Below are 72,089 nucleotides of genomic sequence, written 5' to 3'. Positions count from 1 at the left end.
TAAAAATAATTTAAATTCAGTAAAAATCAGTAAACTTAAAGAAGAAACATAATAGAAATCGGTAAAAATAATTTCAGTTCAGCAAAAAATAGTTTCTGTTCAATAAAATTAATTTAAGTCCGGTAAAAATAATATAAGTTTAGCAAAAATAATTTCAGATAAGTAAAAATAATTTTAGTTCAGCAAAAATAAAGTGAAGTGAACAATGCCTAAAAGTGAGTAAGGACCTGTTCTTTTCAGCTTAATTTAAGTTCAGTTTAGTTTAATTCATTTCCTAATTTCCTTCTCTCATAAACAATTCATTCCAGTACAGTTCAGTCCAGTTCACCTCAATTTGGTAAATTAGAACAGACCCTTAGTGTGTGGGCATGAGTTTAATTTGATAAGTCAATGATATATGTGCATTGGTTAGAAAATTAGGATATTTAGTGCATTTATTTACAAATCTTAGGGGTATTTGATGCATTTAAAAATTTTCAATGTACACAATGATTTTTTACAAAATCTTGAAGGTACACGAAATAATTTTCCATAAAATGGAGCTTAAAATCATAATCCATATTACAGTACTTGTCAAATAATTTGAATTTTTGGTATGAAAGTCCCACAAAGTCTACAACAATCCTTTAATATTATTTGAATTTTTCATTTCACCTTTTACTTGTCAAATAATATTATGTCGCAATGTTTCTTTATTGGACCTTCGTATTTTTTTTAAGTTTTTCTTTCATTGTATAAAATGAGTCGTCATACACGAATCTTCTTCAAGATTGTACTCCTTCTCCCTACTCTCTTTTTCCAGCAACGAAGGATAAGGTCCTATTCACTTCACCTTAGAAAATATTATATTTAGTAAAAATAATTTTAATTCAGTAAAAATAAGTTCAGTTCAACAAAAATAATTTCAATTCACTAAAAATAATTTCAGTTTAATTAAAATCAGCAAACTTATTTCCTCAAAAAAAAAAAAAATCAGCAAACTTAAAGAAGAAATATACTCCCTCCATTTTTAAATATTTGCTCCATTTCTCTAAGCGCGGAGTTTAAGAGAAATTGGAGAAATTAATAAAATATGGAGGTAGTGGAATAGGTGGAAGAATAAAACATTATAAAAAAAAAACAAAAGTAGTTAAGAGAATTGAAGGAGAGAGAACATGAAATTAATAAAATATGATTAATGGTGGGTTCACTAAGTGAGATAAATTAATTAAATATTTTAAAAGTTTTCCAAATAAGGAAATGGAGCAAGTATTTAAAAATGGTCGGAAAAGTAAAGTGGAGCAAGTATTCAAAAACGGAGGGAGAAATAAAAAATCGATAAAAATAGTTTCATTTCAATAAATGTAATTTCAATTCAGTATTAATAATTCAAGTTCAGCAAAACTAATTGCAGTTCAATAAAAATAATTTCAGTTCAGCAAAAATAAAGTGAAGTGAACAAGAACTAAGTTTATTTGAAAAGTTTAGCATCGTTTTAGAGTCTTTATTATGACATGATCTATGACAATAGATGTAGATGTGTTAATTAATTAAATTCAATTTAAGACTGCTCTGGACAAATATAAATTTTTTTAAAATTAACCGTGACTGCAAGTATATTATTAGTAAGAAGTTGTTAGTCAAATAATGAGTATTTAAATCTTGAACGAAGGTGAATACATCACACAAAAACTATATCACAACTAGTTTCATTTTAAATAAATTTAATGTATATTTTTTTCAACTTAAGGTCATGTTTGATTTGAAAATTTAAAGGTACATGCATCTATGGTACAGATAAAAACGCGAAAAAATATGTAGCTGTTTTGTAAAGAATATAAATCTATTTTGTAAAGAACGGAAACAACATGAAGTTGTTCTGTATATAACATATAGTTGTATAGCTAAACATACATCTAGTTTTATGTTTTTACTAATTAATATGTGCCCAGGACGTTGTTTCGGATATCCATTTTAGAGAGTGTACTTATTTGTGCGCATATTTTGTATTGTTCTTATAACAACAACCACAACAACAACAACAACAACAATAATAATAGTAATAATAATAATAATTAGTTTTTATATATTTTTTAAAATGTTAGATAAAAAAAAGGAAATTTTAAAAAATAATACCACATATTTCACAAAAAATGGATTATAACACCATATATTCTCAAACTTTTATTATAATAACACCACATAAAAATTAAGAATTTGGATTTAACAACCACCTAACGGATTTTTGGATGGAATCCGTTAGTGTGTCCCACAATAGACACGTGCCATAAATCTATTGGTCAAAAAAATAAATAAAATAAAATAAAAAAACCAAAATCTTAACCCAACCTAGCTCCACCATCAGCACCACCTGCCCTAGTCGTCGGCAACCCCCTTTCCCCACCAAACATGGCGAAACCAGCCTAACTACTCCTTCCCCCTCCCCAAAAACCACCCCTTCCTCCCTTAATTGAGGTTACAATCGATGTTAACCACTGCAATTCACAACCTATTTTTCGAACCCCAGCCCCTTCAAACCACTGAAATAAAATACCAACCATAATCCATCAGAATGATGCGAATCAGTATTTGTGGAGGTTTGGAGGGGTGCGAATTTGTTGTGGCGGAGGTGGTTGCGTGGTTGCGAATTGGTGTGAATTTCATGGTTGGTGTTGTTGGATCTATGAGGCTTGGTGGAGCTTGGGTGGTTTTCAGGGAGGGGGAAGGGAGTAGGGCTGGTTTTGCTGGGCGGGGGTGCTGGAGGCTGGGGTTAGGTGGAGCAGGCTAGGTTAGGGTTTTGGTTTTTTTTTCTTTTTATTAATTTTTTTTTTAACAATAGGCTATTGACGAGTGTTTGTTGTGGGCCCCACTAACGAATTCCATCCAAAACTCCATTAAGTGGTGGTGAAATCCAAATTCCGAGTTTTTATGTGGTGTTATAATAAAAGTTTTAAAATATATGGTGTTATTATCCATTTTCTGAGAAATATGTGGTGTTATTTTCTAAAAGTTCTTTAAAAAAGTTAATGATAATTGGCCATATTTATAATTATAATTACGTGGTTATTTGTATAGGAGTAAATTTCAAATTATTTTATGTATAATTTTTTTATTCTAAATAAATCATTCCAATCTTATCTAACGTGGCATCTACTCTAATGACAATAATATCTATATGTCGCCTAAGCGGCGCAACACTTGGCATATAACTGGAATGCCAAGTGTCATTGTCTCGTGGACTGACTAGGAACCAACTTTATTTATTAGTGATATATGATATGATATTATTGTATATCTAAAGAACATGATAATATTAATCAAGAACATGATAATATTATGTAATGTACATTATTTATGTATACCCACCATAATTTAAAGACAAAATTAAAAGAAGATTTCACAATAAGCAATAAGTATTATGTTATAAATAAAAGTGAATTACATTGACGATCAAAGAACATGGACACATGTTCTTTTCACTCTTTTTTAGCGCAACTATGTTCTATATTCATTACATTTTAATAATATATTAATTACTTTTTTATAATTAGGGTTCCAACGCGTGCAATGCAACTAGATCTTCTAGAAGTGTTTTCATAGTTGGTAGCGTTAATTAGTTTTATAGCCATTTGCATGGTATTTTATTGTAACTATCTATCTATAGCTATATTGTAATGTTGATTCTTGTCCGTTATGCATTTTTTTTTTTTTTTTTTTGGTGAAAGAGAGGTGCAAGCCCCAAAGAGTAGAGTAAAACATATAAGCAAAAAGAAATAAACAGAACAAAGAAATACCAAACAAAACACAAACAGGAAAACGACTGGAAAAACAAAACTAAAACAAATAGCCCAAAGCTAGGCATGCTAAGCACAATCCTTAGGCACCATCCTTGCACGAGCAATTCCACTTAGATCCTCCAATAAAACGGCCCGAAGATCCCCGGGGATCGCCTCAAAAATCACCATCTTTTGATCAGAGTGAACGTCATAGTTGGCTAGCCAATTCGTTGCTTGGTTAGCTTCTCTATAACAATGACTAATAGTCACATCCCACCCTTGACGAGAGATAAGCGATCTGCATTTTCGAATAAGATGAATATAAGGAGAGTATGGAGCAACATCATCCACTAAGAACCGCACTACCACTTCAGAATCCACAACCAACTGCACTTTTCTATGACCTGCATTCCAGGATAGCGCAAGCCCACGCAACACACCATATAGCTCAGCTTTCGTATTTGTACAAACCCCACAATTAGATGCAAATACTTCATAAATTTCACCATCATGGCCACGCACAATACCACCAGCACCTGCCTTCCCTTGGTTACCCTTAGAAGCCCCTTCGGTGTTGAGCTTAACCCACCCAACACGAGGGAACTCCCATCGAATAAATAATTCCTTTCGTCTTGCAACACCAGCATGTCCAAATCCAATTGGTTTCTCAAGAGCTCGTTTGATGTCTCCAACACGAGTGTGAATAAAGGCCACTTGATCGATTGGCAAATTCGACTCCCTTGAGAACACTCTCTCGTTCCTCCAACGCCACATCCACCAAAGAGTAACAACAAAGACAATCGACCTGTGCTCCTCAACTTTAGTACCAGAGTTCTCCAAGTTCGAAAGAATCCAATTAGCACATGATCTTTCAGCCTCCAATATCGAATACATCAAATTACTAACGCAGATTAAATACAATCCTAAAATTGTTGATAAACACCTTTATACGGATTACAGGCCCGTTTTTGAGATTTTGGTGGCTTATGGGTGAATTAAAAAATGGGGCCCTAATTGACTTACGTTTATTAAAAAAAATATTCGAGTATGCAAAATTAATAAAATACAAAACACTTTGTTTAATGCAATACTCATAAAATTGTACTCCCTCCGTTTTATAATGTTATTCCCATATAATATTTTGGGCGTTTCAAAAAGATCTACCCATATTGAATATATTTCATTTATAATTTGATTTTTTTTTAATTAATTGGTTGTGTATTGATGGCATAACTCTAAATAAGAAAATATTTACCTTAAGTTATGCAATTATGACTTGTGCTTTCCTAATAAAAAATCAAAAAGTTAAATAAGGTAAACTAATCATGAATTATGTTGTACTTTAATGTTAGATTCCAAATATATTTCTTTTCTTATTTTATATGATTGATTCCATATGAGACTAACATTATGAAATGGACGGAGTATTAGTAAGGTAACACCGTAACGCTTGTAGTAATTAGATGCATGTTTTCTCTAGTGTCTATTTTTGTAGCCTATGGGTAAACCTTGTGCCGGTTATCTCTTTAACCTTTTATAATAACTGGATGCATGTTTTCTCGAAAAGATAATACATAATAAAAAAGGAAAATTCTATACATAACCCCTAGGGCTACATATAAGTATTAAATTTACACTTGAAAATCGTAAAAAGTTAAGAAATTATCAAAATATAAACACTATTTATACTGATTTACGCGTGTTTTTTTACATGAATTTATAATTTTATACAATTTCCAATAGTATATTTAATGCTTATATATAACCCTTAGGGCTACGTATAACATTACCCAAAAAAAAATAACAAAGCAAAAGTTAAAGAATTATATTACTTAATTAATTGTGCAATGATTTTAGAATAATGGTCGTGAGCATTCTCATACAGTCATACTCTTCTTAGATAAACCATCTTTAAATTGAAGTCTAATATCCAAAAACTAAAAACTAGAATAACAAAAAAAACGTACTCCGTAGAACGTAGTACATAAACAAATGGAGGAAAGTAAAGAGTACTCCCTCCGTCCCCTTTTGATAGTCCCTTATGGACAAATTTTAGTCCCAAAATGTTCACCCCATTTGTTTTTTTCAATTACTATTAATATTAATTTTTTACAAAAATTCCCTCCAATTTGCAACTATATTTGTGCATTTAAGTTTTTCATGTACATTTTGTTTTCCCATGTATTTTTATTATTTTCTCTCTCTACTTTTTTGCATACCCAATGTCAATTTACCTTTTCAATATACTTTAACTATTTTTATTTGTGTTTATTAATTCCCGTGAAAAATGCCCGTAAGGAATTATCAAAAGGGGACGGAGGGAGTATAATTTATGAAAATTGAATGTTGAGAAAAACGTTTATGGGGACATGGGGTAACATTGAGAATTAACTTAGAAAGTTTATCCAAAAAAAACATAAAAAAATTACTCTCTAGAAAGGAATATGAAAAATCAGAAAATTAAAATAATGATAGAAGAATTAATTTCATAGAAGAAAGATTACAATATTACATACGTAAGAAAATTGATAAATGGGTTTTGGAGGAATAAATCTTTAGAATATTCAACTTCCAAAATTGAATAGCTAATTCCTAGGAGAACATTGAGGGGCCGTTTGGTTGGGGGTATTCATCAAAGGGAAAGGGAATCAACCACCCTGATTCCCTTTGTTGCTGTTTGTTAGCCCTTTTTTTTCATTCCCTTTCCCCCATCCATTCCCCCAAATTCTTCTAAGCCCATTCCCCACCCCCCCTAGGTATTTCCATTCCCATTCCCTACCACCACCACACCACACCACCACATCACCACCTTCATACCTACCCAACCACCGGAAAACCCAACCACCGTCCTACCTGACCCTCGCCGCCCCTCCCCCGACCCTCGCCGCCCCTCGCCGACCCTCACCGACTCTCCCCTGCACCGGAATCGAATCGTTCGCTGCCCCTTTTCGCACCGGAATCGCACTTCGCTGCCCCTTTTCGCACCTCCCTCAACCCTTTTCGCACCTCCCCCAACCCTTTTCGCACCTTCCCCAACCCTCGTTGGAGGTTGTCGCACCTCAAACGGCGAGGGAGAATATTTTCTAGGGTTTATTCGAGGCTGATGGTGGTTTTTCGGGGTTGAGGGAGGGTTTGCGAGGGGCGGGGAGAGCTGTGCGAGGGGCGGGGATGACCGGCGAAGGGGGAGGGAGGTGCAGCGAGTGGTTTGGTGGCTGGAAACGATGGAGAATGAAGGTTTGAGGTGGATGTGTGGTGGTGGGACTGGTGGCCCTCATTCCCTTTGTTTTTAAGACCAAACAACATAGAAAATTTTAGGTATTTTCATTCCATTCCCTGTCTTTCCCTTTGTTCATTCCATTCCGATTACCCCTCGCGAACCAAACGGCCCCTGAATGTAGACAGAGTTTTAAACAGTATAGAAGCAGAAATATTTACTACTCCGTAAGTATTCTACGTTGCACTGTACAGGTTTTTTTTTTTTTTTTTTTGGGACATGCATTAAGAAGTTGGGTTTCAAAATTTGGGGCCCTGAGCTCCTGCCCTGGTCCAAATACGGAAAAGAGATTTGCATTTCTTCTTTAGCAATGGCACTCTAAAACCGTAAATACGGTCTAGGCCGCACCCGTCACGAGAAAATGCGAGTCCATCACTTCACAAGACCAAGAAGGTTCCACCTCAAAACCATATTGTGTTTAACTCTCTCTTTTTCAACCAATGTCAGACACATGTGGTGATACTTGAGAGGTTTATTCTTCAACACTCCCCCTCAGGTTTCTTTTAACTTTGTCTCATGTGATATTTCGAGCTAGAGTGTTTTTTCACTCCCCCTCACATGGACCTACTCTTGGCCAAGTAAACTCTAGCCATTTAAGGTCCCATATCAGGGGTCTGACTCTGATACCATGTTAAATACGGGTCTGTGCCACACCCGTCACGGGAGAGTGCAAGTCCACCAATTCACAAGACCATGGAAGTTCCACCTCAAAACCATATGGCAATGAGGGGAGTAGCTCCTTAGCCTTATATTATGTTTAACTCTCTCTTCTTCAACCAATATGGGACACTTACATGTGATGACACTTAGGTTTATTCTTCAACAGAAACACCTACTCAAGATCAACTTCTTGCATCTTTAGTATATTCGGGAGTTATCCAGCTTTTTGAACAAATGTGTCAAAAGTAAAGGTTTGAAAAACAGAAATCTCAAGTAGAAGAGAAATGTAGGAAGTCAGGTTGGAGATTTACATAAATGTACGATATCTTTCCTTAAGTAGGCCTTTGATCAAGAGTTCCCCGAGCATTGGATCAACAATATATTATATAAAAATTAAGTTTCCAACTTTTGAGAAATGATCTAACTAAGACAATTAGGTATCAAATATGTTCCCTTACTCTCCTTGTGATATAAGCTTAGAGATTTTCTATATTGCTTATATATGTTTGCTGCACAATGCAGTCAAATAGAGTTTGTTTTTGGTAACACTTCCAACTCCAATAAATAAATGACACCATCCTCTTCCAAGCTAGACTCAGTTGATATCTGATATCAACAAACTTTTGTTAATATCATCAATTTTTCTCTCTCCACCCCTCACATGACCAATTTTTCATCTTTCTCTCTCCTCCATTCCCATGGCCACTATTTCCTTCTCTCTCCTCCATTCCCATGCCCAAGGTCGACCACATACGCGGATCTACAGCGGTCGTCGGCCAAAAAAACGACACCCTAGTAGCAATTTAGAAAATTGGGGCCATACAAACCTTTTAGGGAAAGGGATTTGCTTGTACTAGCTTAGTGGTGTTGCGGCGCTCGAATGTTACGTTGGTGCAGCAGCCTGTGGTGGTCGGTTGGGGTCGATTCGTAAAGGCTATTGAAGCTAAAGGTGGTGTTGTGGGTGGTAGCTAGTGGTGTTTGCGGCGGTCGAATGTTGGTGCGGCGACCGTGTGGTGGTCGGCTGGGGTCGATCGGTGGTCGGCAGGGGTCGATTCGTGAAGGTAAAGGTGGTGTTGTGGGTGGTAGTAGAGGTTGCACGGTGGTGATAGAGGGGAGAGAAAGGGGGTGTGGTTGCTAAAATTACAATATTACCCTTGGTGTGGTAGCTAAATTTACAAAATTAGCCTAGATATTAACAAGTTTTGTTGATATCTGATATCAACTTGTATTTACTCTCGTCTTCCTATAACGAAATTAGAAAATAATACAAGTAGGTAGTAGCATTTTAAAACACCGTACAATGGAATACTTGGACGATTTGATAATACATTATACATTTACGTAGTATATATACACCTAGCTACCACCAAATTGTGAAATCAAGAAATATTCTGAAATTGGCATAATGAAGAAAATTAATTGACGATGAGAAAAAAATGAGCATGATGATCAACTATTCCGGTTTAGGATGAGCATAACTATATAGAGGGAAATCTAGAATTATATAGAGGATGAGCATAACTACCTAGATGTTTTTTGTTTGTTTGTTTTACAGAACGTCTGTACAATGCGTATCGTACATGCGTCTATAGAAACCGCTTATGTTTGGTTTACCTAATTTCAGGACTTAACCTTATTGTATCACATACTTACATATATGCCATTGGTGCCTAGACGCCTAGTGCCGTGGTACCTTGATCGGTGGTACATATGGCATGACTGCATGAGCTGGTCCTATAGCCCATTTGCTTGTGGTGAAAGGATAGGTCATTATTTCTCCTTTAATACTCGACTAATCACTAATTTTATACTATAACTAGTGTGTGTCCCAGGCGATGCCCCGCCCAAATTGCTAGTTTGTACTTCTTTAACTTGATAATTATGTTCAAGTGTTGTATAGCTAGTGTGTGATTTGGGCGTTGTCCCGGACGTTATGGTTTTTTTTTACTACATATGTATTTATTTTCTAATCTTGTGAAAAATAAATAAATTAAATTAACTCTAATTTAAAAGGAATATATAATGTTAAATATGCGAAATTTAAAACACAAATAAAAGTTGGTGGAGATGGTAAGTGTGTAGCACTTATTTGTGTGAGGTTGAGGGTTCGATTCTTAATAAAACCATATTTTATTAATTTTGTTAAATGAAGTCGCAAGCTTACGTGTTGCTGACGTGGCATTATGACATGTTGTCATATACGTTGAAGAGTGTCACGTGGCACCGTTGCTTTAAAAGGAACGCCTTTTAATATATAGTATAGATAAGGCTCTATTCTCTTCATATGATGATGAGTATTTATTCAATCTTAATTATATTTAATAATTACTCCCTCCGTCCCTTTTGATAGCCACTTATGCTATCTATACTATCTATTAAAAGGCAGGCGTTCTTAAGAACATCGATATGCCACGTAGTCCCTTTTTGTTATGCCACGTCATCTTCCCAACATCTCGTGATGCCACATCATTACTCAAACAATGCCACATCACCCAAGCAACCAACATTACTCCATATAAAAATGTAAAGATATGGAGAATCGGACCCTCAACCCTTTATAACAAGAGTAACTATTTCACCATCTAAGCCAATTATCAAGTGTGTTATTAATATGTAAAAAAAAAATCATACAAGTGCAAACCACAAGGTTCTATTAAAAAAAATAATAAAAAAAAAACTCAATTTTAGTTTGATAGTAATAATTACAATTTTAAAAAGTCTTTAAAAAAATTTATCGATTGCACGTCTACAACAGTAGCAACCCGGGGCAACGCTCGGGCTACTCACTAGTTTAACCTAAAATGTTAGTCACATTAGCTTTTTTCAAGTGTCATTAATATTATTATTTTTACCAAAATTCTCTTCCATTAGCAAAAATATTTGTGTAAATTTAACTTTCCTATGTACTTTAATTACTTTTTCTCTCTACCTTTTTTGCATACCCAATGTAAATTTACTTTTTCAATATACTTTTGCTACTTCTTATTTATGATTATTAATTCCCGTGATTTTCTACCAAAAGTGACTATCAAAAGGGGACGGAAGAGTAAAACTTATCTTTATTAACTTGTTGTACATATTACACTTGCTCTTATAATCATTATCTCCATCAGAATAAGGATATCCCAACATAAATGTCAATAGTCAAAATCGTGGCTCACCATCACACCGGAAAGGGCTTGAGGAGAACGAATGTCAAGGAGGACTTTACAAATTACAATACAAGGGTTTCCAAAATCTCAAATTATTCTTGTAGTTGACGTTAACATCAACCCATTATTGGTTCAATAAGTTTATGTGACCCAAACATGTAATAACCAAGAGGGGTTGGAGATGGTGGTCGGTGGTCGGTGGTTGGGCGTTGGTAGAGGGGGCGAGGAGGATGGCTGGCGAGGGAGGGGTGGCTTGTGCATGGAGTTCCGAGTGGTTGCTGTGGTGATTTTTGTTTTTAAATAATTAAAATAAATTTTAAAAAACCAATCATATATATATATATAGGCTATTCATGACTAATGGAGTTCACAGCGTTGGTAATTTTGGGTATTTTGTGACATTTTCGTGAAACTCATGATTATATGATGAATTTGAAAATTTTGATGGGTATATACACTACAAGATATTATATCAAAGAGGGCAATTAAAATCGCCCTCTTAGGTTCAAATTTCGCCCTATTAGGCAAAGAGGGCGATTTTGAAATCGCCCCCAGGTCGCCCTATTAGCTTCGTCCTATTAGCTTCAAAGGACATACAAATGTTTCGCCCTCTTTGTTAAATATCAAAGAAGGCAAAAAATTTCGCCCTCTTTGATCAATATCAAATAGGGCAAAATTTTCGCCCTCTTTGATTGAATCAAGCAAGACGAAATGTTTCTTTGCCCTCTGAAAACAACTCAAACAAGTCAATCGATATTGCCCTCCTTGCTCAAACTTCGCCCTGTTTGATCAAATTTTAAAGGGCAAAACCAAAGTCGCCCTCTTTGTTCAATTTTTAGTTTTTAAAAAAAATAATTCTAAGAGTATTAACAAAAGTATTTAATAATTCTAGGACATTTAGTTAATATAAATTTTTCATTATATATTCTAATTTTGTCATTATATATACAAAAGTATTAACCAAGTTTTCCTAAATAGCAATTATTTAATAATTCTAGGACATCTTTTGCATCTTCAAGCATCCCCTTTTTCCATCTGATCATTTTTCCAAGAAATGCAACCAGCCTTTGGTGTCCTCCATCCCCAAAACATCAGCACACTGACTTGATCCCCTACCTGCAAACATGACAGAAAAGAATATATTAGTAGGAATGTAGGAACTTGATGATGAATAAATGAAACCTTCAGCAAATCCTTCTTCTTTTCAATTAAATCAACTTTATTCATACAGAGAATACGCTTTTGTTTTAAATTAGGCTCAGACCCCATGCGCTCTATTAGTCTAATAACCCTTGAATTAGGCCTGAGAATCAAGGACAGATTTGAAGGATCAATAAAATTAAGGATTAGTTATGACTTTGTGAACTCAGATAATACAAATGGAATTATGAACAGGCATGCATGAAGAATCATACATATGGAACATCAGGAACAACACAAATGTAGTTATCATCACACAACATTGCAATAAATGTCACATATTGGACAAGTTTAATCAATTAAGTTTTGCAGCTGTGATAAAATATCAATAGACAAATATAAGCTGCAAACCATCAGATGCCAGAAAACATTAAGGACTGACATTTAGGCACATTAGAGATGATTGAGAGTTACATACTCCCAAGACCAAAGGAAGCAAAATACAAGTGGAGCTTAACGATTTTAGCAGAATCCAATCCTGAATTAAAATTATCCCCTGGTGATTTACTTTCACATTTCATGATTTAAAAAAAAAATTGAGAACAAACGCATAAATAGTCACAGAAGTTACATATGCATAGACTAAATCAATGTATCAGTTATAAAAACCCTATGCCCAAACTCAATGAAAATTCAGAAAAAAACAAGTCAAAACATTACGATTAATCCAACTTGGAGTAGCTCAGCAAAATTGGCAGAAAGCAACGTACATATCATAATAAAATATTTAGATGGCAGTCAGTAGAATGGGAAAAATTCTCTATAAAGTATTAATAGAAGTAGTGATTTACTCCACATACAACATACTTTGACAGTTAACCATGGCTAGCCAAAAATATCAAAGTAGAAAAAGATACTTTGTATAAAATATTACCTCTATCAAGCATCAAGGCCAATCTTCTCCATGATTAACCGAAGCTTTTGTTCTAGGTCTTCTTGTTTCTTCTTAGACGCTTCCAATTCAACTCGCATAATATTATTTTCATTTTGTAGTTTTTCAACATTTTGTTCCAGCTCAGCTCTTCCTATCTTTCCATCTTTAGATGACACCGGGTGCCCTTTGCCTAAACCTCGGGCATAACCTGAACGATGTCCAAGAACCTTCACATAAGCTTCTTCAAGAGTAAGATTATCAACCCCCTTTTCACCAATTTCCTTCTCATGCAACTCCTTTAATTCCTTGAACTTCTCCTCAGCCTCATCGTCAAACTTCCCATTTTTATGCCTTACAAGATAAAACAAAGCCAGAATTTTAGTATAAAGAAAAATAAAGTGTTCGTGCATTAGACAAATATTCAATATACCTCTTTGACTTCTCCCATAACTTTAAATACATGGGATCATCTTTAGCTTGGGATGAGGTGACGTTTGAACTAGAACCATTAATTTCGGTGACCTCATTCTCATTTTCACAAGCTTGTGCCTCAAGTTCCTATCAAATCATATACATACACTTGTTAATTTTTGTTTTCTGATACAATCTGAAACTGATTTTGTTGTTAGAAGATCAAGGAGAATACAGTCAGCAGAGTTTCAGAGTCACAGCAGCTAAGACAGAGACAAATTCAGCCAAGACAGAGAACAGATTCAGCCAAGACAGAGAACAGATTCAGCCAAGACAAAGAACAGATTCAGCTAAGACAGTGAATAGATTCTGCTAAGACAGAGACAGAGACAGACATTAACAATAACTTATACTCACCAATTCATAAATTATGCGAGCTGTTGATTTCGCACCACATGCCGACTTGATCTTCTTTGCAAGAGCATTTGCCCGATTCTTCTCGCTCCTTTCCTACAGATTACAAAACAACATATATGATTAGTAAAGGGGAAGAAAACAATCTTCTTTGCAGAATTCTGATTACAAGAGCATTCCCATAACTTACCTTTTGTTTAGGAGAGCTCCAATAATTATAAACAAGCCACTTCCATTGTTCAAGTTTTATTGAAGGTGGGCAAGCATGCTCCGCCTCTAATAAAGATTTGCGATTTGAAAAATAGTCGGCCTTCAACCTTTCTCTCCAATGCCTATAAAGGGTTGAGCATTGAATCCTTATTGCTTTGCGGATGTGTGAACCTTCACCCAATTCGTACTTTGACTACAAAAATATTCAAATTTAGTGATATGAACCTTTTAATAGCAATGACAGCGATTACGAGTTTACGACCCAATATAAATCATGAAGGAGTGAAGGACCATGCCAAAGTGATAAAACTGCATGTGTTAAAAGATATTGTTCTTCATGAAATCATCTGACAGTAAAAGTCCTGTTCGATCTTATATTGATCATATGACCATTTTATATGCAGGAAGTTTTCAATCAGTAGACTAGTTGCAGAATTATTCTGAGCTCAAAACAATATAATGCATCGAAGTTATAAATAGATGTAAAAGACACTGATTCATATACTAAATCCTAATCTGATTACATTATGATGTAATAGACCAACATTTGCTACTTCATAATACTACCACAACACACATTATTTATGAGCCAAAGTGATTTAACCTTTATAATCCAAAGCCAAAAAGTAATAAAAGGTTTTGATTCCTCTCATACACTTGTTCTGTAAAAAGATACTCTTATCCTTTCTACTTTTGATATTCTTATTATGCTCTTATCCACATCATTTCCTGACATTTTGCAACGGAATATTTTCCATGAAAACTAGAAAACAGAACATAATTATGCAACTCAGTCAACGAACATGCATCACTGAAAACATTTTAGAGAGTTATTAAGATTGAATTTACAAGATTATATACCTTAATCCTTGCATATAATCGATCTACAATCCCATCAGGCATATCACTCCATTTAAGAACATCAAGGGGGCAGATCTCCTTCACCCAATCAGAACACTCAGCAACAAACTGATTTGCACGCTCACCCACAACAGCTCCTAAGGCTGGAGGAATATTAACCTTGAGCTTTCCGGGTTGAATGCTTCGCAACTTTTTATACTTGAGTGCTCTACTTGGACCACGAAAGGGGCCTAATTGAAAATACATTACACAAATCAACTAGGAAACAGAACTATAAATAGAAAACAGAACATAAAACAGAACACATTACCTTTTCTTTTCTTAAGTTGTTGAGAGGTCGACCCTACAAACTCATTACTATTATTATTAGAATCTAATTGCGATAATGATGATTGAGTCTCCAGATTCATTGACCCTACAAAATCATAAACATAAAACAAAATCATAAATAGGAAACAGAAAATAAATAGCAAAACAGAAAACAGAAAACAAACAACAAAAACAGAAATAAACAAACAAAAACAGTAATAAACTTATAAAACCAAAAACAGAAATAAACAAACAAAAACAGAAATAAACAAACAAAAACAGAAATAAACAACAAAAACAGAAAATAAACAAACAAAAACAGAAATAAACTTATAAAACCAGTAGCTTATTTTACATGAGTTTGAGATTAAAAAAAAAAAAGACAAAAGATGGAATAGCAACAAGTTTATTCGCTGCCCGAGTCTAAATCATCTTCATCATCATCATCATCATCATCATCATCATACTCTTCTTCTTCTTCTTCGAATTTTTCTTCTTCTTCTTCTTCTTCTTCTTCTTCTTCTTCTTCTTCTTCTTCTTCTTCTTCTTCTTCTTCTTCTTCTTCTTCTTCTTCTTCTCCCAAAATCTCATTCTCCTTTGACTCAAAATCAATTGAGTTCACTAACATAGGAGGGACATCATTTCTTGGTAAAATCTCATCATCTACATCATTCACTATTGAGTTAGGTATTCCTAATTCAATATCATCATTCACATCATCACAACCAATATTATCAACAATTGGAAAATTGTAGAAGTTACGAGGAATTGTCTTAATAACGATTCTCCAATTTGGCACATTGTGTGCCCTCACGTAATAGACTTGTCCAACTTGGGATGCCATAGCAAATGGCTCATTGGTTTGTAAAAACCTTTTGGTGTTGACACTAATAGTGCCAAACTTGTCCCTTTTTATCCCTCGCCCCTCCCTATAAATATCGAACCAAACACATCTAAACAACACCACGATTGGTTCCTTATCCCCACCATTTGGAACATCATACTCCAATTCTATGACTTCTTTTAAAACCCCAAAAAAGTCTCTTTCTCCACTCTCTTCATCTCCTTTAACAATTACTCCACTATTTTGTGTCTTTCGCCTTCTTTGACGTTTTTTTGTGTGGAAACGATGCCCATTTACATAGTATCCTTGATAGCTTCTAACACTTTTACTCGGGCCTCGTGACAATGATAGTAACTCAGTTGTTACTCTTGGATCTCCTTCCATATGAAGATTCCATATCTATGAAAATAAGTCATTATGGAGAGATCGAATTAGCATTAACACATACAAATCATAACCTTAATCTTAACCTTAACATAAAGACATAACACTTACTCGTGATTGAAACCAATCCACTACACTTGGTTTTGGCCCACCAATAGAGGCATACTCTCTGTTCATCATATACGTGTTAGTGGTATTTCACATAATGATGAATTAATGATTAAAAGAATAAAAAGATATAGATGCCTTACTCCACAAATGGTTGTACTTCTGGACAATTCATAAGAACATATAATTGAGCTTGCTCCCAATCTAAGATGCTCAATTGCTTGAATGTTCTTCTACCTAATGGATTTCCCTTGTTTTGAAAAACGGATAGTTTAAACAATGGAGAATGATAATTCTTATCCAAGTCATTTCTACTCATGCGATTGAATTTTGTCTCGGCACCACTTAAATATCTAGAAACGAAGGTAAGACATTCTTCCATTATACGGGCATTAGCTATAGACACTCTTTTCCAATCGCTCCAACACATCAATTTTTAGAGTTTTGGAGCACAATTGCTTAAAAAACAAGCTTAGCTCAACCAAAGGTTCTAACACTTGCTTAGGCAAAATGCCTTGAAATGCCGGTGTAAGCAAATCTTGCATAAAAACATGACAATCATGGCTCTTCATGTTCAAGATTTTTCCATCTTCTACACTTGCACATCGAGCTATGTTAAAAGAGTAACCATCTGGCACTTTAACCTTAGACAACCACTCCGATACTCTACGCCTCTCAAGCAATGTCAATTGATAAGGAGCTCTAGGAATGGCATATTTATCACCTATCTTGATAGGTCTCAATTTCTCATGCATGTTCAACTTCAACAAATCCTTTCGTACGTTCAAAGTGTCCTTTGTCTTATTAGGAATATCAAGTACAGTTGCTAAGATACTATCACAAATATTTTTTTCAATATGCATCACATCTAAGTTATGCCTTACCAAAAGCTTACTCCAATAAGGGAGTCTAAAGAAGGTACTAAACTTCTTCCATTGGCCAAACAAGTATCTTTTGGTTCTCTTTCTCTTCTTCCCAAATATCACATTCGGAACACCATCAAAGGCTTCTACTATCTCATCCCCCGACAAAGGGATAGGAGGTTGTCGTCTTTCTGTTTCTCCATTGAATGATTTTCTATCCATTCTCCATCTATGATCGGGATCCAAGAATCTACGATTAGCATCAAAGAATTCTTTCTTTCCAAGCTTCAATCTCTTGTGTGAGGTATCTATGTGACATGATGGACAAGCAAGTTTACCACAAGTACTCCAACCACAAAAATTTCCATAAGCAGGAAAATCACTCATTGTCCACAATAGGGCTGCCTTCATTGTAAAGTTTTGGCGACTATGTGAATCATAAGTTTTCACCCCAACTTCCCATAATTCTTGAAGTTCATCAATCAATGGTTCTAAGAACACATCAATATCCATTCCAGGAGACTTGGGACCAGGAATTAGGAGTGACAACATGATGTATGGACTTGTCATGCACATCCATGGTGGAAGATTGTATGGCACCAAAAACACTGGCCAAATGCTGTAATTAGCGCCAAAATGTCCACCGGGATTGAAACCATCAGTCGAAAGACCTAATCTCACATTACGTGGATCGATTGAAAACTCTGGAAATGATTCATCAAGCTTCTTCCATGCCATTGAATCGGATGGGTGTCTTAATATGTTGTCATCAAGTTGTTGCCTCTCTTTATGCCATCGCATGTGCTTTGCAATTTTCGATGACATGAAAAGCCTTTGAAGCCTTGGCACTAAAGGAAAATGGCGTAGAACCATACGAGGTACCTTAGGCATTCTTTGTGAGGCCCCTTGAGATTCTGAGAAGGTAACACTATCATCAAATTCACTGCTACCTTCCTTCCATCTTGACTCCTCACAAATAGGGCATGAATCAGCATTTTCATACTCTTTTCTATAAAGTATGCAATGATTGACACAAGCATGAATCTTCACATAATTCAACCCAAGGTCTTTTGTGTACTTCTTGGCTTCATAAGAGCTTTTTGGAAAGTTTGGGTCATAATTAAAGGCCTTTTGTAATGCACTTAGAAGCCCACTAAATGATTTCTCACTCCAACCCCCACTAACCTTAAGGTGTAAGAGAGTTACAATGAATTCAAGCCTTGAAAATGTTTTACAACCCGAAAATAGCTCTTCTTCTGCATCTTTCATCAATTTATAAAACTTATCGGGAATCTCAGAACAATCTCCACCCCCTTCATCCCCATCGTGCTCCTCCCGCACTACATTTGTCGCATCATGTACCAAAGAAGACATCTCTTCTGATACAAGAGGATCTTCATCATATAACTCATCACCTTCCTCCTCAGACATCTCCATCTCACCGATGTCAAGGGATTGTTCCTCTCCATGGAATACCCATGGATTGTAATCAGGGTCTATTCCCACTCGAAGAAGATGAACACGCATTGTCGATCGGTCATGGTCAAAGTAATTTCGACAATTCAAACAAGGACACCTCTTCTTATCCCCAGAATTAGGGTTAGTGTCCTTGAAAGCAAAATCAAGAAAGTATTTAACACCATTTCGGTAACTTGGTTGAAGCCTACCTTTCAACCCTTGAACATGCATCCAACTTCTATCATTATCCATTCTATATTACATAAAACAATATATAAGTATACCACACTGTTATAAAAAATTGCATAGGCTTATGAGTGTCAAAATAGGATTTATATCACTATTATGCTAAATGTTAATTGGGTGGTTGAATGATGAAGATGCTAACATAATGATAAGCATAAGCAAATCACATGAGCTAGAAAAATCACTTCGAGTATCAATGTCTGCCAAAATAACATTATTATCATTAACTTGCGAACATGATGAACTATCACTAGTGTATATTTAATTATAATAGGTACATATCCTCTAAACTTTTTTATTTCCTTTTTTAACAACAATATATCATTCTGATTTCCTTTTTTTATGCACTTGATAAAAGTCCATCATCAACTTACAATTTTATAGCTAATATCAACTATAAAAGGGTAGTGCTGATCTATGAAAGAAAAACACATATATAGGAGCAAGATTGCATATATCAACTTACTTTTAGTTCTGAATACAAGGCACACGAATCAGAGTTGCATATATAGGTATATACAGACATGAAATGCAGTGTATAAAATGTAAAGAGTACCAAACCTACTCAGCTCACCAATCATCATTGTGTTCTTAAAAATTCACCAATCATTCACACTAGCACTACCACAACCACAATCACAGAATCTGAATCAAATTCTAAACTCCCAACTTAATAATCTCATCATCATCATCATCATATTCATGGACCCGAATTTCCAGCTCAATATTCCGAAATATCAATTGTATAAATATAACTTATAATAATGTCAATAATTATGTACATTATAGAAGATTCTCTAGTATTTTTGCTTCTCCAGTTTCTTCTATTTCTTATTGTTATTTTCCTCTTTACTCGAATTGCAATTCTCTTCGTTTTTCATCAGTTTCATCATTATGTTTTATATTGTTTCTTCATAAGCTATCTGACATTACTAGCATAAATAACAACTCCAAATAACTTGCAAAATCAACAAATTGACAAAAAAATCAACAAATTTAGAGCAATACTAACATGCAGGAACAAATTGACAAAAAAATCAACAAATTGACAAAAAAATCAACAAATTAAGAGCAAGGATTTCGAGAATCAACAAATTCTTACAAATCAAAAGCTTAATCACATAGTTTTAAGCCAAAATTTACCAAAATTTTGAGACACCTGAACGACTTGCAATCTGACCGACTTCGAGCAATGATTTGGAGCGAAATCTGACCGACTTCGAGCACTGAATCGAGCGAAGAATCTGAACGTCTATTAGGAGTGAAGAATTAAAGCAAAGAATTAGGTCGAAGAATTAGAGCGAAAAATCTGAACGAAGATTTAGGGTTCATACATTTTTGGGGGAAAACGTTCAGAGAGAAAACGTTTAACTTTTTAATTTTTTATGTCCTTTTGTTTTGATAGAGAAAACCTTTGTTTTATTTTATTAAAATATTTATTGACTAACGAGGGCAAAAAAGGAAGTCGCCCTTTTTGCTATTGACCAACGAGGGCGAAAATGGAATTCGCCCTGTTTGTTTGAAATACAAAGACAAAAGTAACATTAGCCCTGTTTGTTTCTTTTAAGTTTTGTAAAATAGAAAAAACGTTTACATTATATTTTATTGAACAACGAGGGCGAAAATGGAATTTGCCCTCTTTGCTCTATTATAGAGGACGATTTTGTGAATTCGCCCTCTTTGCTCTATTATAGAGGACGATTTTGTGAATTCGCCCTCTTTGCTCTATTATAGAGGACGAAAAATTAATTCGCCTTGTTTGCTTTGAAGTACAAAGACGAAAGTAACATTCGCCCTCTTTGCTCTGTAATAAAAGGGCAATCTTAATTTCGCCCTGCTTGATAAAAACTAACAAGGCAAAATCAAAATCGCCCTCCTTGATCAATGTATATCGCCCTCTTTGATCTTTTTTCTTGTAGTGATAGTAGATTAAGTGAAAATCCATGAAAAAACCATAAATAAAAAGGATTAATTCAGAAAGAGTATCCTAGTAGAAAAACATACGTAGTAGATAAATATGAATGGAGGTTCCTTGGGGACAATGGACGTACGGTTCATACACCAACCAGATGAGGTTTTCCATTAAAGATGGGCCTAGGTGGGTCCTGCTTGGGCCATGGTCCTTCTATACTTTAAAAAAAATTACATAGTTAGGCCCAAATAGCAAAACACGAATATAAATAAATTTAACGCAAATTTTAAGATGCACCATGGTGCACCTAGAAATAGGTGCACTACGCCTATATTTTTTAACATTTAGTAAAAAAAATATGAACAATTGCAAATTTTGAACATGTAGTAAAAACATTTGAACATTGCAAATTTTGAACATTTAAATATGAACAATCGCAATGCATCACGCATATAGTTTTGAACATTTAGTAAGAAAATTTGAACAATTGAGAATTTTGAACATTCAGTAAAAAAATCTGAACATTGCAAATTTTGAACATTTAGTTAAAAAAATCTAAACAATCGCAATGTACCAAGCGTCTATACTTTTGAACATTTAGTAAAAAATTATGAATAATAACAATTTTTGAACATTTAGTAAAAAAAATCTGAACAATCGCAAATTTTGAATTATTACGAGTCAAACAAATTTTGAAAGAAGTTTTCTGACTCGTAATATTTCAATAATTTTGTAATATAAACTGAACATTTACTGTATAAAAAATGAACATTTCTTTATAAAATATGAACATAAAAATTCATGTTTATTTTCAGCTTTTGTGAAATGTTCATACTTTTTTTACTAAATGTTCATTTATAGTAAAATGTTCAATTTTTTACTAAATGTTCAATTTTTTAGGAAAAATTGATTCTAATAATCCCATCTTTAACCGGTTCACTGTTAATAATCCCACCTTTTGATTATTATCTAATAATCCCACCTTTATATGAGATTTTCTTCTAATGGTCCCTTGTGACATGTTACCTGTACAATGGGTAAAAAAATTTTATTTTTAATTTAAATGACACATGTTATTATGTAATTGGTCAAAAAAATAAAAATGCTCCATCTTAAGTTCCCAACCCCACGTCACCCCATCCCAACTTCAGGCAGCCGTCACTTCCCACCTACTCCACCACCAGTATCTTCTTCTTTGCAGCAAGGCAGCAACTTTCTGCAACTGCCGCCGAGCCTTCTCTGCATCAAGTCGAAGAACCTCCAATTCCTACTAGAAATTCAAAAATTAATGTAGCAAAAATTAAACCATTGTCGCAAAAATTAATGCCGCAAAAATTAAAATTCGTCGCCATTGTCGTCTAGTTTTGAGGACGATGATAGGGATAACAACAACATTAATTCGGGGGAAGGGGGCCTCTGTCGTTGGGTGGATCGTGGAGAGCGGATGTAACACCCCGTCTAAAACAGATGGCGAGACGTTAGCGGAAATAACGTCGAGACGGTAATGTCACTCTAAAGGTTACTAAAAAAAATAAAGGAAACAACTAAAAAGGTGATATAAAATTATTTAAGTGAAAGAAAACTCATTAAACATAGAAAGCTTCAAACGAGGCAGAACAACCTCAAATCCAATTGTCCCAAAAAAAAGATGGTCTAAAGATAACATAAGGAAGTCTATAAAACTGTTAAGAAACAAACTAAACACTCTGCTCTCAGCCCAGACTCAACAGAAGTTACTCTTCACCTGCAAATAACATTTAGGTTCCACAATCAGTGGGGAGTAACTAGCAATTCTCCCAAAGACAAGGAGATCACATAGCAAGAATCAAGACAAGGTAAGAACAAAGAAAAAGGAATATGAAAATAAAGTCACAAGACATTAACTAAAAGAAAATAAAGATATTAGAAAGAAACTATTCAATGAAAAATAGGGTTGCTTAGTAAATTAAACTTGAAACAGAATAAAATAATTGTTAAAGTTCATATAATACTTCAAACAAGCAAGACAAGTTAAACAGTGTAGTAATAATATTTATATCATAGAAAAACAATTTGACTAAAGTAAGATCGAACGCTAGTGGAAGCCCGCAGTCCACTTCCTAAGGTTTGTCAGGCGAACCTCCAGTCAACTCACAGGAGACTGTGTCTAAGAATGGCCAAACTCCCGGTGCCGGATAGAAGCCAGATATGGACTTACACCTCCGAACTTCCCGGACGACAACAATTAACCCAGGTTATACTAATTGAATCCCGCAGCCAAGTAGTTGGCATGTTCTAACCATTGGAATCCCGTAGTCCAATGGCTCCTAACTTACAGTCAATATAAAAATCGATAAAATAATATAATTTTAAATAAAAAATTATCAATGATCAGCATAGATGCCACATATGGTCTTATACTCAAATATTATCAAATCAAACACCGCAATATGCATAGGTTAAATAGTGTGTTACCAACACCATGAGAAGTCTTTTAATCAGAAAATATGCACACTATACGCATTCATATACATGCTGTCCAACTTATACAAATTGCAATTACACACTTCTAAAAAATCAGAATAATTAGATTATTGCTCTAAAAATTACCAAACTTGTACATATTGACCCTCATATTGACACAAGTATTATATAGTATAATTTGAGCCAAGAAAAGGTTTCAAACATGATTATATACCTTAAATTAAGTCCAACCGGCAGCTTACATGAAAATTTAGGTTTTAGTACGACATAACCAAGCCAAAAACTAACATATTTTAATCACTATTAGTCATAGTACAAATTAAATACATGAAATACATCATATAACAAGGCCTCCTAACATGGTTTCTAAGTGACAATTAGACATCTAAACTCACACTTATTTTTATAAGAATAGCATACAGTAGTTCTCTCCACCTCATTCCACAAAACCGAAGATACAACCTCACGGAAAAACAATTATGCTAGTTAAAATTATTACCAACCAAACTAGAAATTCAAGCAACTTAATCATCATTATCCATGAAAGTCAACTCCGTAATATACATAGATTCAAAGGCACTTGCAGGTCCAATATGATATAATGAACCAAACATGATGGAGAAATAAACCAGGCAATCGAGTCCACACAAATAGATATCTACTACAATAATCGTTATTATACTGTATAATTTGCACAAATAGATATAATTTATACACGAATTTTAATCCTTGAAAACCGAAAGACAGTAGGCTCACGATGCATATAATTCGGACAAAATCAGTAGGGGAAAACAGTTCACAATTCCGTCAAATTATAAATCGATTGTATGTACCAAGAAACTAGATATCGTACTAATTTTCGTCATACGACTTTCTCAATCGTTCTAAGCCTAAGTCATTCATTCTAAACTAAGTGAAACCTTGTCCAGGGATAATACTAGTTACCTTGAAAGTAGAGTGCAAGAACGAGTACAAACGAGCCCAACGAACAAGGATCAAAGCTCCAAAAAGCCCTCCAATGGAAACCCGTTGATTAGTAGATTTTTGTGTGTTTAGATATTAAAAACATACATATACAGTAGCAGCAAATTGAGAGAAGAAGGTTGAGAACGTGAGAGTAAATAGAGGGGAAAGAGAGGAGTTTAAGAGTTAGGTAAAATTCAAGGGTTGGGAATTATAATCATCATGATGGCTAATTTAAGTGGGAGTTACTAGGATTAATGAGCAGGAAAAACCATTCACTCCCCCACTTAAGAGACTTAATAGAATTGGTCAGCATATAGAGCATTAGCATCTGGTCGGTCCTGTTAAACTATTTCGCGCGCACAACTTAAAACTGCTATAGCGATTAATATTTAAAATAATATATACTTTTTACCAATTAAATACAAAAATAAGATTAAGACTAATTTAGAGAAATATATATTATTTTTTTAAAATTAAAGAAAACATTTTATCGGAAAATAATTGGCAGGAGAATTACCCATGCAAAATATCAGCTCAAAAATATGGGGTGTTACAGCGGAAGATTCCGGTGGTAGTGGGGGTGGGGTGGGGAAAGGGGCTGCTGGAGGGTGGAGGGGTTGGCCGGGAAGGGATAGTTGTGGGAAGTTGGATGGGGTGTCGTGGGGGTTTGGGTAACTGAGGTACTTTTTCATTTTTCTTTTTAATTTTTTTGCTTTTCTTTTTAATTTTTTAGTTTTTCTTTTTTTTAAATTTTTTTTTTTATTTCGACCAATCACAAAGTCACACGTGGCATATTACCTATCAAAACCGGTTGCCAACAGGTTGAGGACCAATAGAAGAAAATTGCTTATAAAGGTGGGATTATTAGATAATAATCATAAGGCGGAATTATTAACAGCAAATCAGATAAAGGTAGGATTATTAAAATCAATTTTTCCTTTTTTTTACCATGGTGCACATAATACTTGGATTTCTTTTCTTTTTTTTTTTTTTTTTTTTAGAGGAAAATAATACTTGGATTTCTAATATCTATGTTGCCGCCTTTCGCTATTTTATTTCAATTCCTAAAAGGCTAAAAGTCTAATACAGTAATACCTACAAAGTCTAAATCACCTACAACTCAACTCTGTTAGTTTTTTTTTTTTTTTTTTTTTTTTTTTTTTTTTTTTTTTTTTTTTTTGACAATGAGAACTTCATAAATAAAGGGTAGATTACAACCTAGGAGATCTAAAACATGAAATAAAAACAACAAAACCAAATTAGCAAAACCAATAGAGGGATTACGAAGTGAATAATTACACCCTTGTGCACCATACCAAATACCTCAGAGCTTGGATAACCAAAAGGTTTTGACTAAAACTTTTTCTTGGACCAAAAGTTGCCAAACGAACCAAACCCTTGGAGAAGGACAAATTATGCAAACAAATACTAAAGAAGGGAACCGAAACTTGCTATAAAACCTATGCAAAATCTCGGTGGAAGTAGTGTAGTGACAATACACCCAAAAGTCGAAAGCGCCCTGTTGCCGAAAAAAGACCCATCACACGATTCCACTTCTAGGATTGAAAGTATAGCCACCTCCTAAGAGTCTGGGAGCCAAACCTCGAGAGTCGAATTTTTTCACGACTCTGCCATGTGAAACCTTACACCAAAATACATGTTTCTTTCCTGCAATTCTACCTATATAGAATGCAAGGAAATTGAGGACTTTGCTTACCCCAAACATTAAAGATGGGGAGCCTCCTTCAAGATTGTAATTTTTAATGATGATTGTCTTTGTCATCACCAACACCAACACCGACACTGGGATGATAGTCAATGAATGAAGACCCAAATCATCCCAAAACCAAGAAACAACAGGACAAGCGAACAAATCTCTCCCCTCAAACTTACCTTCTCCCTGCAAAATCTAAATGCAGGGGATACTTTATGCTTGCATAAATACCGCTAGCCTCTGGAAAAGAGCACAAACACAGAAGACAACGCCCAAACAATCAAAGAGGGAAGCCACACATACAACATGACAACCCCCCATAACACAATCCCACCCCGAACAAGCATCTAACTAAAAGGGCAACCAACCAAACTAGCAAAGGATTGCTTAACCTTACAACCCTTAAAACCAACCAACAAGGCTCCAAGAACAACAACACTTCATAACCCTCCATAACTAGAACTACTCTAAGCATCTCTATCTCATGAACTAACTCAAGTCCAAGCAGAGAAAGAGACTTATTAAAAAACAAAAACCCAAGCAACAAATAAAATAGCTTATACAAGAACAACATAAAAAAACTAAACCAAAACTAAAAGCAACAAACTAAAAGGAAACCAGCAAACTAGCGAGAGAACTGAGGAAAGGCAATAAAACCTGAAAAATCTCACCGGCATAAATCTAACCCAGCACCGAGAACAATCATCAACGGCTACGCAAAGAACCCCTCACTGACCCTAACCGTGGATACGCGAAGAAACCCTAACCTTAACTTCACCTTTACCGCAGGGAATTAATTAACGAAATTCCTTTTGACTGTGGCGTTAAGACTAGCCTTTGGTTCTTGATTTGTTGAATCTAGCCGCAAAACACTTGACGATGAACCCAAATAAGCGGAACCACCAGAAAAAACCCTCAATTCTTCACCAACAAACCCAAAAAACGAAAAGTAAACAAACAAGGAAGGAGAAAAAAACGGAAAGGCTGGGCTCGCTAGCGACGGCTAGGCGAAGCCGCGCCAGTTGCTGGCGAGCAGGGGGTGAGAACAAGGGGCGGTGGAAGCGGTGGATATAAGGATAGGGGTTTAGAGAGAGAAAGGGTTGAGGCTTTGTTTATGAACCTTAAAAAAGACTCCAACTCTGTTAGGTTATTAATTTATTATTACAACATGCCCAATCAATTAAAATTACAACAAAAAAATAGTTTTAAATTTTCTCTCAAAATTTGTGCTGCTCCGTGATATTCCATACATTAATAGTGGAAAAGCTCAATTCATCATCCATTACTTTATTTTATAAGGTATGTTCTTCTTGAGCTGTGCCCATTTAATTCCCCAAATAAATAAATTTTGCTTATCTGGGGGTATAATCGTGGTATAGTCATCTTTTCAAGTACTAGTGTAGGGGTTAATTACTACAAGAAAACAGCAAAATTACGACGGAAAAAATTCGTCAGAACTTATGCAATATCCGTCGGAAACAAGGTTTACGACGGAATTCCGTCGGAACCGTTCGTCGAAAAACACTTTGTAGGAAATTGGTCATTTTCCGACAAACCTACTTTTCGACGGAATTTACGACGGAAATAACTTCGTCGGAATTGAAATTGACCTTAACTGACCGTCTGTCGCCATTTTCCGACGGAATAACATTCGTCGCAAACTTAAAATTCCGACGGAATTTTCTGTCGGAAAATATAATTTCCGAAGGATTTTTCGTCGCAAAATATATTTTCCAACGGAAAATTCCGTCGGAATTTTCTCTTTGCGAGGATAATTTCCGTCGGAAATTATATTTTGCGACTGGAAAATTCCGTCGGAATTTTAATTTTGCGACGAACTATTCCGTCGGAATGTGTAGTTTGCGACAAAATATTCCGTCGGAATTTTAAGTTTGTGAGGAACTATTCCGTCGGAATATTTAGTTTGTGAGAAAATATTCCGTCGAAAGATTTTGTTTGTGAGGAAAAATTCTGTCGGAAAGACCTTCCGGCCCGCCAGAAATTTCTGTAAAAAAAATGCATTTTCAAACCTGAATTTGTTTATAATAAATCGACAAAAAAAAAAATGCATTTCAAAACCTGAAATTGTTGTTTTAAAAACATTAATTACCGACCTACGAAATTATATTTATTTACATATATATATAATAATTATGTCCTAATACAAAAGATAGTCCATATTTTGGTATCTATACCAAACAAAAGCTATGTTAGAGTGAATCTTTGCTAGACTAAAGCTAAGCTACGCAATCGCTTGGGTACCCTGGCCTGCTCCACCACTACCCGGGTCGTCCCTTGGGTCTCGATGCTGAGGATGAATGGTGGAACAAGCGTCGTTGTTGGTGAAACGACTTATCATCTCATCCATACTCTCCTTGTATCTCCTCTCTATTTCAGCCATTCGGGAGTCAATTTGCCTTTGCGTCTCGGCTTCCATTTGAGTTTGGAGAGCTTGCATCCTGTGTTCCATCTGGTCTTGCATCTGAGAAATGACAGACGGCATGTATTGCTGTGAAGAACGGGAAGCTCGACCCATCCGGTTGCCATAGTAGTGCTCTGCACTTTGGCCAAGTCCCTACACACGACCCTTCTTATTGCGCCCACCCACCGTCTCCCAGTACAACTCATTGGGACTCTTCTGAATCCCCTGACTCCTTGTTTCTTCGAGCTTCTTCTGGTAGGTCTCCTACAAAATATTGAAGAAAATAAAAAAAAAATTGTTAAAAAAACAACCAACAATATAAGGTAAGGTTTCTTATTCTTGATTATTCAGTTGCATATTTGGCCTATATGGCTGAAATTTTAGGTGCCTATGGATAGAAATTAAGAAAAATAAGCACAAAGTCACTTTACGACCCTTATGGATCCAAAATCATCCAAATTTGGCCTATATGGCTAAAACCATGCCTATTTTCTATGTTTTCAATCAAATGGACTCGTTCTTTCTTCTAACATTCCAATATCAAATACTTTTAGGTGCCTATGGATAGAAATTAATGAAAATAAGCACATATGTCAATTATCGACCCTTACTCATCCAAAATCATCCAAATTTGGCCTATATGGCTAAACCATGCCTATTTTCTATGTTTTCAATCAAATGGACTCGTTCTTTCTTCTAACATTCCAATATCAATTATTTTTAGGAGCCTATGGAGAAAATAAGCACATATGTCAATTATCGACCCTTACTCATCCAAAATCATCCAAATTTGGCCTATATGGCTAAAACCATGCCTATTTTCTATGTTTTCAATCAAATGGACTCGTTCTTTCTTCTAACATTCCAATATCAAATAATTTTAGGTGCCTATGGATAGAAATTAAGGAAAATAAGCACATATGTCAATTATCGACCCTTACTCATCCAAAATCATCCAAATTTGGCCTATATGGCTAAAACCATGCCTATTTTCTATGTTTTCAATCAAATGGACTCGTTCTTTCTTTTAACATTCCAATATCACATACTTTTAGGTGCCTATGGATAGAAATTAAGAAAAATAAGCACATATGTCAATTATCGACCCTTATTCATCCAAAGTCAAGCAAATTTGGCCTATATGGCTTAAACCATGCCTATTTTCTATGTTTTCAATCAAATGAACTCGTTCTTTCTTCTAACAATCAAATATCAATTACTTTTAGGAGCCTATGGATAGAAATTAAGGAAAATAAGCACATATGTCAATTATCGACCCTTACTCATCCAAAATCATCCAAATTTGGCCTATATGGCTAAAACCATGCCTATTTTCTATGTTTTCAATCAAATGGACTCGTTCTTTCTTCTAACATTCCAATATCAAATAATTTTAGGTGCCTATGGATAGAAATTAAGGAAAATAAGCACATATGTCAATTATCGACCCTTACTCATCCAAAATCATCCAAATTTGGCCTATATGGCTAAAACCATGCCTATTTTCTATGTTTTCAATCAAATGGACTCGTTCTTTCTTTTAACATTCCAATATCACATACTTTTAGGTGCCTATGGATAGAAATTAAGAAAAATAAGCACATATGTCAATTATCGACCCTTATTCATCCAAAGTCAAGCAAATTTGGCCTATATGGCTTAAACCATGCCTATTTTCTATGTTTTCAATCAAATGAACTCGTTCTTTCTTCTAACAATCAAATATCAATTACTTTTAGGAGCCTATGGATAGAAATTAAGGAAAATAAGCACATATGTCAATTATCGACCCTTACTCATCCAAAATCATCCAAATTTGGCCTATATGGCTAAAACCATGCCTATTTTCTATGTTTTCAATCAAATGGACTCGTTCTTTCTTCTAACATTCCAATATAAAATACTTTTAGGTGTCTATGGATAGAAATTAAGGAAAATAAGCACATATGTCAATTATCGACCCTTACTCATCCAAAATCATCCAAATTTGGCCTATATGGCTAAAACCATGCCTATTTTCTATGTTTTCAATCAAATGGACTCGTTCGTTCTTCTAACATTCCAATATCACATACTTTTAGGTGCCTATGGATAGAAATTAAGAAAAATAAGCACATATGTCAATTGTCAACAAGTATTATGTTAGGTTAAAGTTATCATACGTTGAACAAGTTCCAAAAGTGCTCTCTCGAATCTTCATCAACCTTTCCATAATTCTTCCAAGGCTCAACATAGTAGCCGGTTAGCGTGTCGGAGAGCACATTCTTCACCGGCTTATCATCAAACCTATAATAAAGGATAGACATTCATGTAAGTAGATAATCAACAAAAAGTGAACAAAACATGGTAAAAGTAATACAAATTCACTTTATCAAAATAAATATGAATTTAAGGATATTTCATTACAAATACATACGCACCAAAGTGTGGTAGGGTCCAACTCCGATCCGGCAAGTCATTAGGTTGCGGGTCCTGTAGCTCCCGTTCCTGTTGCTCATGTTACCCCTTTACATGCCTATGAATCTGTCTCCGATTGATGATTTCTTGAGAGGCCCCCAAATCATGTGCCTCCTCTTCCTCCATTGACTCATCCTCGTCATCACGTACAACTTGAGATTTCCCCTTAGTCTTTCTCCTCTTGGACGTTTCTCCTTTATTTCCTCCTCCCATGATGACCACCTGAAAAAATTGTTAGTATCATGATCGCACATTGTAATTTCATAAATTAGATCCATATGACATAAAAAAATAAAATGAGACAAAAAATGTAATTCAATATTACAAGTCCGAGTAGTCATTAAAAACTAAACATTCGAAGACAATAGTTAAAGGAGTAACTACATATTCTCATCTTCATTACTCTTATCACTACTACCACTATCATTATCACTATCATTATTACTATCACTAGTGTCATCTAAAAATACATCGATGTCCTCTTCTTCGTCACTATCACTGGAGTCAGTGCTTTCTTCTTCTTCTTCATCGCTTGAGATAACAAAGCCATCGTCATCATCATCATCACTATCAAGTTCATAGTCTGGAATGTCAGTTGGTGGACAAAGCGCTGCATGTACTTGTGGTGAAGGAGCCTGCAAAAACTCTAAATCCACCGGAGCATCAATCACCGACCTTGCTTGAGTTCTAAATACAACCCACCATTGAACCCGATCCTGTTTAAGGCTAGGGTAAGATGCATAATACACTTGAGACACTTGGTAAGATAAGACAAATGGATCATACTTGGGATATTTCTTAGTATGATTTACTTCGATAAGCTTGTATTGTTCATGAATGTTCATTCCTTTACCACAATCCATCCAATTACAACTAAACAAAATAGTCCTGTACTCTTTTTCGGGACCGGTGTAGACAAGTTCAATTATGTCATTTAAAATGCCAAAGTACTCTCCACCGTCCTCACTTGAGACACACACCCCATAATTCATCGCAGATTTGTATTTGCCATAGGACTGTGTGTGGAAATTAAAGTCACCGACAAATATCTGGTTCCAAGTTCGAACACGCTTGAAAGGCCTCATAGACAATGCTCGCAACACATCAGAACTTGGTTTCTGTTCCCTCACCTATAACTGTTACGAATACAAATGTCACACTAATTGAAATGAAATATATTGTATTATCACAAGTTAATCGATATGCAATGTTCGAAAAGTATTATCACCTTGTGATGAAACCAATCAGGGAATTCACTTTCGCATTTCTCCATGACATCTTCTCGACGCAAATAAGTTCGAGTACTAAGAATGTAGTCCTCAAACTGCCTAATAGAATAATGACACATGGTTAATCATTGCAGCAATTATATTAAATTTAAGGGTTTTTCAAAAGTTTATCCTAAACATATATACCTTTGGTATTCACCAAGAATGCCGGTATTTCTTAAAACGAACAAATGAGCACGTTCGAGTTCCTTGTCATCTAAATACCGAGTTTTACCCACATTTGACACACGACCCTTATCCACCGTGAACAGATCTGGGATTTCATCGTTGTCAGCCGTGGATTCCACATCAACATTCACATTTCGACCTAGATCTCGTGTTTTTGTGTCAACTGAGGGCTGAAAGTAATTGGAGCAGAAGTTTGATATCTCTTCAGTAGATAAGCGTTGCATATGGAACCTTCAACACGAGCCTTATTACCAATTTTTCGTTTCAGGTGATTGAGGAACCTGTAATTATTTTTATATAGCCGTAGAAGTATAAGTAACGAAAAGCAATGAAAGAGATGAAAGTAAGAGTTGAGAAAGGGCCTTTGATTTACCTTTCGAAAGGATACATCCACCGATATTGAACAGGTCCACATAACTTTCCCTCATATGGCAAAGGAATTGGTAAATGCTCCATGGAGTTGAAGAAAGATTGAGGGAAAACCTTCTCAAGCTTGCACAAGATCTCAGCAATGTTTTTTTCCAATCGCTCCATGTCGCTAACTGTAATTGTGTAGCAACATAAATCGCGAAAGAATTGGCTTATCTCTGTAATTGCATTCCATATATGGGTAGGGAGCAATTCTCTCAAAGTAGTGGGCAACAACCTCTCCATGAACACGTGACAATCATGGCTTTTCATTCCATGTAATTTACCTGATTGCAAATCAACTCATCTGCTCAAATTGGAAGCGTAACCATCAGGAAACCGCAGTTGTTTGACCCACTCACACAAAACCTTTCTCTGAGACTTGTCAAGAGCAAATGGAGCCTTTGGCATGAATTCTTTTCCTCTATCATCCTCTTGAAGATGTAGCTGGGGCCGTTTGCAGTATTTGGCAATGTCATTCCGAGCTGATGGCGTGTCACAAGATAGCTTTTTCACGTCCATTATAGTGTGAATCAACTGATCAAAAAAGTTCTTTTCAACGTGCATGACATCTAAGTTGTGACGAACAAGCAGATGTTTCCAATATGGAAGGTCCCATACAGTGCTTTGCTTGAACCACCCTTTTTTTGCATTCTTGAGACGTTTCAGTGCCTCGGGGCCATCTGTTGCTTTCGAGAGGTTTTTCACACATTCCCAGAGTTCCTCTCCTGACATGATGTGAGGTGGTGTTGTTGAGTCACTTAAGGTTTTGAGTGATGACAAACAACTGACTAGCTGGTTCTTGTTGGTTTTATATTATATCAACTGACATTTTGAACAGGAACAGCTATCCCAAGTACTTGAGGCAATATGAAGTCCTTTTGAATCAAAGCATTCAAGAAATCTGTATCAGAATGTTCTATCAAGGAAGGCCGTTAAGACTTGAAGATTATGAAGTCTCTTAGATTAGGATAGTTGATCTTTGTAGTCTTTATAATGTTAAGTGTGCATGGATGTTTGTACGTGAGCTATTTGTATCCCTTACTTAGAGTATTTAGTGTTGTAGAGATCAGGAAAAGTTGACCTGATCCCTAGGACATTAACAGGTCAGGAAACAGCTGCTTCGTAGCTTGTTTCATGAACCTGGACATTAGTTCAGTAAATATTTTCTGGAATATATATTTCCTATCCTTAGAGAATATTTACTAAACTAATTGATTCAGTTTATGCAAAGTTGGAGATGAATTATTTCGCATATAACTTAGAATATATTATTCTACCCATTTATGGAAAGTAGAATAATATCTTAGAATATCTCTTATTTACAAAATAAAAGATATTCTATTTACCTAAGTTATGATCTGAAAAGATCACGAAAGATTTCATCTCCCAACCTTATAAAAGCATAAACTCGATCAGAATTTCGAGTGAGCTTTTCTGAAAATAATTCTCTATCTTTGAAAGCTCGAAATACACTCTAAGGGAAATAGTTAGTTCATCTCTTACAAACTATTTATGCACACAGTAAGAATTGTTTTGTAATTATCTCTTGTAAGCTTTGAGTGGAAGCATTTAGAGGGAAACAAAGGGTTTGTATTGAATCACTAAGAGGTTAGTGATTGGGTAGCATTTACGAGTGTGAGTGCAAGTGCTTGTGAGTTCAAGTGCGAAGTGACACCTAGAGTTAGGTGTGGGGATCACGAGTGTGATCATTTGTAATTGCTTTTGTTTTTCAGAGTTGATTAATAAAAGTAATTAGGGTAGTGGAGGACGTAGGCTCAGAGTTGAGCTGAACCTCGTTAAATCTTTGTGTTGATTATTTATTGTATTTTCTGTTTCCGCTGCAGGACCAGTTCATCATCTGGTCCCCCTACATAAATAGAAGAAAATCCAATAATTTCTAACACTGCCCTGTACTCAATTCAACCCCCCCCCCCTTCTTGAGTACCAGCTGCACTTTCAATTGGTATAAGAGCCTCGGCTTCTTGTAAGGGTAACACCTAGAGAAGTAGATCATGAGTACTCAGGAAATGAATGCTATGGGATATGACAACAAGACACCAAAGTTCAATGGGAAGAACTATGCATGGTGGAAGAACAGAATCAAGAACATCATCATTGGCATTGATTATGAATGCTGGTTGGTTGTTAAGAATGGTCCCTTGACCATTGAGAAGTCTGATCCAGAAGGGAAGCTAGTCCCAAAGACTGAAGATGAATACATCTCCACTGATTACAAAAAGCTGGAGAAAAATTCTAAGGCTATGTCAATACTGCAACAGGCTATTGCTGAGAATGAGACAAACAGGATCTCAGCATGCACCACTGCCAAGGAGATCTGGGATACCCTTGAACTTGCCTTTGAGGGTACCAGTGAGGTAAAGAGGTCTAAAATTGATTTACTTATGTCAAAATATGAATCTTTTAATATGTTTAAGGATGAAGATATTAATACTTGTTTTGGTAGATTCATGACTATTGTAAATGATTTAAAATCTCTTGGTAAAAGCTTTACTGATGAAGATCTTGTTAGAAAGATTTTGAGAAGTTTGACAAGTGAATGGACTCCCAAGGTTACAGCCATTTATGAAGCAAAGGATCTTTCAATTCTATCAGTTGAACAGTTGATAGGTTCCCTCATGACCCATGAAATGCTGGTTGGATCTAAGTCAGAGAAGGTACCAGCAAAAGGAATTGCACTAAAGGGAACAGTCGAAGATGAGGATGATGAGATAGGAATGATGGCTAGAAGGTTTGAAAGAAGTTTCAGAAACCAGAAGGGAAAATTCATCAAGGGTAAGTTTAATAATGCATCAAATAAAAAATCTAACAACTTCTCTGCAACAGGATGCTTTAAGTGTGGTGAGAAGGGACACCTTGTGAAGAATTGTCCTCAATGGAAGGACAACCAGTCCAAGGAAGCAGACAAGATGGCCTACAAAAAGGCCATGGTTGCTGCTGTCTGGGGAGATACAGACAGTGATGAAGAGGGAGATGATTCAAGTCAGTCAGATGTATGTATGACAGCAATACTGAATCAAAGTTCAGAAGAAGGTACCAGGAACAGCAGAGGAACCAGCTCAGATGTCCACTGCCTCATGGCAAAGAAGCACCCCTTGGATCAACATCAGGTAAACATTGATCAGATCAAAAAGGATATGCTCTTTTATGATAGAGAAAACTTGATGGAATGTGCTAGTAGTGCTTTAGATCAATGTTTAGAACTTGGAATTGCTTATCATGATTTTAAGAGAAAGTTTAAAGAAAAGTCTAAAGAATATGATATTGCTAATTCAAGTTGTGATCTGTTGGAAAGTGTCTGTGCTAACTTGAAGCAGGAAGTAGCTGAACTAGAGATTGCTTTAGATCAAAGCAAACTTGAAATTCAGAGAATAAAATCTGATATGGGTTTGTGTGATGACAGTGATGATGAATGTGAGAAACAGTTCACAAGTTGTGTCATTAATGTGCTTGATTATAGTGGTGATGACTTGTATGACTTTGATAGTATAAAATCTAGGGCAAGTGCTCTAAATAGGTCTAAACTGTTAGAAGGATTCAACTTGTTAGTTGATGATGTAGAGGAACTATATAAAGCATATGTCCTAGTTAAGAACAGCAAAAGTACTGGTTCTGAAACTGTTTCTAGTAATATGCATGATGAATGTGAAGCTAAAATTTGTAGCTTGCAGGTTGAGTTAGCCCAGCTTAGAAAGACTAATTCATGTGATTCTGTAGTTTTGCATGATTCAAATATTTCAAAATTGCAAGCTGAGCTTGAAAGAGCTAAGCTTGACTTTGAGATAGTTGTTGACCAGAATTTATCCCTGCATGAGAAAATGAACTTAAAGGACAGAGAGTTCATAGAATTTAAGAAGAGAATGGATAAAGTCCTCCAATCCCAGAACTCATTGAACCAGTTAACTTTAACTGCTAGAAACAGTGGTAGAAGGGGACTTGGTTATACTGGGAAGGGGAACAGGAGGAACTGGTCTCCCAGAGATACTACATGGTTACAGGAATATAAGAAAGGTAAGTATGTCTTAGCAAAAGACATGCATGTATGCTATCATTGTGGCAAGAATGGCCATAAGAAATATGAGTGTAAAGACAGGAAAAGTAGATTGGATAAAAATAAGAAAAATGTTAAGCAGATTTGGGTTAGAAAAGACTTGCTTGAATCTGTTGTTGGAAAGGGACCCAAAAAGATTTGGGTTCCTAAAGCTAATGTTTGAATTTCCTGTGCAGGCTGAAGTGAGAGACAATACCTACTGGTATTTGGACAGTGGCTGCTCAAGACACATGTCAGGGGATAGGAAACAGTTTCTCTCACTTACAGCTCATGAAGGGGGAAAGATGACTTTTGGTGATAACAGCAAAGGTACCATTCTTGGAATTGGTAAGGTTGGTAAGTCACTTTCCCATGCTATTAGTGATGTATATTATGTTGATGGTTTACAACATAATCTCTTGAGTATTTCACAATTATGTGATAAAGGTAATAAAGTTGAGTTCAAAGACAACCTTTGTCACATAGTGAATTTGCAAACAAATGAACTTGTCTGCCAGGGATTCAGACATGAAAACGTTTACATTACTTATTTAAACCAAATCCCTGAGAACAAGTCCATCTGTTTGAGTGCTGTTTCTGATAGGGACCAGTGGCTTTGGCATAAAAGGATGGGACATGTCAGCTTTAGACTTCTTAACAAACTCAGGTCTCAAGAATTGGTGATAGGTCTGCCTAACATCAAGTTTGAAGCAGATAGAGTTTGTGAAGAATGTGCTAAAGGGAAACAGGTCAAATCCTTTTTTAAGCCAAAGAAAACTATCAGTACCAGCAGACCTCTAGAACTTATTCATATTGATTTATGTGGACCCATGAGAGTCCAAAGTAGAAATGGTTCTAGATATGTGTGTGTCATTGTTGATGATTATTCCAGATACACATGGGCTCTATTTCTGTCTTCTAAAGATGAAACTTTTGATGAGTTCATTGTGTTAGTAAAGCAGGTTCAGAACAAGATCAATCATCAACTGGCTGCCATAAGATCTGATCATGGATCAGAGTTTGATAACTCTAGCTTCATAGAGTTCTGCAGGGAACATGGAGTTTCTCACAATTTCTCTGCCCCAAGAACTCCTCAACAAAATGGAGTAGTTGAGAGGAAGAACAGGACTTTGGAAGAAATGGCAAGAACAATGCTCATTGAGAGTTGTCTCCCCAAGTCTTTTTGGGCAGAAGCTGTAAATACAGCTTGTCACATGTTAAATAGGTTGATGTTAAGGCCTCAAATGAAGAAGACTCCATATGAACTACTTAGAGGAAGGAAACCAAACATAGCATACTTCAGAACCTTTGGTTGTAAGTGTTATGTGCATAATAATGGTAAGAACAGCTTGGATAAATTTGATCCAAGAAGTGATGAAGCTGTTTTCCTTGGTTATTCTTCTCACAGTAAGGCATATAAAGTATTCAATAAGAAAACCTTGTGTGTTGAAGAAAGTGTTCATGTAGTCTTTGATGAATTTAATATGTGTTGTGAGAATGTGCAGGTTGATGACTTAGATGAGATAGGACTTTTGTATTTTACAGGAGAATCAACTGCTGTTTCCTTAGAAGAGCCAGGTTCACCTACTGGTTCACCAGATGCTGCTGGTGAAGGACTTGGTCACAATGAAGGAGATCCTCAACAAGTAGATACTCATGAGGATGGAGATGAAGGCCCCCAAGTAAATGGAGAAAGCAACACCTCAGGGGGAACATAAAACTTTCAGGACAAGTTTTCCACCCAGGTAAGGGAGGTAGGGGGAACATCTCAGCATACTGGTCCATCTGTGCAAAACCAATTCGATGGCACAAATGAACTAGGGATGCATGATGGTTCTGATGGATTAAATGAGAATGCACCTAGGCCTAGCATTTTTAAATATAAATCTTCTCATCCTACTGAACAAAATTCTGAGTGATATCAGTAGAGGTATTCAGACTAGGAGAGCTGTTTATGAAAACTTTTGTGCATTTTTCTCATTTTTATCTAATATAGAACCAACTGACTACAAGATGGCTTTAAAAGATCCTGATTGGGTTTTGGCTATGCAAGATGAATTAAATCAATTTGAAAGAAATAAAGTGTGGCATCTTGAGCCAAGACCTGAGAACAGGTCAGTCATAGGTACCAGGTGGGTCTTCAGAAACAAATTGGATGATCTGGGTACTATAGTCAGAAACAAAGCTAGACTGGTCATGCAAGGTTATAATCAGCAAGAAGGCATTGATTATGATGAAACCTTTGCCCCAGTAGCTAGACTTGAGGCAATAAGGATCTTGATTGCCTTTGCTGCTCATAAGAACATTAAGCTCTTTCAAATGGATGTTAAGACAGCATTCCTTAATGGTTATTTGAAAGAAGAAGTATATGTTGAGCAGCCCCCTGGCTTTGCTGATAGTCAATTCCCAAATCATGTATATAAGCTGGACAAGGCACTCTATGGTCTTAAACAAGCTCCTAGAGCTTGGTATGAAAGGCTGTCCAACTTTCTGATGGAACATGACTATAGAAGGGGAACGGTTGATAAGACCCTCTTTATCAAAACCAGGAATTTTGATTTGATTGTAGTACAGATATATGTAGATGATATAATATTTGGTGCTACTAATCAAATTTTGTGTAGTGAGTTTGCAGATCTGATGCAAAGTGAATTTGAGATGAGCATGATGGGAGAACTAGGATTCTTCCTAGGATTGCAGATCAAGCAAACAGTTGATGGGATCATGATACATCAACAGAAGTATCTAAAGGAACTAATCAAGAAGTATGGATTGCAAGACAGTAAATCATATGCAACTCCAATACCTACAAATGCAAAGCTAGACAGTGATGATAAAGGAGAGAGTGTGGAAGCTACACTGTTTAGAGGTATGATTGGTTCTCTTCTCTACTTGACAGCTAGTAGGCCAGATATAGTGTTTTCTGTGGGATTGTGTGCACGTTTTCAAAGCAATCCCAAAGAATCTCACCTAAAGGCTGTCAAGAGAATACTTAGATACTTAGTAGGAACAGATGATTTGTACTTGTGTTACCCCAAAGGTGGTTCAATTGAACTATTAGGATACACAGATGCAGATTATGCTGGATTCCTAGTAGACAGAAAGAGCACATCTGGTATGGCACATTTCTTAGGTCCCTGTTTGATTTCATGGGGATCAAAGAAACAAAATTCTGTTGCTTTATCTACAGCAGAATCTGAATACATAGCTGCTGCAGCTTGCTGCTCCCAGCTGTTGTGGATAAGGAACCAGTTGAAAGATTTTGGTATTTTCTATGAAAATGTACCTATTTTATGTGATAATACAAGTGCTATTAACATTTCTAAGAATCCTGTGCAGCATTCCAGGACAAAGCATATTGAGATAAGACATCATTTCCTAAGAGATAATGTTGAGAAAGGTCTTGTAGAGCTGAGTTTTTGCAACAGTGAAGAACAAATTGCAGATATCTTCACTAAGCCATTGGGTAAAGAGTCTTTCTGCAAGTTTAGAGTCATGTTAGGTCTGACTAGGTCAAACTAAGAGACCTCTCTCAGCTGTTTTCCCCAATGATTGGCTAATTAAGTATTCTTTAAATGTGTGTGTGCATCATACCTTTGCAATCTGTCTATTATCTCAATGTTAATTGCTTATCTCTATGTGAGCAATATTGTAGCTAATCACTTTCAGGATTGAAGGTCATATTGAACAGATAAGCAACTGTTTCAGTAACCCTACCAGTAGAGGAAACAGCAGCAAATACGAACGGATTAATTTTGAAATTAATTTCAAATTAAACCGTGAGAAAAATTTTTATATTCTTATTTGATTTTAAAATCTTTCAAATATGGCAGTTATTTTCCTCTGACGGCAATTTGTTCTGACAGTTGCAATTATGGCCAGTTGTTCATTTATGGAAGTTATTTCCAAATCAAAATAACTTCCAAATATCTTCTGATTCTCTGATTTTATGTTTGTCTCTATAATTTCTCTTGCTATATATTTGCTTCCCTTTCCTTGCTCCGTGATTATTCATCATTCATCAAAAATTCTCAACTTCTCTCTCTACACAAGATCAATTCTTCGAAGCTTAGACTAGCAACAATGGTGAGAAAGGCTGGAACTGGAAGGAAAGGAGGTTCCAAAGGAAGTTTGGCTAGTTCCCCCTCTTCAAAATCTCAAGAAACAATCAAGGATGTTCTTATGAACGTCTCTGAGCAGACTCCTTCACAAGCAACACCAGAAATCAACCCCTCTGAAACTGAACCCATCAAGGTCGTTCCCTTGAGACAAACTCCTTCAAAAGAGAATGTCTTGAAGGAAAAACCTGTTTCACCATCAAAGACTAAAACTTTAACCCCATCTCCACAAAAATCCAAATCCAAAAAGGCCCCAAAAGAAAAATCCATCGAAACCCTCACTCAAATAACTGAAACCGTTTCTTCAAACCCCAAATCACCATCTGAGGGGGAACCTGTTAAAAAGATAGCCAAGAAACTTGAAAAACAGTTAGAGGAAGTGGCTGATGAAGGATTGGATGAGGAGATGGAGGACAAGAAGATGGAGGAGGATCTAGATGTAGTGGTGACCAAGGTGGTTGCTGGTACCACTACTGGTTCTGTAAGGAAAAGGCAGACTAGGGCTGCTTCAAAGGTCATTAAGGGCTCAGAAGAGAAGGAGACTACACCATCTGAGCCTAAGAGAGGAGAGAAAAGGAAAGCAACATCATCTGTTTCCCGTATCTCCAAGGCTGCTAAAGGTAAACAACCTGTTAACCCCAGTACTGGTGCAACTTCTTTAAGTTCTAGGACTGTGTTATCTGGTTGTGGTGTTGAGAATGAATATTTTGATATTCCTGCTTTGAGTCAAGTTAAGGAACTTCTTGAGTTCCAAGGATGGATGTCTCTGTTTAATGATTTAAATGATGCTTTTGTTGGTCCTGTTCGTAAGTTCTTTGTTAATCTGAAGCAAAACATTGATATGTCTGTGGTATCAACTGTTTCTGGTAGTGTTGTACATGTTTCTGAGTCTGTTTTATCTGAGTTGCTAGGTATACCTAGAGATGGTTTTGGTAGATATAGCAGTGATGGGTGGCCCCTAATGGGAGGAGTAACACCTGAGGTAGTTACTCAGTTTTTGTTTGGAAAGAAGGAAGAAGCTGGTTCCCCTAGTGACTTTAGGGAGGCAATTATGTTGGTTCTGCACTCCATGCGTTTGAAGGTCTTTCTGCCCAAGGGTCAAGGCAGAGGTACTGTTAGGATCATGGACATGGTCCTGATCTATCTGATCATGAAAAAGGTTAAGGTAAATCTGCCAGCTCTAATGATGGAGCACATGCTGTACTGCCATGCTTCATCCCACAACTCCCTGCCCTATGGTTCCTTTATCTGCAAAATCATCAAGGAGCAGAATCCCAAGTTTTCTTTTTCTGGTGAGGTGGTGAGTCTTCAGTTGTTCTCCAAGAAAATACTCACTCAGAAGAAGATTGACTACTCTGGAAAGAGGCTGACTTTTGTAGGTCAAGAAAGTAGCCCAAGGGATGAAGGGAACCAGGAGGAAATCACTCCTGAGGATGTGGCAATGCTTCTTGCCAAGTTGGAAAGGCAGGATGAGAGGATAATAAAGTTGGCTGCCAGTCTAGTGCAGGCTGAAGAAGAAAGGAAGCTTGATAAGCTTATGAACAACAGGAAATTCCTCACTATTTGCAGGGTGATTGATCACCTGTTGCCCCCAGAGTCTGGGATGAAGTTTGACCCCGCACACTATAGGATCATTGAGACGGATGATGAGGAATCCTCCAGTGAGAAGGGTCCTGCTGATGAAGAAGGAGAAGGCTCTGAGGAAGAAGAAAATGAATCTGATGAGGAAGAAGAAGAAGAGAAAGAGGAAACAGAAGAAAAGGAGAAGAAGGAAGAAGAAAAGACAGATGAGGAAGGGTCTGACTTCGAGGAGGAGATCAACCCAGAGGGTGAAGAAGAGGATGAAGATGATGATGAATGATCACTTCAGTCTCCCCCTCCCCTTCCATTAACTGCCATAATATTTGCTGTTCCCCCACACTGCTAGACTGTTTTTAATGCAGTGTGGTTTCTATTATGTTTCTAACCTTCTGGTGTGTAATCCTGAACAGTTTTAAGTTTTTTCAGTTTTATGTGATTGAATAACCTGTTTGTGCTAACCTGCAGCATTGAGATTGATCAGTGGTTGAAACTACTGATTTTTGGCTTACTTGCGATATTTTGGTGTGCAATTCTATTTTTTGAATGCTTTTTAATGATGCCAAAAGGGGGAAAAGCAGGTTGAAGTTTCTGAAAAGGCCTTGTTAGACAATTAGATTGAGTCTTTTATTTCCTTGAGTCAGATAATCACAAAAACAAGTTAAAATAGAGGGAACAGTTAGATTAACTAACTGTTTCAGTGTCTTTTTACAAAAATCCAAAAACAAGTTGTTTCTTTTAAATAAAGATGGCTATCCTGGTCAGTCATCAGTGTCATAAGTCTTTTACACAAGATATCCCTTGTGTAGAAAGTCTAGTAGAAAGTCTTGTCTTCTTAAGTGTAGATTAGAACTTTCTTTACTTTGCTGTTTCTCACTAACGTGCAGGTGCAGGAAACTTCAAAGTGTTTGTCATCATCAAAAAGGGGGAAATTGTTGAGTCACTTAAGGTTTTGAGTGATGACAAACAGCTGACTAGCTGGTTCTTGCTGGTTTTATATTATATCAACTGACATTTTGAACAGGAACAGCTATCCCAAGTACTTGAGGCAATATGAAGTCCTTTTGAATCAAAGCATTCAAGAAATCTGTATCAGAATGTTCTATCAAGGAAGGCCGTCAAGACTTGAAGATTATGAAGTCTCTTAGATTAGGATAGTTGATCTTTGTAGTCTTTATAATGTTAAGTGTGCATGGATGTTTGTACGTGAGCTATTTGTATCCCTTACTTAGAGTATTTAGTGTTGTAGAGATCAGGAAAAGTTGACCTGATCCCTAGGACATTAACAGGTCAGGAAACAGCTGCTTCGTAGCTTGTTTCATGAACCTGGACATTAGTTCAGTAAATATTTTCTGGAATATATATTTCCTATCCTTAGAGAATATTTACTAAACTAATTGATTCAGTTTATGCAAAGTTGGAGATGAATTATTTCGCATATAACTTAGAATATATTATTCTACCCATTTATGGAAAGTAGAATAATATCTTAGAATATCTCTTATTTACAAAATAAAAGATATTCTATTTACCTAAGTTATGATCTGAAAAGATCACGAAAGATTTCATCTCCCAACCTTATAAAAGCATAAACTCGATCAGAATTTCGAGTGAGCTTTTCTGAAAATAATTCTCTATCTTTGAAAGCTCGAAATACACTCTAAGGGAAATAGTTAGTTCATCTCTTACAAACTATTTATGCACACAGTAAGAATTGTTTTGTAATTATCTCTTGTAAGCTTTGAGTGGAAGCATTTAGAGGGAAACAAAGGGTTTGTATTGAATCACTAAGAGGTTAGTGATTGAGTAGCATTTACGAGTGTGAGTGCAAGTGCTTGTGAGTTCAAGTGCGAAGTGACACCTAGAGTTAGGTGTGGGGATCACGAGTGTGATCATTTGTAATTGCTTTTGTTTTTCAGAGTTGATTAATAAAAGTAATTAGGGTAGTGGAGGACGTAGGCTCAGAGTTGAGCTGAACCTCGTTAAATCTTTGTGTTGATTATTTATTGTATTTTCTGTTTCCGCTGCAGGACCAGTTCATCATCTGGTCCCCCTACATAAATAGAAGAAAATCCAATAATTTCTAACACTGCCCTGTACTCAATTCAACCCCCCCCCCCTTCTTGAGTACCAGCTGCACTTTCAGTGGTGAACCTTTTTCGACTTTGTTTTTACAAAATGCATTTTTACTATTTTGAAAAGGATGATTTGTCGGAAGGAATTGACGATGGAAATCAAACCAAGAAACCTTACCACCATGTTCGAGCCAAAATGCATTGCTTTTCTCCATGGAATATGGACGAGCCTTCTTACCGGCTGTGGTCCAACCAGATAACATACCATAAGCCGGGAAGTCACTAACGGTCCATAGGATGGCTGCTCGAAGATTGAAATTCTGTTTTCTCGAAATATTGTAAGTATTTACCCCAACTTCCCACAACTGTTTCAACTCATGTATGAGCGGTTGCATGTAAACATCCAAGTTGCCCTTAGGGTTTTTAGGACCAGGAACGAGTAACGAAAGAAACATGAACTGTCTTTTCATACACATTGACGGAGGCAAGTTATAAGGGGTCAAAATGATAGGCCAACAAGAATATTGTCCCCCAAACTGACCATGTGGAGCAAATCCATCCGTACATAGGCCAAATCGAACATTACGAGGTTCAGACGCAAACTCAACTTTCAAGGTGTTTCCACGCTTCACTATCGCTAGGGTGTGCCATTGTGCCTTGAACTCGAGGATTTTTAGCATGCCATGTCATTTCCTCGGAAATGTTTTTAGTTGCAAAAAGCCTTTGCAACCTAGGTGTGATAGGGAAATAAAATAGAACATTCAAAGGCACTAAGCTACCATTAGAAGTCTTCTTGTATCGGTCGCTACCACACACCCTACATGTAGATAATTGAGCATCATCTTTCCAAAACAACATACATACTTTCGGGCATGCATGAATCTTTTCATGGGGCAGCTCTAACCCCTTAACAATTTTCTTGACCTCATAGAATGTCTCGGCCATGTGGTTGTTGTTAGGAATTGCTTCATTAACCAAAGAAGCAAATCCATCAACACATCTGTGAGGCAAATTATACTCGCATTTTAGGCTAGTGATTCTAGAAGCCATCTCTAACACAGACAATGAACTCCCTTCGTATAACGGTTGTTCAGAAGACCTTAACAAATCAAAAAATGGCTTGGATTGTGCATCAGGCTCCTCCTCTAATGAAACAACCGCCTCTTCGGAATGCCCTTGATCTTGAGACTGACCAAATGCATCCAAAACCATTTCACGATATTCATTTGACTGCCTTCCACGAGTTCCAGGAAACCCTTCCCCATGACACATCCACTCATAGTAATTGGGTAAAAAACCACTGCGATACAAATGAAGTTTAACCGTATCCGCATCCCAAAGACGTTTGTTTTTGCATTTAAAACATTGACACCTAACTTCATTCGGGTTGCTACTCTCGGGATGATCTTCCACATATTTAAGGAATTCATCTACCCCCTTCAAGAACTCGGGATTAATAGAATTCCCAACCTTCCTTTCGTACATCCAATTACGTTCTTTTCGTTTTATGATTACAAGTTCTACACAACTAACACATATGCCATTAATCACAAAGAACATTATATATTAATTACAGATCAAAGTGTTATGGAAATGCAAATGAGAAGAGAAATGATTTCCAAGGGTCCTTATCACTCCAACCTAACCCATCCTTGGACGTTCAATCTCACTAGTGAATGTATGCCAGGATTTCAATTCTATGGAAAATCCGCCAGCATTTCCCTACAGTTCTCCAAGTACACGATATAGGCGATTAGAAACACCTATATATGTACCTAGAGAACATTGTAGAGAAATTATAAGCAAGGATCTTCCTTAGAATTAAAAAAAGGAATACATTCACCACCTAAGTGAGATTAAACGTACAAGGACAGTCCCAACCGGGGACTATTCAAGACATACTCCTAATGTGTATACCTTGAACGGGTGTCTAGAAATATCATTATGTAAATGATTTATTTAAAGATATTAAAACTAAACTAACATACAAAAAATTATACAAATATATCATAATTAAACTTAACATAAACAAACATATCATAAAACCATAACATTAGTATAAACAAATCAAACCAAAAAAAACCAAACTGAACTAACATATCATAATATTAAATCTAGTAACATGCATTATATAAAATTAAAGTTAAGTAAGAAACATTATATTAAACTAAACAAAACTAAACTAGATTATAATGAACTAAAGTAATCTAACATACATCATATTAAACAAAACGAACAAAACCTAACTAAAGTTTCATAATATTAAACTAATCTAATATACTTTAGTAAAACTAAACTAAATTAAACCACATTATATTAAAATAAACTAAACTAAACTAACATACTTACAAAAAAGTAAACTAAACTAAACTAAACTAATATACTTACAAAAAAAAAAAAGTAACTAAACTAAACTAAAACACATTATATTAGAATAAACTTAACTAAACTAAGTTATGTTAAACAAAACCAAACCAAACTAACATACATACATTATATTAGGGTTTGTAATGTGACTAACCTTTAGATCTGCACTTCTTTTTGACAATTAAACCATCTAATTGTACAAATCCTACATACAAATATTAAAAAAAATAATTAAATTAAATAAATAAGGGTTTATTATTAAAAAAAATAAAATTGGGGAAACGACAACTTACCATAAAGAGATGAAAACTGCCTTCCTATACTGCTTCAGCCACGGCGAGGGAAGGGAGGAGGCCGGAGGCTGCAGTTGTAGTGGTCAAGGAATCAAGTCAGATTTGAATGTCATTAAAAAAAAAACGAAAACAAAAAAAAAGTTGTTAACTGACCTAGACGCGGCGCCGGCAACAACCAGCAGCGTCAACGGAGGCTCGACGGAAAACAAGCCGCCCCTTCGACCGCCGTTATCTTTCTCTTTCTCCTTCTCGTCCTCTTTCTCTTTCTCCTTTTCGTCCTCTTTCTCTATTACATTCTCTGCGGCGTTTTGGTCTTCGTCGGCAGCGGATGGGTGACGAACGGCGCTAGAAGCGTGACGGACGGCGGTGGTGTGTGCCCTTTTTCTCTTTCCCTCTCTCTTTCTCTCTCCTTCTCTTTTTTCTGTCCGTTGCAACGTCCTTTCCCCTTCTTTTTTTAAGGTTAAATCAATTTGGGCAATTTTTTAAAAAAGGCTTTTATTTTCCGACGGAATTTTCCGTCGTAAACCTATTTTCGACGAAATATTCCGTCAGAAAAAGAAAATAACGACGGAAAATATTTTCGTCGGAATAATTACGACGGAAAATTCGTCAAAACTAGTTAAATCCGTCGATATATTGCGACGAAATATATTCTGTCGGAATTTTTGAATTTTGCGACGGAAAATAAGGTCCGTCGGAACCGATCCGTCGCTATTTAGCCTATTTCTAGTAGCGTCTTTTTATGTACTAGTTAAAGGGTAAATGTGTAATTTCCTCAACAAACAGTAAATGCAAGTTGTAAACAGTAATTGGACAGCTCATCAAAAGTACCGAATAAATGACCACGCTTTTTCAATATATTTACAGAAATGCCACCAGATTAACAAAAATTCGTTTATCTGATACTTGTATTTGCCTGTTGTTCTTAAGTCATCTAAATTGCATAATACAAAGTATAATATAATGTTGTATTTGTATTTCATATGTTGACAATTTGTTATGTTCTTTTAGACTTTTACTAAATTATTAGTTTATTTGAATATTACTAATCCAATATGAATTACCTTGATATCTTTAATTTTCATGTGTTATAAGTGTATGGTAAATCAATTTTTTGCAATTTTGTGAAATTATATTAAACTTTTTTGTAGATATGATTTGTGTAGCCGGTGTTAGTTGAGTTTCGAATTCTATTAATGTAGGCCCGATCGATAAAATATTTCTGGATCCGTCCTTGTTTTCCTATACGAATGGAGGTTCCTCGGGTCTAATATGTTTTAGGCCCATAATTGTTTTCTTGCTTTTTTTTCAAAATTTTTTTTTGAACTCTTCAACTTCAGTTCAGCTCAGTTTAATTCACTTCATTTCCTAATTTTTTTCTATTATAAACAATTCAATTCAGTTCAATTCAGTTCAGTTCAGCTTAATTCAGTAAATCTAAACAAGCCCTAAGTCATATACAATGGACGGTTAGTTGTTATTAAATTTTATAAGGGGTTTATATAAATAAAATACACTCGTAATACTAATTCAAAAATAAATATAGCTCGAATTTTATACCTCTAATGTCAAGATTATTGACCCTTACACTTGAGTAATAAAAATAGGTTTATGAGTAGGGATGTCAGTGGGGCAGATCAGTAGGAGACTCGCCCCATCCCCACCCACTGGGGCGGGGATGGGTCTCAATTTGGTGGGTGGTGGGGCGGGGCCGGGATAGGGATAAAAATCATACCCGCCATGGGTGATGGGGCGGGGATGGATTTTAGGTTGAACCTGCTCCATCCCCACTTCATACCCACCCGCCTAATTTTGTGCCCGCCCCATACCCATTTCCTTATATATTTACATTAAATATATACTTCGTACTTTTTTTACTATTTTAAATATAAATTAAGTAATATATATATATATATAGTAAAAGTATAATATTTTGTAATAATAGACTTAAATTATAAAAAAAATTGTGTAACTTAACAATTATTATTATTATTTTTTATTATAATGTAATATAGTTGTATTTAGAAGGTGGGTCTTAGGTGGAGATTAGGTGGAAGTGGATATCCAAGTGGGGGGTGGGGTGGGGATGGTTTTGGAATTGTACCCGTCGGGGCGGGGATGGGATGGGGATGAGAATGTTAGGTGGGGATGGGATGGGAGAGCCAACATCCACCCCGTCAAATTGACAACCCTATTTATGAGGTTTTATTTAAGAAAATAAATTATAAATATAAGGATAGTACCCGCACGGCCGCACGTCTTGCGTTATTATTAATATGACTTTCAAGAGTAGAAAAATAATTAAGTATTTATAATTATGACTAAAGTAATTACAGCTGACATCATTACTATCCACTTATCAGCCTTTTATGAAAAAAGTTCCCGCCAAAACTATTTGTGACATCACTATTTTTTAAGCTAAATTAAGGTTTGAAAATGGTTAATTAATTATACATTTTCCTAAAAGATTTTATATTTAAATTGACTAATTATACAATTTTCTAGGTATAAAAAAAAAAGAGGTGGTGAGACTATTTCATTTTCTTATTCTTATAAACACTATCTTTTCACCTACACAGTACATTAATTTACATATATTGTACGAATTCGGGGTTTCCAATTTTCCACTCTATATGTAATTCATCAATTTATTACTATGTATATTTTGCTTAAATTATTTATACTATGCATTACATACAAGTTAACAAAAAAAAAAAAAAAAAAAAATTGTTAAAATCGTGCATTATACGAATTGAATCAAACATTATTGCAAAAATAATTAAATTGGATGGAAACAAAGTTGATGAAAACTTAATTACTTTGTCCAACAATAAGATAAGATCGATACTTAATTTGGAACAAATGACCTATATCATCACTAAATATTACAAGTAATATAATTGATCACAAGATCATTTATATGAAAGATAATGCGTTATAAAAATAATAACCTTCATAATCAAATAATGATGGTATTCAAACGGAAAATTCCATTCTCATCATTATTGATCACACTTTTAGCTACTTGACTTGATGTTTATATACTACTAGCTAGTGTAGTAGTATAGCAACAAAAAGACAATCATATTAATTGAAAACTGAGAAAGTAGATAGTAGAGGAATTGCTTTCAAGACATTCTTCCTCCTTGCCACTACACCAAAGGTCTCATCCATGTTCAACTCTTCGGTTCCATTTGGTAACTTCCAATCAAAATGGTAGAGCAACATGGCTAGCACGAGCTCGATTTGTATGATTCCTAGTCCTATTCCCGGGCAAATCCTTCTTCCGGAGCCAAATGGAATCAGTTCAAAATGCATTCCCTTGTAATCAATTGAAGACCCTTCAAATCTTTCAGGATTAAATTTATCTGGGTTTATCCAATAATTTGGACTTCTTCCAATAGCCCATGCATTAATGTAAATTCGAGTTTTTAAAGGTATTTCATAACCATCGATTTCACATCTCGCCATGGACATTCTTGGGATCAAGAAAGGTGTAGGAGGATGAAGCCTGAAAGTTTCTTTGATTACAAGCTTCAAATACTTGAGCTTGTCCAAACTTGCTTCATTTATAAGTGTCTCCGTTCCTTTGAATAGTTCTCTCACCTCATCTTGTGCCTTTTTCATTACCCTAGGGTTCTTTATCAACTCAGACATTACCCACTCGATTACTGTTGAAGATGTTTCGCTCCCAGCAATAAATAGCTCCTAATATAAATTTACATACATATGACATTATTAAAAATTGTGCATGACATACATTTTATGATAATTAGACCCTCCACAAATCTTGCATAGTTTTGAAAGAATGTCATCTTAATCTATCTATACTAGATATTGAAATTAACTCCATTGTAAATAAATTAAATTAGTGAATTGTTTGTATGTAACACAAACATTATTATAGAGACCCTATTGATAAAAATATATATTGAGAGAGAGATAAGAATCACAAATGTTAAATAAATTTACATACAACAACCAAATTAAAAGTGAAAAATATCATCTAGTTCATATCAAACAAACAATTGATGTTAGCAATCAGTTTAGTCCAACTTACCAATACTACTGCCTTGATGTTGTCGGTAGAAAGAGAAAACTCGGTTTTAAGACGTACATTGTCCTTGTGAAATTTTAGAAGAGCATCAACCAAATCTTCGTTTTCAATACCTTGTTTTTTGTTAGACATATGGTCTTCAATTATAGGATCAATAAATTTGTCAATTCTCTTGACTATCCCTTGAAGTTTCCCTTTCATCCCACTTATGGTGTTTATAAATTTTAATGATGGATATAAGTCTCCAATTGAAAAGCCGGAAGCAAGCGCGGTCATATCTCCTATAAGTGTTTTAAACTCATCTCCATCTTTGCCTTTCTTGTTCATTCCTAATCTGGTGCATGTAATACAACTTATTAGAATTCGGCTAATATATGTAAACTGAAATATATATGGATTGAATAATCTACCTTAATCAATTTTTTTTTGCCAAAAAACTAACTAATCTGAAAGTTGTACGTTAATAGTTTAATGCATGGCTTGTTTGACATTGCATTTTCTTTTCAAATTTCAATTTTTATGAAAACAAAAAACCAAAATGGAATATTAAGCGCTGGGTATGAGCTGAGGAGGGCCCATGCTGCATCCACACTTCAAGCCCAAACGGGCTCTCGTGTGAGGGGGCGTGATAGAGTATAAAACATATTCTTGGGCCTCAACTATGAGTTTAAGCTTTTGGTTGAGATGGTCCACTAACATGGTATCGGAGCCAGCGTGACACAAAGGTCACAGGTTCGAATCTCATCCGCCCCTCCTCCAAAGTAGAATTAATTCGCACCAGGTATGGGTGGGCCTGTGTTGCATCCACATTTCAAGCCCAAAGGGCCTTTCATGTGAGGGGGAGTGATAGAGTATAAAATATATTCCTGGGCCTCAACCATTAGCTTAAGCTTTTGGATGAGTTGGTCCTCTAACAAAAAAAAAAAAACAAGTTTTCTATTGTCAGATTTTTAAAATTTTCATGAATGTAATAAGTTTGACCAAATTTTGGTTCATTATAGTACTTATATTATACTTCCTCCATTTTAATAATTATTGGAATAAGGATGAAATTATACATTCCAAAGCACATTTTATCTGTCAAATGTCTATAATTATATAAGAATAAGAGTAAAAATTATAAAACGTTGATATTGTAAAAGTATTTTATGGGACGAATCTAACAAGATCCCACATGACTATATTTTACGTGAATCATATTATGTCGACAAAGAAGAGTGTTGTAATATTATTAGAACAACGAAAGTATGATTTTTGAAAAACTTAAAAAACAGAATACCATATTAATGACTAACAGGCCGTAATATTTTTTTTATGAAAATGCTATTTGATAAACAATCGTGATAAAAAATATATATTTATATATATATATACCTTAATGTGATGTCAAACAAGAGGGAAAAAATCCGGCTGCTAACATTAACCACAGAGCCAGCCTGAGAAGCTAAAGACTTGACAAAGTCCACCACCTCCTCCTCTCTTATGGGCCGAAACGCCTGAATACGGCGGTGGGTAAAGAGTTCGAGGGTGGCGATTTTACGGACTTGGCGCCAATGTTCCCCGTAGGGACTAAAAGCGATGTCACCAGAGTTATAGAACGCTACTTCTGGCAATATCATTGGAGGCCTACTACAAAGTAAAGCATCATGAGTTTTCATCACTTGTTTCGCCAACTCCGCCGAGGAAATGATCACCGTAGGAACTTCTCCTAGGCGGAGGTGCATGATTGGGCCGTGCACACTTGCTAGCTCGGCGAGGCGGTGTTGGGGGAGAGTGGTTTTTGATACTAGCTGATGAAGGTTGCCTATTAAGGGTAACTTTGGAGGTCCTGGTGGTAGATTTTTTGGTGCTTGGTTTTTAAAAAAGTAAAGTATAAAATATGAAATGATGAAGAGTATTGATACTACCCAAAGAGCCTCCATTTTGTAATAGTGTTAAGAGTTTTAATTTATTGAATTGTATGATTTAATTGAGTTAGTGGCAACTCTATATATACGTGGGATTTGTGGAACTAAGTCTTGAGCTTTCGTTCTTTTGAATGGCTTGCTAGTGGCATAGTAGACTAGTCTCACGAATTGCAAATTTAGTGTAAACTAGCTAGCTAGATAGTGAGTTGTGAATCTTGTGAATTGATTCCTATTACTATTATTCGCCTTAAATTGAGTGTTAGGATTTATTCCTACCACATACTTTAATCTTCATATCAAATTAATGGAAAAACTCAAGTAAACCCTGATTGATAAACTCGAGTAACACCTGACCGAGTAACCCCTAACCGAGTAACCCTTGACCGAGTAACCCCTGACTGAGTAACCCTTAACCGAGTGAACCCCTCGAGTAACCCCTACAGTCCGAACCCTTCAGGTAACGAATTCCATGCCCGAGTAATTCAATTAACCCCTAACTGAAAACTCAAGTAACTCCTAACTGAAAAACTCAGATAACCCCTAACAAAAAAACTCGGATAACCTCTGCCTCATGGTGCGACCTGCTGCATTAAAAATTTACACGGAAAAAATATATTACCTCCGTTAAATATTAGTTGCAACTTTGGAAATATTTTATATATTACAAATAATACCCAAAGTTGCAACTAATATTTAACGGATGTAGTAGTCGCCAAAGTGGAAAGTGAATATTAGACAATAAATACTTTTTGCATAGGATAGACAAAAAAAAAAAAAAAAAAAAAAAAAAGGTAATTGGAGGGAAAATCTTCAACTAGTGGATGATATGTGTCATCACTGATTTTGCTTTTAGTACTAAGTTTTTGATGATTGATTATTGGTATTATTAAAACTCAAAGGAATAATATATTCACCACATGTGTCATTCTTATGTGATAATGAAATTTTAACCGCACGCTATATATGAATAAGGACATGACGGCAAATATAGATGTTTGGACCATATTTAATTTTAACAATTTATTACCATTAGTGTCCTATCAAGTGGACAATTCGCAATTAACATTCATTAGTTATAACTTCTTATTAACTTAGGGCTTGTTTGACATCAATTTTGGTTTTAAGTTTTCTGTTTTTTTGAAAACCAAAAACCAAAAATAGGAAACAAGAAAAAGGTGTTTCCACTTTTCTATTGTCAGTTTTCAAAATTATCATAATTTTAACAAGTTTATATAATTTTTGATTCATTATGGGACACATATCATATACTTTTAAAAAACAAAAAATCAAAAAACAGAAAACCATAACAGTACCAAACGAACCCTTAAATATTCCAAAGGTTTTCAAGCATTTTATGTAGTGGTGGACAACCTGTTGTGCTGGGACATCGGGGGCCATGCCTAGTGGTGGGTTGTGCCGTGTCGTGCTTGCATTTCGGCGTGTAGTGCCGTGTTGGGCCACCATTTAGCACACCCCAGCCCACGTCACGTCACAGCCAACTTGCCTGGTGTGGCATGTCGTGCCGTGCCGAGCATTAGACCGCCCATAATATTTTTAATTTTTTTTTTAATTTTTTTGAACTACTTTTAAAATGGATATACTATTTTAATAATTTTATTAATTTATGTTTATGTTTTTGTAATTATTATTATCTTATTATTGTTATTTATATTATTCTGATTTTTATTATTGTAGTTCTTTATTGGACATTTTGTAAGAAACTACCTAATAAAGCCTAAATTTTGTGAGAAACTACCTAATAAAAAAAATGTTGTAAGAAACTACCTAATAAAAGATAAAATGTTATAATATACTACTTTCGACCGAAATTCCACCGTTGACTTAATTTTAGAATGTTGATCCACCTTAGAACACCCCCAAAACCACCGTTAGGGTTGGTTTTCAAGGTGGTAACGTTATTTTCGGGGTGGTTGGAGGATATTTTGAGTTGGTGAGGGTAGATTAGTGCTTCAGGATGGTGGTTTTTAGGGTTAGAGGTGGTGGTTTTGGGGTTGGAAGGTGCTTTAGATGTGGTGGAGACGATTTCAAGCAAGTTGTGTTAGTTTTGGGAATGAAAGCGGTGGGAGTGTTTTGAGGTCGATCAACGGTGAAAATTCGGTATAGATAGTATTTTACAACATTTTACCTTTTCTTAGCTAGTCTTTTACATCATTAATTATTTTACCTTTATTAGGTAGTTTACTACAACATTTGTTTTAATAGGTAGTTTTTCGCAAAATATTGGTTTTATTAGGTAGTTTTTGACAAAAAGCCCTTCTTTATTATTATTATTTATGTTATTTTAAGGTCTACCTAGGCCGAGGCGGGTCGTGCCTGGCTGGCCAGACTACCATGCCGCTCAGTGGTCCGTGCCGGATTCTTGAAATCGTGTTCACGGCACGGCTCACTCCTCGGTCATCGTGCCGTGTCGTGCCGCTGGCGTGCTCGTGCTATGCCGTGCCAATCTCGTGCCGAGCCCGTGTCGCCCGCAGGCCAGCACGGCTCATGCCCACCTCTAATTTTATGTCATTATTCCCTACTTAATTGTAAATTATACAAGTATACTACTTTTTTTAACAGGGCAAGTATACTACTTTATCTCTCTTTCTAACCCATATATTTTTAGGTTTGTTTAGAAATAAACACCGAAAAAACCCAAATTTTGATTACAACACCACAAAAAAATAAAAATATTTATAACACCACAAAAAAAAAAAAAAAAAAAAACCCTCAAAAATTTGATTTCACCACCTCATAACGAATTTTTGAATGGAATCCGTTAGTGGGGCCATAACTAACACGTGTCAGATGCCGATCGGTTTAAAAAAGTTTATTAAAAAAATAAAAAGAAAAATTAAAAAAGAAAAAAACCCTAAACCCAAACCCAGCCAACTCCACCACCTTTCCCCAGCCCTCCCGGCAGCCTATCCCAAGCTGCCGGCACCTCCAACCCCTACCAAAATCGCCAAAACCAGCCTTACTCTCTTCTCCTCCCCCCCCCCTCCCCGAAAACCACCCCACCTTTGCCTAGCATCACATCTCCAACTTCAAATTTGCACCGAGCAACCCCGCTACCACCTCCGCCACTACACGAAACCAATTCCCATCACCTTTGAACCACCAAAAATACCGATTTGCACCGAGCCGGTGGATTGTGGTTGGTATTTTTGGTGGTTCGAAGGTAATGGGGTTTGAATTAGTAGTGATTGTGGTTGGTGTTTGCAGTGGTTCGAAGGTGCTGGGGTTTCAATTTGGCGATTGGGGTTTCGACGGTGAAGTTGTTGTTGCCGAGGGATGTGGTGATTTGCAGTGGGTTTCACCAGTTTTGGTGGTGTAGGTGTGCCAGCGGTAGGGGACATGTGGTGTTAGTGGTGGGGTTGGGCTAGGTTAGGTTGTTTAGGATTTTTTCTTTTTTTTTACAAATTTTTTTATGTATTTTTAATTTTTTAAACCAATAGTTTAGGGACATGTGTCTCTTGTGGACCCCACTAACGGATTCCATCCAAAAATCTGTTAAGTGGTGATGAAGTCAATTTTTTTGGGGTTTTTTGTGGTGTTATAATAAAAGTTTTTTATTTTGTGGTGCTATATTCAATTTCTGTGTTATTTTCTAAAAATGCCATATTTTTATTTCATTTTTTATTTTATTATTTAAACTTAAAGTATTGTTTTCAAATATAATCAAACTTAAGGTGAAAATTTCACTTTATAATTATTCAAAATCTGGGGCATCTACTAGTCTCACTAGTAGTTTTGCAAAATTAGTGTGAACTACCTTCTTTTTTTTTTTTTTTTTTTTTTGAATAGGAGTGTGAACTACCTAGCTTAGCTAGCTGTAGTATTAAGTAAATAAATTTGTTTGGATAAAGCGAGTCATTTTTTTTTCTTTTTAAATTAACAAAGAAAACTTCATAAATAGACAAATTACAACATGAGAGAGTGAAAAACTAATAAAAACAAATACATTTAATCACACCAAATCAACCTAAACAGCAAAAGGAAAACCATGTATGCTGTAGCTAAGGCAACACGACAAAACAAACCAATATACATGGCTTGCCACTTACCAATGGAGGAAGCTAACTAAATGATAAAACTAGAAATGCCTCGAACCATACCATTTAACTCGGAGCCTTTCTTCCAAAATAATAAAAAAAATATAAAATATAAATAAATATAAATAAAAAAAAAATTTTAAAAAAAAAACTTGAAGCCTGGACATTCAACAGAATTTTACCAAATTAAATCCTTATTAATTGCAAAGTACTATTGCTATCAAAGGCACTCACATGGTCGTGGAAAGTTAGGAAAAGAAAGGAAGTAGATGGTCGTGGTGATGGTGCATGTATAGGTGTGCAAGACAACACCAACATGGAAAAGAACGTTGATGGCAATTCTTTGAATTTGGAGGGTAAAGTCAACCCTACCAACCAAGATCTTAGGCCCGGCGTTAAAGATAACAATTGTGTCCTAAAGGGAACTTCAGAAATAAAAAACCCAAATCTGAAAGGGTCAAGTTTTCGGTTCTCAAGCCGAAAGCGATATGCTTCCTATTTGCATCTCACTCCATTAATGTATGGAACGATTTCCAAAGGGCGAACAGTACAATACTATTGTTCTCTCCAAAAGAATTTCATTACCATCCGAGTAGTCAATCCTATAAGGAAGATGGATAGTGGTGTAACTCAAGAAGGTCCTACACCAATGGAGTTTAGTCACCCCCTGTGGAAGGGCACGATAGGTGTGAAACAACTCCAGATTTGATTCAAGAAGATTCATCCATAGATATGGCAAGTCAATAGTCATCAGGTGAAGCTACGTTGACACTCCTACCAAACTTGCCCGTTTATTCCCCTCTGCAGATATTCGTTCCCCCAACAGCGTCCTCATCTGAATTTTTGTTGGGTTATGTCTCATCTTTTGTCCCAGGTTTCAAAGGAAAAATGTCACTCTGCAAAGTAGGTCTTCCGCGTTTTTTACTAACTCTTTGTTTTGCAGGTTAAGCAGCTCTAAAAGAATAGCATATTGTCCCATCAGGTATACTTGGTTTCCTAATCATAATAAGTTGTATGGTCCGACCCCTAATGTTTTATCGTGTAATCTTGCTTTCTTTACTTAGTTTAAGTTGTAATTTTGCTTTTCATTTATAGTACTCTTTGTCCAAAAAAAAAAAAAAAAAAATCCTTATTGATTGTACGTGTACCAAAAGTTGTTAAATGAACTGAAAACGAACCTTGAGAAAGATAGTAAGTGCAGTTTGAAACTAGTGAAGGGAATTGAAACTTACAATGTCAGGCCAAAAGCTAGAAATTTTAAGGTTAGAATAGCTTTGAAATTTTTATCCAAAATAAGTCCTTTTGTTTTTTTATTCATCCTTCAAAATTGAATATGACATGGTCAGACATTAATTTGTTTTGCATTCTTCATTTCAAATTAAATATTAAAAAAAATTGAATTCCTTAATTATTTATTTTAATTAAAAGATTTGTGTATTTTTTTTAATTATGAGTAACTTACTTTTGTTTATTAAGCAAATGGAAATAGTTATTTAAGATTTGAAAACTCTCTTTTCAAATGTACTTCCTCTACTTTTTTAATTAGTTGACGCCTTTCTATTATCACGCTTGTCAACGCATGTATTTAACGATAAATATTTCTAATTATCAACATTATTAAATTATAAAAAGTGGATATTAATTAAAGAATACATTGAAACGATTCAAATAAGATCCACATGAATATGTTTTATTGTATCTATAAACCACAAAAAAGAGTCAAAGCGTGTTGTGTGAATAGTGTAAAAGTCAAACGGTGTCAGCTAAAAAAACGGAGGAAGTATTTCATAGTATTCAAGAAATTGTGTACCTTTTGTAAACCACACACTAAATGTTGTTATTAAAAAAATGGCTAGTAATATAATTATAATTTATATAATAATAAAATATTAGTTTTCTATTATTTATAAACCCTTAGAAACTCAACAACTAATTTACCAGATAGGCGGATACTCCTACTAATAATTTAAACATTCATTGTTAACAACTACTACGACAATTAACAGTTATCCACACAATTACTTTTGCCGAACACGCCTATAGTCAACATTCTTTGCCTTTATGTAGGGGTTAGTCGTATATACAAAAGTTCCCTCATTTCACATATTGTTCTCGATTCTAGCGGTATGTGTAAAAAGAATGACCCTTAAAGTTCGAATTATATTATTCAAAAATTATTAAAGTTGGGATTTTTTTTTACCAATTTTTCCTAACATAAAATATGCTCGATAAACATAAAAATTAATGACCCACCCTTTTTGGTTGAAGGGATTTGGATGGAAAGAAAAGATAGGAAAGAGTTTTAATCATGTTTCCATATTTGGTTGAATTAATAACATAAGAATTCAAAAGAAAGGTATGGAAGTGAGAGGAAAGTTTCAATACAAATTTTAAGCTTTCCTTTCCTCCCAAAATTGGAGGAATTCGATTGAAAAGAGATACTAAATTTTCTTTCCCTTCCCTTCATTAACCAAATATTGAAAAATAAAAACACTTTTCTTTTCATTTCTTTTCTTTCCTTTTCCTTTCCCTTCCTTTTTCAATATTGAACCAAACAAACCCTCACGAATCATGATTGTAATAATTATAAATATATTAAAAAATAATAAAACCGATTTATTAGATTTGTGTTGTTTTCGACTTTTAGTTGCATAATTTTCTTTTCATTTGTTCTCTAAGTCAATTTCACGTGTTCTATACTTATACAAGTAGTTAATACTAGGATTTTTTGTGAAAAATTACCTTTTAAAAAAAATGTTGTAAATGACTACCTTTTTTTTTTAAAAAAAAAATGTTGTAAGGGACTACCACTTGCTGGAATCTAGCCGTTGACTCACTTTTCCGGCGTTGACTAGACCACGTGGCGGCCTTTTTCCCATTTTCAACCACCCCCACCCTATCCTCCTCCTCCCTTTTCTAGTTTTCGACCACTCCTACCCCTCGACGTCACCTCCACCTCAGTCCCGCCCAAATACTTCATCTAACGACAGCGCAACCACCATTTTTGCCATTACTGCAACTCCAATCCAATGGACATACAAGCTCTTAATTCTTCAATTCTAAGACAAAATCGTTGAATTAGTCAAGAACAAACTCGTCACTGTCATAATCGGAGAAACTAGTTCCGGCAAAAGTACCCAACTTTCCCAAATCCTCTTCCGACATGGTTTTGTCGAATTCGACACCATTTGCGTCACACAACATCGTTGTGACGCCACCGTCTCCATCGCACACTGTGTCGCCCAAGAAACGGGGGTCTGACTTGGGGAAGAAGTTGGGTACGCAATTCGATTCGAAGATCGAACTTCAACAAAACCCCCTCGAATTCAACTTTTCAATTTTTCCTGTTTTTTTGCTCGCTATTTCGTACCACTCTGGGGGGAGCCCCGGGGAAACCAAAACCCTTCCCTTCCTTTCCTCAATTGAGAAAGTTATTGATGTTGCTGTTTGAGGGTCACGAAATTGCGGAGCGATTGAGGGTTTGTGTTGGATTCGACGGGGTGGAGGCGGTTTTAAGTGGGGTTGGGTTGGTTTTGGGATGCGTGACGGTGGCTGCAAGGGAGTTTTGTGGTGGGTTGAGGTGGTGCGGTGGAGAAGATGACGGCAAGTCGCTCGGCAATGTTGGTGGTGCATGCATAGAAAAAAAAAGAAAAAAAAATTAAAGGTCGTGTGACCGGCACGTGGGTGGTCAACGCCGGAAAAGTGAGTCAACGGCTAGATTCCGACAAGTGGTAGTCCCTTACAACATTTTTTTTAAAGAGGTAGTCATTTACAACAATTTTTTTAAAAGGTAATTTTTCACAAAAAGTTGTATATAAAAGGTATTTTTTCACCAAAATCCTTAATACTATTCTTTTTTTACTCAACTTAATAGTTAATACTATTCAATTGGAGTCTTCCTACTTCAATTCCTTACAAAAAGCTTGTTACGAAATACTGTATGATTCTTAGGTTATTACAATAAGCTAAAAGACGCACCAATGCGTGTGTGTGCAATATAAATAATGTATCAAGATTGATTTTTTTTTTCATAATATTATCACCTTAATTTTAATTAAAATAAATTAGTGGTTTAAAAATTATTGATAAAATATAATAAAAAAAATTCTACTATATATTAAAGTAATCGCCATGGTTATTTTAGAAGTATATGTGTCATGTCTAGGTTAAAAATTTATGGAATATACTTATGACAACAAAATGCATTATATAAAAAATTAACTTAGTTTGTTCAACTGATTTGAATTCTTGAATCCGCCACTGCCGGCACCAGCCATAAGGAAAGAACAATGGAGTTATTAAAGGGCGTTTGGTATGAATATTAAAAATGGAGGGAAAAGGAAACAAATAAGAATGATGATACAAATTATTTAACACTTATCCTTTTCATTTATTTTGTCTAATCATGGAATGAAATTAAACATAACTCTTTTTGTTTTTGTTTGATGATGGTAGAGGTAATTATTACCTTAGGTTTTAGAGAGGTAACAACTCTTTTTTTTTTTTTTTTTTTTTTTTTTTTTTTTTTTTTTTTTTTTTTTTTTTTTTTTAAAAGATGGAAATAATTTCCCTAGTTAATGATAATTGTTACCCAAACCTTTTAACCAAACACTTAAACAACGGTAATGGTTTAATTGATACAATTTCCAATCTAAAATTTATCCTACCAAACATGCTATAAATGCTTAGCCCTAGCCCAACTAACTTGACTCATCCGGTACTATGGACACTTGTTTGGGGTCCGACGGTCTTTCATCTGTTCGACCTTTTTTCTCAAACAAGCAGTGGTAACGTAGTACACTACTCATATACGAAGTAAATAAAAATATAAGTGTTGTGTGTTTTTTTTTTTTTGGTTTTTTGTTTTTTTTTTTTTTTTTGTTTTTTGGACTGTAAACCATAAAAATTCAAACCTGCAATATTTAATTAAAAAGGTAGAAAAATACGGGAACAATTATTTCATTGATAATTTGTGGGGTTACAACTCTCGTAGATCTCTTGATTCCTCTCTCCAAAGGGCTAGAGTTTGATATTTGTTTATAGTATGGGGCCTTGTCGGCTTAATCCATACTATAGACCTACAATGTTTGGTAGTAGGGAGGAGATGGGGTCTTTGTGACTTATTCCATCTGAGCCTAATTAAATCCTAGATTCGACCCTCTTTATATAGAGAATCGTAGAGTAAAAGATAATAATCTATGAGATTCAGAAGATAAATATCTTTTAATTTTTGATATTATCTCCTTATTTACATATATCTGACACCTAATAATTAACAAAATTTCGGTGTCAACTAATGCCCCCTCGAGACCTGTTGTGGAGGTTTGATATCGGATGCAACTTGGTCTCGAAATTTTTTTGTAGAATTTGAAAGCAAATTTGGTATGCCAGTGAAAATTGTCCCACCGAGCGTGCCAATTTGTAAACCATAAAAATTCAAACCTGCAATATGTAATTAAAGAGGTAGAAAAATACGGGAACAATTATTTCATTGATAATTTGTGGGGTTACAACTCTCGTAGATCTCTTGATTCCTCTCTCCAAAGGGCTAGAGTTTGATATTTGTTTATAGTACGGGGCCTTGTCGGCTTAATCCATACTATAGACCTACAATGTTTGGTAGTAGGGAGGAGGTGGGGTCTCTGTGACTTATTCCATTTGAGCCTAATTAAATCCTAGATTCGACCCTCTTTATATAGAGAATCGTAGAGTAAAAGATAATAATCTATGAGATTCAGAAGATAAATATCTTTTAATTTTTGATATTATCTGACACCTAATAATTAACAAAATTTCGGTGTCAACATGGACAAACTGGTGTTAAGAATAGAGTGAATAGTTTTTTCGCAAAATAATTCTCACCCTTCAATACCACATGTGTGATCAAATTGCCGGGTTGATCTCCTACGCCAAGATAGAAAGGGGGTGAAGGATCGATTTTGTTGTCTTCCCCCATTGATGATTAACCAGTATTGTAAAGTAGAGATTAGAGAATAGAGATTAGAAAAAATAAATCACAAAATTAGGGTTTAGAGTATAGAGGCTCCGATACCATGTCAAGAATAGAGAGAATAGTTTTTTTTTTGTGTAATAGCTTATATCGCTCAACAACTGGTTTTATTATTCTCAATTCAACTTTGATCGATTTAATTTCTTTTAATAATTCTAAATTTTTTTATTATTATTGAATAATTCCAACTTTAGGGATTGTTTACTTTTATGCTACTGAACCTATTATAGCACTATAATAGGTAACCAAACACGTATCATCACTCTATTGCTAAAAAAATGATTAAATTAAATCCAAATTAATTTTTTTTTTTAAAAAAAAAAAAAACCCACAAACCACCACTGGGCACTGGCGGTTAACCTCCTTCTCAACCCCTACCTCCGTACGAAATGCCTTGCTCATTATTCTAGTTGTTGCAAGCTAGGTACGTGGATGGTGATGGTGATTGGTGAATGTTGTTGCGTTCAACATCAACCGTTGAGGAGGAGAAAGTTATGGCTGAGTTGAGGTATTGAACCATGGCTATGGTGGTGGTGGTGATGAATTGTGGCTTGAGGAGGAGAAAGTTATGGTAGTACTAGTAGTTAGGCATGGTAGGCTTTGGGTGGTCACTGGTCAGACATGGTGGGATGAGAAGAGGAGAGACAACAAAATATTAAATGTCGCCTTACAAGTTGTAGCCAATAAAAATGCGATACGTGACAATTTTTTTTAAAAAATAAAATAAATTAACCTGGTTATCATGTTACCGGTTATTTGGGTCTAATAAAAGTAAACACACCTTAAAAATGCTCTCCTAACTTCAATTCACATTTTTTTACCAAATTCTACCCTAATTATAGTGCAATTTGGTAGAATTTGGTGAAGGAAATGTGAATTGAAGTTAGAAGAGCGTTTTAAAAGAGAATAATCAGGGAAAAAAATCAGTCAAAAGGGTCTAAATAAGCGTTAGGTGGGGCCTATAGACGAAATCCACTGGATTTTTGAAATGGGTGGTAATCTGAGCATTTATTTAATTTAAGGGGTGGCAATCTATAATAAAAAAAAAATTAAACAGGTGGTTATTAGTTCGAAAATGGTTACATTTTTGGGTGGTAATTTAAAATTTTTCCTGGACCAATGGTACAATAAAATTGTAGTCACTACAAAAAACGAAATCTACACCATTGATTATCATATTATTGTAATACATGTTATAACATGAGGCATCGCCCAGGTCAAAAAACTAATTACTATAAAAGTTAGTCATAATAAACATTAATTTAGAGGTTTTAGCACTTAGTTTGATTATAGATTAATGTTTTGGGGATGATACACAAGACATGAGATCAATTCTAACTAACATTACTATTTTGTTTGAATTCATCAAAATAAATGACCCTTGTTGATCATTAAATATTACAAAAAATAAAATTGATCACAAGATCATTTATTTGAAAGATAATGCGCTATAATAATAATAACAGTAATCAAATAATGATTGTATTCAAAAGGAAAATTCCATTCTCATTATTGATCATTCTTTTTGCTACATGATAGATGTTTATCTACTACTAGTATTGCCATTTCTTAGAAACCCAAGATACAGTAATTAATATAGCCACAAATAGATCATCATTTGAAACCTGAGAGATTATATACTAGAGGAATTACTTTCAACTCATTCTTCCTCCTTGCTACTATGCCAAAGGTCTCATCCATATCCAATTCTTCAGGTCCAGTCCCATTAGGTAACTTCCAATCGAAATGGTAAAGCAACATGGCTAGCACGAGCTCGATTGTGGCGATACCTAGTCCCATTCCCGGGCAAATCCTCCTTCCAGAGCCAAATGGAATTAGCTCAAAATGCATTCCCTTGAAATCAACCGATGATTATGCAAATCTTTCAGGATTAAATTTATCAGGGTTTGTCCAATGTTTTGGAGTTCTTCCAATAGCCCATGCATTAATGAAAATTCGGGTTTTTGAAGGTATTTCATAACCATCGATTTCACATCTCGCTATGGACTCTCTTGGGACCAATAAAGGGAAAGGAGGATGAAGCCTTATAGTTTCTTTGATTACAAGTTTCAAATACTTAAGCTTGTCTAGAGTTTCCTCATTAATTAGTGTATTAGTTCCTTTCAATACTTGTCTCACCTCATCTTGTGCCTTTACCATTTCTCTAGGGTTTTTTAATAACTCGGAGATTGCCCATTCAATTACTGTTGAAGATGTTTCGTTCGCAGCACCAAATAACTCCTGCATGTATTTATAATTTTATTAAAACCACGTGAATCAATTAAATGTGCATGTATGACATTTTTTTTTTTGGGGAATTATATATCCCTCCATAAATCTTATTGCATAGCTTTAAGAATTTGATCTTTATCTATCTATACTAGATATTAAAATTTACTCACATGTGACATCTTACGAGAAAGAAGAATCACAAACGATAAATAAAACTCTAAACAACCAAATGTGAAATTAACACTTACTTGCACTAAACAAATGAGGTAGTAGCACTTTTAGCTGTGTTAGTTGACCTTTATACGAGCAACTTATATAAGTACATATCAAAAAACAACTGATGTAAGCAATCAATCAATTAAGTTGAACTTACCAAAACTATTGCCTTAATGTTGTTGGTGGTGAGAGAAAAATCGGTGCTAAGACAAACGTTGTCCTTATGAAATTTCAAAAGTGCATCAATCAAATCTTCGTCTTCAGTACCTTGTTTTTTGTTAGACATATGTTCTTCAATTATAGGATCCATCAATTTGTCAATTCTCTTAACTATCCCTTGAAGTTGCCCTTTCATTCCACTAATTGTACTTATAAGTTTCAATGATGGAAATAAGTCTCCAATTGAAAAGCAAGAGGATGCTGCTGCCATATCTGCTATTAGTGTTTTAAACTCTTCTCCATCTTTGCCTTTCTCTTGATAAAAGATTTTCCGCCTAAATGCAATGATAATGTCATATATATAAATATATATATATATATATATATATATATATATATATATATATATATATATATATATATATATATATATATATATATATATATATATAAAAGAACTTTAGTTATATAAGAATCAATCTCATCCGTAGGATTAGATTAATTCGGACAGTTCAGATTAAAACATGTATCCTCCCTCTAACCCCTTACCCACCACCCAAAATTTTCTCTCTCCTCTAACTTCCTCTCTCTTCCTCACGTTTCTTTCCTCCTCTCTCTCTTCAAACCCCAAAAATCTCCCTAATATTGCAATTTGAATTTTTTTTTTCGATTTTTGTTGATTTTCGAACTGTTGATTTTTTTTTTCTTTTCGATTTTTGTTGAAAAATTTTATATAGTTCGATTTTTGTTTTTCTTTTCGAATTTTCGAACTTTTTTCTTTTTTTTTTGTTCGATTTTCTATTTTTTTTGGTACGATTTTTTTTTTGGTTCGATTTTCTTTTTTTTTTGTTCGATTTTCTTTATTTTTTTTTCGATTTTCTTTATTTTTTTTGTTCGATTTTCTTTTTTTTTTTGTTCGATTTTCTTTGTTTTTTGTTCGATTTTCTTTTTTTTTTTGTTCTATTTTCTTTTTTTTTGATCTATTTTTCTTTTCTATTTTTGATTTTCGAAATATATAGTTCGATTTTTTTCGATTTTTGCTCGATTTTAGTTCAATTTTTCTTAATATTTTGATTTTTGTTCAATTTTGGTTCGATTTTTGCTAATATTTTGATTTTTGTTCAATTTTAGTTCGATTTTGTTCAATTTTAGTTCGATTTTTGTTCAATTGGTGGCGGAATAATTGTTGTTGGTGTTGCGTGGTGGTGCAAGGGCAGCAACTAATTACGGCTGGTGGTGTTGAAGGGGTGTTGCGAGTGGGCTGCTCGGGTGGTGTTGAAGGGGTGTTGCATGTGGGCTGCTTGATGTGAGTTGGTGGAGTGAAGAAGGCAGCAAGCTGGTGGAGTAGGGGAATGAATTGGGGAAATGAATTATTTTCTCTATTTTGCATGAATTATTTTCTCTATTATTTTATGATTTATCATTTTCATTGTTGATTTTGTTTGATTTTATATAGTTCAATTATGTTCTAAAGTTCAATTTTATATAGTTCGATTATGTTCTAAAGTTCAATTTATATAGTTCGATTATGTTCTAAAGTTCAATTTATGATATGATATCTTTTTTCTTTTTATACTTCCAAAATGCAACAATATTTTAGCAATGATGCTGAAAAGTTAAATAAAGGTAATTAAAGTTTATGTATTATTTTTCCCTTATGTTCTAAAGTTTTCCATTATGTTCTAAAGTTTTGCCTTATGTTCTAAAGTATTTCTATTATGTTCTAAGATTTTCTATTATGTTTTAAAGTATTTCTATTGTTCTATAAAGTTTTCTATTATGTTCAAAAGTTTTCTATTATGTTCTATTATATTTTTCCCTTATGTTCTAAAGTTTTCCCTTATGTTATAAAGTATTTCTATTATGTTCTAAGATTTTCTATTATATTATAAAGTATTCTATTATGTTCTAAAGTTTTCCCTTATGTTATAAAGTTTTCCCTTATGTTCTAAAGTATTTCTATTATGTTCTAAGATTTTCTATTATGTTGTAAAGTATTTCTATTATGCTATAAAGTTTTCTTATTATGTTCTAAAGTTTTCTATTATGTTCTAAAGTATTATGCTATAAAGTTTTCTATTATTTTCTAAAGTTTCTATTATGTTCTAAAGTTTTCTATTATGTTCTATTATATTTTTTCCCTTATGTTCTAAAGTTTTCTATTATGTTCTAATGTTTCTATTATGTTCTAAAAATTTCTATTATGTTCTATTATATTTTTCCCTTATGTTCAAAAGTTTTTTCATATGTTCTAAAGTATTTCTATTATGTTCTAAAGTTTTCCCATATGTTCTAAAGTTTTCTATTATGTTCTAAAGTTTTCCCATATGTTCTAAAGTTTTCTATTATGTTTTATTATATTTTTTCCTTATGTTCTAAAGTTTTCCCTTATGTTCTAAAGTATTTCTATTATGTTCTAACATTTTCTATCCATATGTTCTAAAGTATTTCTATTATGTTCTAAAGTTTTCCCTTATGTTCTAAAGTTTTCTATTATGTTCTAAAGTTTTTCCTTATATTCTAAAGTTTTCTATTATGTTCTATTATATTTTTCCCTTATGTTCTAAAGTTTTCAATTATGTTCTAATGTTTCTATTATGTTCTAAAGTTTTCTATTATAGTAAAAAAAAACCAATTTGAAATTAAAATCCAATAATAGAAAAACTCAAGCAAGAAAAAAATCTGGAAAAAAAATTTTAAAATGAAAAGTAGAAACTAAAAAAAAAAGCGAAAAAAATTAGGGAAAAAACAGAGAAAAAAATCGAAAAATAAAAAATTGAAATCGAAAAAAAAAACTGGAAAAAAAACGAAAAATAAAAATAAACAAATCAAAAACATGAAAATAAAAAATCGAAAAAAAAACTGGAAAATCGGCCAAAAAAAAAACTGGAAAATAGAAAAAAAAAATTGAAAATTGAAAAAAAAAATGAAAATAAGAAATCGAAAAAAAATGGAAAATCGACAAAAAATAATAAAAAAAAATTGGAAAATAAAAAAAAAACTTGAAAATAAAAAATAAATAAAAAACTGGAAAATCGACCAAAAAAAAAAAAAACTGGAAAATAGAAAAAAAATGGAAAATCGAAAAAAAATTGAAAATAAGAAATCGAAAAAAATGGAAAATAAAAAAAAAAAACTGGAAAATAAAAAAAAAACTGGAAAATAGAAAAAAAATGGAAAATCGAAATAAAAAATCGTAAAAAAAATTGAAAATAAGAAATCGAAAAAAAATGGAAAATCGACAAAAAAAAACTGGAAAATAAAAAAATAAAAAAAAAACTGAAAAATCGAAAAAAAAAATTGAAAATTAAAAATCGAAAAAAAACTGGAAAATCGAAAAACAACTTGAAAATTAAAAATCGAAAAAAAAAACTGGAAAATCGAAAAACAACTTGAAAATTAAAAATCGAAAAAAAACTGAAAAATCGAAAAAAAAAATTGGAAATTCGAAAAATATATTCTTAAAAATCGAAAAAAAAACCAAAAAATCAAACTTAAAATCGCAAAAAAATCAAAAAAATCGAACCAAAAATCAAAACAATCGAACTTAAAATCGCAAAAAAAAACGCAAAAAAAAAAACTAAATCTGATTTTTTTAGCAATTTCATAAACTTACCAAGTTCCTTGAGGTAGAGGAGAGAGAAGAGAGAAAAGGTTGAGGAGAGAGAAGGGGCTGAGGAGAGAGAAAATGCTGAGGGGAGAGAAAGTGTTGAGGTGAGAGATTTAGGGTATTTTTGTTTAAAGTGTGAAAAAAAAAAGTTATAAAGAATTACAAAAATGTCATTACTAAAGGGGTATTTTAGATGGTTAGATCAAAATCTTTGAACGGTTGAGACGTGTTCTTATATAAGATTGGATTCTTATATAGAGGAGGGTTCTTATATGAGCTTTCCTCTATATATATATATATGTAAGCTATCCTAAATAACATTTTTAAAATTTAAATATTAGAAGCTTTTACCTTACAATACATTGAATTATGAATTAAACGACATCAACAAATATCTATTAACTATTACTAAAACAAAAGTTGCTGACATCATCATTGCCCATGCGTTTCTACCTCAATATAAAATTTCCCGCGCTAAATGCAATGATGATAGATGTCATTTTTTTTTTTTTTTGGAAAAGCTATCATATTAAACATTTTTTAAATTTAAATATTGGAAGTTTCTATATTACAACTAAAATCTATCAATTTATCATTGGAAATTGAAATAATTTTAAATAGCACACTAATAAATGACCTCCTATATTGAACTATGAATTTAAAAACGTTAAACAAATACTATATCATAATTTTGATTAAAATAAAAAATTTAAAAATTACAAAATACGTAATTCTTATTTATATTCTTAGATAATAACGATTTATTTTTATGATGTACAAATTAAAAATAGGTTTTATATAAACCGTGCATCGCCCAGGTTCTAACCTAGTTATTATATCATAATTTTGATGAAAATTTAAGATTTTAAATTACAAAATGTACGTAATTCTTATTTATATTCATGTATAATAGCGATTTATTATTAAAATGTACAAATTAAAAATAGATTTTATATAAACCGTGCATAGCTTGGGTTCTAACCTAGTATTTACTAAATGTTCAACTTTAAATAATTACATGTATGTAAAGGGTAAAAAAAAAAAGGATAATTTTCAAATTGAATAATCTACGTTAACATTTTCCCCAAAACAGCCGGCGCCAGTTAATTCGAAACTTTTTATTTAAGAATATTCTTCTTTTACCATTTGGAAAGCAAAAAATAAACTCTGATCCCTGGTATTCACAAGTTCTTGAGAGGTTGATATATATACCCGGATGTACCGTATATCCATAAATATTTGTTTTTATTTTGATGATTTTTTTCATTTTATCATTAAATTAAAAACAAAAATTAACCTTAGGTTAGTTGGGTGTACGGTACACCCGGGTGTATATAAAAAATTCTACAAATTCTTATATTGTATGTCAGTACGTGATTGGTCATACTTCATACGATGTGACAAATTATTATAAGATTTATTTTATTAGTGTTATAAGAGTTACTCGTGAATGTTACAAGGGTTAGTTTATCAAGTGTTATAAAGGTTAGTTACTCAATTGTGTTATAGGAGTTACTCGATCGGTAAATGTTTTAGAATTTACTTTATTTGCTCAGCCGCACACAAAAAAAATAATGGTATTATTTTAAAAAAAAAAAATTAAAAAGGCATTTACCAAACATATACAAGAAAACCAACTTACCTTAAAGTGATGTCAAACAAGAGGTTAAAAATCAGGCTGCTAACGTTTACCACCAAGCCAGCTTGAGAAGCTAAAGACTCAACAAACTCCACAACCTCCTCCTCTCTTATGGGCCGAAACGCATGAACACGGCGGGCCGTAAAGAGCTCGAGGGTGGCGATCTTACGAACTTGGCGCCAGTAGTCCCCGTAGGGGCAAAGAGCGATGTCACTAAAGTTATAGAACGCTACTTCTGGCAACAACATTGGAGGTCTACTACAAAGCAAAGCATCATGAGTTTTCATCACTTCTTTCGCCATCTCCACCGAGGAAATGATCACCGTAGACACTTCTCCTAGGCGGAGGTGCATGATTGGGCCGTGCACAGTTGCTAGTTCGGCGAGGCGGCTGTGGGGGAGGGTGGTTTTTGATGCAATTTGATGGAGGTTGCCAATAAATGGTAGCTTTGGAGGCCCCGGGGGTAGATTTTTTGGTGTTTGTTTCGTAAAAAAGTTAATTATTAAGTATGAAAAGATAAAGAGTATTGGTACCACCCAAAGAGCCTCCATTTTTAGCTCTTAATTAACCTTTTTTTTAGGGAAAGCTTTTAATTAACTTGTTTGGAATAATTAGTGTGTTGTACAGGGCCATCCCAACTATTATGGAGGCCCTGTGCGATTGAGATACATTTGGGCCATTTTTTTTTTTTAAGGAAATGTATAATAATATTGCATTTTTTAAAAAAATAAATGCTCTGCTATGATTTGTTGCAGAGGTTTAGAATAAAGAAATAAATGTAATTTTTGTAATATTATTGAAGCGATCGAAATATGTTGAAAAGAAAAAAAAAACACAAGTTATAAAAGTTTTTACGGGTTATTGTAAAGAGGAGAAAGAATGGTAATATTTTCTAAAAAT

At 34.7% G+C, this 72,089-nt stretch overlaps 2 protein-coding genes and 2 pseudogenes across 3 annotated transcripts; all 4 read right to left on the bottom strand.

Moving 5' to 3' along the window:
• Positions 1 to 11,777: 11,777 nt before the first annotated feature.
• Positions 11,778 to 15,964, bottom strand: LOC145636609 (uncharacterized). Its single transcript, XM_081688181.1, has 8 exons — positions 15,847 to 15,964; positions 15,122 to 15,226; positions 14,812 to 15,041; positions 13,931 to 14,143; positions 13,744 to 13,836; positions 13,346 to 13,473; positions 12,916 to 13,266; positions 11,778 to 11,957 (listed from the first exon to the last, which is right to left on the bottom strand). Exons 1-7 carry the CDS (start codon positions 15,962 to 15,964, stop codon positions 12,921 to 12,923), a joined length of 1,233 nt encoding a protein of 410 aa, XP_081544307.1. The 3' UTR covers positions 11,778 to 11,957; positions 12,916 to 12,920.
• An 884-nt stretch (positions 15,965 to 16,848) lies between these two features.
• On the bottom strand, positions 16,849 to 19,029 carry LOC145636608 (uncharacterized). The gene has a single exon (XM_081688180.1). The coding sequence runs from the start codon at positions 19,027 to 19,029 to the stop codon at positions 16,849 to 16,851; it is 2,181 nt and encodes a 726-aa protein (XP_081544306.1).
• Positions 19,030 to 50,391: 31,362 nt separating this feature from the next.
• Positions 50,392 to 53,294, bottom strand: LOC145636607 (desmethyl-deoxy-podophyllotoxin synthase pseudogene; annotated as a pseudogene). Its single transcript, XR_014114141.1, has 3 exons — positions 52,736 to 53,294; positions 51,365 to 51,695; positions 50,392 to 51,012 (listed from the first exon to the last, which is right to left on the bottom strand). The product of XR_014114141.1 is annotated as a desmethyl-deoxy-podophyllotoxin synthase pseudogene (transcript).
• Positions 53,295 to 64,947: 11,653 nt separating this feature from the next.
• LOC145636606 (desmethyl-deoxy-podophyllotoxin synthase pseudogene) lies at positions 64,948 to 71,740 on the bottom strand (annotated as a pseudogene).
• Positions 71,741 to 72,089: the final 349 nt, after the last annotated feature.

The sequence above is a fragment of the Chenopodium album genome, chromosome 6 (genome assembly GCF_948465745.1).
Source record: "Chenopodium album chromosome 6, dcCheAlbu1.1, whole genome shotgun sequence".
In the NCBI taxonomy this organism is placed as follows: domain Eukaryota; kingdom Viridiplantae; phylum Streptophyta; class Magnoliopsida; order Caryophyllales; family Amaranthaceae; genus Chenopodium; species Chenopodium album.
The sequence above is the reverse complement of the archived record's forward strand: the minus strand, read 5'-3'. Positions and strand labels throughout refer to the sequence as shown.

Coding starts and splice junctions, on each gene's coding strand:
- LOC145636608 (XM_081688180.1), bottom strand. CDS start 19,029: ATGGATAATGATAGAAGTTGGATGCATGTTCAAGGGTTGAAAGGTAGG.
- LOC145636609 (XM_081688181.1), bottom strand. CDS start 15,964: ATGGCATCCCAAGTTGGACAAGTCTATTACGTGAGGGCACACAATGTG. Junction 15,227..15,846: donor TCCAATTGTTGATAATATTG/GTTGTGATGATG, acceptor ATGATTTTGTAG/GGTCAATGAATCTGGAGACT. Junction 14,144..14,811: donor GATTATATGCAAGGATTAAG/GTATATAATCTT, acceptor ATATTTTTGTAG/TCAAAGTACGAATTGGGTGA.